This window comes from Erinaceus europaeus, chromosome 13 (assembly GCF_950295315.1).
Source record: "Erinaceus europaeus chromosome 13, mEriEur2.1, whole genome shotgun sequence".
Classification (NCBI taxonomy): Eukaryota; Metazoa; Chordata; class Mammalia; order Eulipotyphla; family Erinaceidae; genus Erinaceus; species Erinaceus europaeus.
Genome location: NC_080174.1, coordinates 44,886,920 through 44,959,008, shown reverse-complemented (window position 1 = coordinate 44,959,008; position 72,089 = coordinate 44,886,920). Strand labels below are relative to the sequence as shown.

General features: G+C 43.0%; 1 long non-coding RNA gene and 1 pseudogene across 1 annotated transcript; both read right to left on the bottom strand.

Annotated features, from left to right (window-relative positions):
- Positions 1-39,498: 39,498 nt before the first annotated feature.
- LOC132542775 (uncharacterized) lies at positions 39,499-66,305 on the bottom strand. The gene is made up of 3 exons (XR_009553751.1): positions 66,247-66,305; positions 63,203-63,353; positions 39,499-40,368 (listed from the first exon to the last, which is right to left on the bottom strand). It is a non-coding gene; the product is annotated as an uncharacterized LOC132542775 (long non-coding RNA).
- On the bottom strand, positions 41,179-43,631 carry LOC132542514 (small ribosomal subunit protein eS10-like; annotated as a pseudogene).
- Positions 66,306-72,089: the final 5,784 nt, after the last annotated feature.

Here is a 72,089-nt window from a genome sequence, read left to right as displayed (position 1 = left end):
AACACAGAATAAGTAAAATGAAGTCATTCACATCATCTGTATCCTGAGACTTTTACTATGGCAGATTAATATTATTTAGTCAGTTATTCTAAATGATACAAGTCTGGGAATGAAGAGATAGTTCACCAGGTAGGATGAGGGCACATAGATGGCTGTAAGCACAGTCCAGGTTCAAGTCCTGGTACCACCTGGGAGTGTATGACAGTACAGGAAGACTCACTGGTGTGGTGGCTCTCTCTTTTCTTCTGCTTCTCGCTCTCTCTGAATGAAAAAAATGCTTAATTTAAGTCTACTTTAATTAAAGGCATTCACGTGTCAAAACTGTCTAACCATAACTAGATAGGGAGTTGTCTTTTGAAGAAAGATTGGGGAGTGATCCTGCCAGAAAAGAGGTGAATTCTAAAGAGACAAATGAGAACAGAGAGATCCAATCACACTGTGTCTTCCCTCTTTTTGACATGTAGATCATCTTTCAAATCTTATCTTAAGAAATGCCTCAACTGAAAAAAACTGTCCCGGGCCTGAACCAAGCCACCACTCTCTTAATACTTTTGCTCTCCTTTTCTAGCTCTTTTACATTCAAAGTTGAAATCTATTGAGCTCTGTCAAAGAGATTCAAAACCAGACACTGGTTACAGCAGTGAAGACAGATTTTACTCAAAAAAGGAAATGCAAGAAAGGAGAGAGTTTAATTCAATTGTTGGGGCCTGTTTCATTCAGCACCTAACACAGTGTTCAGGACACAGAAGGAAGGACCTTATTCTTGACTTTTCCATGGCTTTTTCCGTGGAACTAAGGAGGCAACCCAGCAGCATTGCCCTCCCTGCAAGGAGGATTTGCACAGTCATATCCAAACTGGGGTTCCATCTCACCTTTCTCCCCAGCCTGGATCACTCCTTTCCATTAGCCTCTTCCTTTCTTCCTGCCCTATACCCTCTATCCTTCAACCTCATGGTCTCCCTTTTCTTTGTCTCTGTCCCAAACTACCTCTTTCCTGTCTCCACAAGCTAATTAAAGCTGTTGTAAAAATAGGTTTCATTTGCATTTGGCTCAGGGACCAAAGAGGGTTGACAGTCAAACACTCATTAAAAAACTCCATGTAAAGGGTTGCAGTGAACGAGTTTTACTACAAATGTGATTTCATTCCTCCCAAAGAGATAATTATGTGTTCATTAGGCAAAGAACCACAAACTTCAGTCACAAATGCTAAAGATGTGGTGGTGGCCATCAGCTGGGGTCCTATTCAGGGAGTCTTGAGATTTCCAAACAGACTTGATGGGCCTAGACCTCAAATAAATCCCTTTCTCCATTGTTACCAGTCATCTCTATCAGGAACAACACAATAAACCCCTTTGTGGGCCCCCATAGGACCTTGCCCTCAACTTGGATCAACAACTATAGAGAATGCTTCATCAACCAAAGGGAGGTTAGACAACATACGCTATGCTACACCTGAGGAAGATGGGTTGATATTGGGGCAGCTTGGGATGTTCCTACTCATGACCACAGAATGTGAGGTCAGATCTACAGTGATGCAGAGGTCACATAGGCTCCTAAGCTGAATATGGGCCCCAGATCACATCATCGATGGGGTTTACAATCAATAATACTTATACCCCTTTCCTATATTAGGGAGCTACTCTCTTCTTTGATCCAGCTTTCTGGTCCTTTTCCAACCATGACATCATCACCCCAGACAATAACTTGGATCCACCATAACAAATTTCAGGCTTCAGGCTCAGGCAAAAAAAAAAAAAAAAAACTAGTATAGCCATAGACCCTTTGGAATATAACTAAAATATGTCTACTAGCTATCTTTAAAATGGAGGATCCCCCCAAATCTTCATCTGCACTACTCCAGCCTTAATGTCTATGATTGTTCAACAATTTGTTTGGCTTTATATGCTAATTCTCTTTTCAGTCACCAGGTTCCAGATGCCAGCATGATGCCGACCACACTTCCCTGGACAGACAACACCACCAATGTGTCCTGGATCTCAGCTTCTCTGGAGCCCCACCCTATTAGGGAAAGAGAGAGGCAGGCTGGGAGTATGGATCGACCTGTCAATGCCCATGTTCAGTGGCGAGGCAATTAAAGAAGCCAGACCTTCCACCTTCTGCATCCACAATGACCTTGGGTTCATACTCCCAGAGAGTTAAAGACTAGGAAAATTATCAGGGGAGGGGATGGGATACAGAGATCAGATGGTGAGAATTGTGTTGAGTTTGTACCTCTCTTATCCTATGGTTTTGTTAATATTTCCTGTTTATAAATAAAATAAAACTGAATAAAAACAGGGAAAAAAAGATTTGGTGGTGGACAAGAGGAGGAAACTCAGTTCTGAATGTGGGGATGGCCCTAAGCCACTGATTTTTCCAACTGAACAGGGGAGCAGAGGAGGAAATATAGCTGGCAGGGGACACCTTAACTCTTGTTACTGCAATGCTTCCAGAAGTATGCAGATCAGAAGTCTCCTTGAATTTTGTCTAGATCCAAGTCAGAGTGCTGTTGTTAAAGAGTCATTGTTGCTGTGAGTTTTCAATTCAAATGCTTAGAACCTGGCAGCACCAGGCATTGTACATATCCTGCTGCCCACACTTTTAAAAAGCCTTTCTGAGAGAACTCTGTCAGAATCTTTTTGAAAAACTAAATAGATTATACTTGTTTCTCCCTTTTATCTACCTTTGTATTTTCTCAGAGTTCCACTAAGTGCTAAGTGCCTGCTTTCTCTCCCCTGTGACTGTGCACACCTGCATTTTACATGTAATTCAGGGCAGCTCCCTCCTCCTCTGAGAAGACAGACATCCAGGACACAGCTCCAGTGGGCTCTGTCCTTCTTGAATTTGTCTGCTGTTTATTGCCTAAAACAGACAATTTGTCACTTAGATGCTATTTACTTCTTATGTGCACCTCTTTCCCAATTAAACCACTATTCCCTAAAAAGAAAAGAGAGAGACAGAGAGAGAGAGAGAAAAGACTGGCTTAGCACATCATACAGCACTACTTTATATATCTCCTGAGTCATTGATATTGAATAGTTGAAATAGTGATAAAATAATAATGGTCACCATTTATGGAGTGCTTATTTGTATACTAGGCATTGGACTTCAGCATAGAGATTGTCTTCACTTAACTCATGAGACAACTCTGGGGGTAGGAAAAGTGAATAAGGAAACAGTGGCTCAGGAATAAAATCCAAGACCAAGACTCCAAGCAGTAGACAAAGGAGCACAGTGACGTCTAAAAGTGGGGCACAAAAAGGTGATCCCCCAACATCTTTGCTTGAGAGAATTTCCAAGTCATGGTGCTGGCCAGGGAAGGGCAAGCAGGTGGAGCTGAGATAAACAGAGAGCACTAAGAAACCAAGAAGAGTAAGACAAGAGTCCAGAGGCAGAGTACAAAGAAGAGAAAATCTAGAACTCTGAGGATATGCAGGGTGACCCTCTCAAGTATCCACTCTAGTCCTGAATAGCTTGACATTTGAGAAAATTGTCAAACACTGGGGTAGGAACCACCCAAAAGGATGAGACATAATAACAGTGCCAGAACTCACACAGGACTGGAATCGCACTTATTCCTACTAACCAGACTACAGATCCTTGCATTTCACAGGAAATTGAATAAAGTTCACATAAGGGTTTTGCCTAGGTTGTGAAAAGCAAGTAGTCATCAATTAATCACTACTTCCAGTTATCCTCCTGACAATTATTTTTAAAAATTATTGTTGTTATTAAATGGTTTAGTATGTTAATTTTAAATAGATATAGAAACTGAAAGGGGAGTGGAGAGAGGGAGATAGAGAAGGAGACAGATACCTACAGCACTCATGAAGCTTTCCCCCTGCACGTAAGGTCTGGTGGCTTGAGCCTGGGTCCTTGCACATGGTAACATGTGTGCTATACTAGATGCTCCACCACAGGGCCCCAACAATTCTTAAAAGCAAGACCTGAAAGGTTCAAGATGTTAACAAGTAATTTAATTACACCCACAGAATATTGCTAAAGGAATTTTATACAAATGCAAAAAAAAGGAGGCCAGGTAATAGTGTACCTGGTTTAGTATCTACGTTACAATGCACAGGGACCCAAGTTCAAGCACCTGGTCCCCACCTGCAGTGGGATAGCTTTACAAGTGGTGAAGCAGGGTGGCAGGTGTTTCTCTGTATCTCTCCCTCTCTGTCTCCCCCTTCCCTTTCAGTTTCTTTCTGTCTATATCCAATAAATGAATAAATAATAATAATAATAATTAATTCATGGGTTAGTTTTAAAAAATAAAATTTTTTATCTTAAAAAAACACTGTAGAAAAAAAAGAAATTCAAAAAAGATCAAGCATCGAACAAGTTAAAATTTGTGATGCCTAGCAGACACTCAAAGAAGCGGGAAGCGCAGCCCATAATGAGGAAATCAATGAATCAATCAAAACCAACTCAGAAGTGAAACAGATAATGGGATTCACAGACAAGGACTTTAGTAGTTATTATAACTGTGCTCTGTATGTTTGCAAAGTGGAGTAGATATATGGAAGATATTAAACAGATCAAAGGAACATTGACAGGGGAAAACTACAATGTGTGCGATGAAATATGCACTGGATGAAATTGATAGCAGATTAGGAATTGCAGAAGATTCATGAACTTGACACCATAGCAATATAAACTATTCAAACTGAAATATGAGAGAAAATACCATTTTTTAGATGAGCACAGCAGCAGTGATTGTACAAAGTCAAACTCTCCAGTAAACATGTATAGTTCAAGTACCCAAGAGGAAGGGGGACCAAAGAAATGATAATAGCGGTAAATTTTCTAAATTTATTGAGCAATGAAATTCCACAGATCAAAGGGACTCAGTAAAATTCAAGAAAAGTACAAGGTTGGATTTTTTTTTTTCTTCTTTAGAAATTGAGAGATTGGTGCTAAAATACTTATGGAACACAAAGTTCTACAATAGGCAAAATAACCTTGAAAAAGAACAAAGAGAACTAATGCTTCTTGATTTCAAGACTTAATATAAAACTGCATAATTAACACCGTGTACTGTTGGCATAAAAAGAAACAAATACATAGATCAATAACAAAACCAAAAAAAAAATCCAGAAATAGGTGCACAACTACAACAAGGCAATTGATTTTTTTACAACAGAGCAAAGTCAATTCAGTAAAGAACGGAAAGTCCTTTCATCAAAATATGCTGGAAGAACTCAATTATCATATGCAAAAATGAACTTCAATCCATGCTTCTTACCATCTATGAAACTTAATTTTAAACAGATCATTGGCCTAAATTTAAAACCTAAAACAACAAAGCTCCCACAAGAAGACACAGGAGAAAACTTTTATAATCCCAGGTTAGGCAAATATTTCTTAGATGCAACATCAAAAGAACAATCAATCCATAAAAGAACTAACTGATAAATTGAACTTCATCAAAACAAAAACTTCTGTTCTTCAAAAGGCACTGATAAGAGAATAAAAGGGCAAGCTGCAGACTGGGAGAAAATATTTGTAAATGATAGAAAGGACATGTATCTGGAACATTCAAAGAACACTTACAAATCAATAATAGAAAGCCCAATTCATAAGTAGCTGAAATGTATGAATAAACCTTTCTCCAATTATGTGTAAATTATCAATAAATAGGAAAATAGATGTTCAACACCAAGTCATTAGGTAAATGGGAAATGTGAATCAAAACCACAATGACATTAAACTACCTACCTATTAGAATCACTCAAACTCCTTTGGTGGTGGGAATGGTGTTTATGTACACTCCTAGCAAAATGTAGACATATAAATCAGTAGTTAATATGAGAGGGGGAAAATCAATTGTATGTCTCAAAGTTTCTCAAAACACAAGCTGAATCTTTTTAATATATAGGCTGTGTATTTGATATGCAGACTCTCTCAAAAGCCTAGACCAAGCAGATTAGAAGCATCCAACAGCACAGCTATATACAAGATACTGGATACTGTACAGCAAACCATAACAAAAGGACTTTTCAAAGTTAACCCAATTACCAAATAATGTGATGATAACATTAACTATCGATTGTCTTTTGAACCCTAAGACAGCAGGAACCTCACATCTCCACTATAGAGCCCCTACTTCCCCCAGTCCTGGAACCCTGGGATAGGGCCCACTTTCCCGTATGCATCTCCCAATCCAAACCAAATAATATTGCATCCGCCGATCACAACCTAACCAACGCAACGATTGCCACCTCAACATGCTTCACCTCAGACTGTGTCCAGAGACTTCACGTGTGGAATGACAACCCTTCAGCTTCATTACTCAGGTGAGACCTTTCCTTTTATAGTACACTCTAATTTCATCTCAGGTAGTTCACTTTCTTTTTTTTTTTATTTTTTTATATTTATTTATTTTCCCTTTTGTTGCCCTTATTGTTTTCATTGTTGTTGTAGTTGTTGTTATTGCTGTCATCATTGTTGGATAGGACAGAGAGAAGTGGAGATAGGAGGGGAAGACAGAGAGGGGGAGAGAAAGACACTTGCAGACCTGCTTCACCACCTGTGAAGCGACTCCCCTGCAGGTGGGGAGCCGGGGGCTGGAACCGGGATCCTTAAGCCGGTCCTTGTGCTTTGCACCACATGCTTAACCCGCCGCGCTACCGCCCGGCTCCGGTAGTTCACTTTCTAACAAAGTCCCATAACCTAGATATACACCAGTTTCTGTGAGAGAGAGCTTATGTTCACACGTACCCATAAACTACTGCAAAATATATACCTAAAAGCAGAAGTACGCTAGAGTTTGCAGTGAGTACCTCCCTAACACTTCCTCTCCACTATTCCAAGCTTGGGATCCATGATTGCTCAACAAATTGTTTGGCTTCGTATGTTAACTCTCTTTTCAATCACCAGGTTCCAGATGCCACCAGGATGCTGGCCAGGCTTCCCTAGATTGAAGACCCCACCAATGTGTCGCTTCCCCAGAGACACACCTTACTAGGGAAAGATAGAGGCACACTGGGAGTATGGACCGACCAGTCAACGCCCATGTTCAGCGGGGAAGCAATTACAGAAGCCAGACCTTCTACCTTCTGCAACCCTCAACGACCCTGGGTCCATGCTCCCAGAGGGCTAGAGAATGGGAAAGCTATCATGGGAGGGGGTGGGTTATAGAGAGTGGGTGGTGGGAATTGTTTGGAGTTGTACCCCTCCTACCTTATGTTTTTGTTCATTAATCCTTTCTTAAATAAAAAAAATTTTTTTAAAAAAATCACTCAAACTAAAAGTATTGATCATAATAAAATACCCACCCATCCCCAACTATCTCCAGGGGTTCAACCCCAGCCTGCTCAGACCCTGACTTACTTACCCTAGTAGGATCAAATGACCACCATGCCCCTTTCTTTTTTTAATATTTTATTTATTTATTGGATAGAGACAGAAATTGAAGGGAAGTGATGGAATGAGAAAGAGAGGCACCTACAGGACTGCTTCGCCACTCATGAAGCTTTTCCTCTGCAGGTGGGGACCAGGGTCTTGAACCCAAATCCTTGTGCACTATAACATGTATGTTGTACTGCCTGGCCCCTTTGCTCCCTCCCTTATATGATTTCAGAAAGCTTGAAGAATTCTGCTGAGTTCTTAGGTCACAGAAGAACTTTGGACCCCAGAGGGCCTTCACTCTGCAGGACCTTTTCCAGAGGCAAGATTTGTTAATTCACGGGTGGGAGGTGGGCAGCTGCACTGACAACAACCCCTGAGCATATACGTCACCATCTGACTCAGTATGAAGCAGCATCCAGGTCAATCCTGCCAACTGGACTCACGGTCCCTTTCCTCAGCCACAGGAAAACAGGACCTATAAGAGTGACCGTCTCTGCTCTCCTGAGAACAGAGACAATGCCTGGAAGCACCAGAGGAGAGCTGGAAAGTGGTGGGGCTGGTGGAGATGATCTGAGTAGAGAAAGAGGAGATCTCGAATGCCTTTCTTTTTCTTTTCCTTTTTTAAATGTATTTTTTATTTAATTAATTTATTTATTCTTGATAAATACAGAAAGAAATTGAGAAGGAAAGGGGAATAAAAAGGGAGAGATTAAAAACAGATGCACCTTCGACACTGCTTCATCACTTGTGAAGCTTCCTGGCTACGTGTAGGAACTTGGGACTTGAACCTGTGTCTTTGCACATTATAGTAAGTGCACTCAAACAGGTGCACCACCACCCAGCCCCTTCTTTTTCCTTTTTTAAATTTCCATCAGTGTTGTAGCTGGGACTTAGTGCCTGTACAATTAACTCGCCATTCCCAGCCACTTCTTTTCTTTCCTTCTTTTGTTTGATAGGACAGAAAGAAATTGAGAAGGTGGAGAGAGAAGAGGAGAGACAGAGAGAGAGACTTGCAGCACTGCTTCACCACCCACTTCCTCCCCAACAGGTAGAGAGAGCAGAGAACTGAACCCTGGTCCTTGAGCCTGGTAACACATGTGATTTACTAGGTGTGCCACCACCCGGTCCTCCCAGATGCCTTTTCTAGAGAAGACTGCCCATTCTCCCAAAGAGTAGTTTGTGAGCCTAATGAACTAATAGGTCTGTCATAGAGACAGCATGAAGGTTAGGTAGGTCAGAAGACTTAGAGATGTTACAGCAGGGCCCAGAGCAAGGGAGGTGATGAACAAATTGAAGTTGTTTTAATATGATGATGGGTAATAAGGGAGACTCAGCATAATAATAACAGTTGACACACAGCTTTAAAAAAATATGATGCTGGTGAGTGTCTTACACAGGCACAGTAACTGTCACCAACCCCTTCCTTTCATATTCCCATCCCAGAGTCTTGGGACTCAGAGCTCTTCTCACCTCCCAGGATGTGTCTTCATCAGGCCCCTCCCTGAGGTCTCATTACTCAGACCTGGAGCTCCCTGCAATGTCTCTGAGCCCATTGGTTCAGTTTCTGCAAGGCTGTTCTTCCTTACTTGGGTGGCTCCTCTCCCACTGCAGATCCCTGTTGAGGAGACAGAAGGGTGGGGGGCGGGTCAAACTGTGCTGGGAATGAGGCAACGGCTTGGCTCCAAGAAGCAGCATCTTTGCTTTAAAATGAAGCATTTAGATGACTGACTTCACTCCTCACCCTCCACTCCATTTTTCAGATAGGGAAACTGAGACCCAGAGGAAGAAAGACATTTCCCCCAAGGTAACACTATTGATCTACTGGAAAGCAAAGACTAGAATTCATGTCACTTCTCAAGCTAGAACTCCAGAGACAACTTTAACAAGAATATTAACAGACTTATGTAAGGGAGAAGGCACTGATCTGTTTGCTGCTGTGTACAAGAGAGAATTTGGGAAGGAGATCGCTAACACCAGCGTAAGGACTATGGTCTTCAATGTGAAGGTAATGTGGAGCTATCGGTGGTTCTGGAGCAGGAGGTCATAGTCATAACTTGCTTTAGGGAGCCATTTGTGAAAGGGGGATGAGGGTGGAGGGAGCATAGCTGAAGATGATGAGTCTAAAGGTAGGGAGACTCATCAAGAAACTGGGGCTGAGGTGATGATCCAGGAAGGTATGACAAGGTGTGACATCAAATACTGATGTAACAATAGCAACTCTCTACTGAACACTTACAGGTCCCCACAACTTCACCTAGTTCATCTTATTTCATATTTGGAACAGTTCCATTGGTAATTTTTTTGTTTGGTTTGTTTCTTAATAGAGGCTCAGAAAAGGTAAATTACCTTCAAGAGGTAGAATGTTTGCTGCAGAACACAGATGGGGGAAGAGCTGAGGAAATAATGTAGTGACTGTGCAAAAGACTTTCATACCTGAGGCTCTGAGCCTCTGGGGCCTCAGGTTCAACCTCCAGCACCATCTTAAACCAAAATCGAGCAGTGCTCTCATCTCTCTGCCTCTGTATATATCTCTCTCTCATTAAGATAAGATGGATAGGATAGGATAGGATAGGATAGGATAGGATAGGATAGGATAGGATAGGATAGGATAGGATAGGATAGGATAGGATAGGATAGAATCAGAATTAGGAAATCTTCTCTCGGCCAAGGGCCATTTGGATACTTATAACATGATCCACAGGTCATACAAAATTATCAACTTAAAAATTAGCACATAGCATTGCTATTTAAATAGCTCCTTGATTTATTAAATTCTAAGTTCCACCTGTGGTCCTGGCAGAGCCAGATCACATGATTTTGTAGCAGTATTCTGTCTGAGGATCTGATAGTTCCACCTCTATTTCTAAATGAAACATTTAGATGATTGAATTCGGCTAAGAACACTCCCAAGAGTCAAACCCCTATTAAGTGCTAGGCCTCAGGCCTGAATCAGTCACTGCCTGCTCCCCACAGGGACTGCAGAAGGGAGGGTGGGGATGAGAGGCAAAGTCACACAGAGCAGAGGGGCAAGCTCACTTTTGATTTGGAAAATCATAGCATATGGCCTCATCCAAGTTCAAGTGGGCAGAGACAGAGACGTGCAATCCCAAGAGCCTAGGAAAGGAAAAAAGGAAACTTGGTGCATAATGAAACTGCCAACGGCACATTTGATATCCCCAGTTGTGCATCCAAGAGGCATCTCAAGACAAACCCATCCAAAAGGCCTCTTCTACAAACCTATCTACTTCCCACTCGCTGCCTTCCCAGTACTTGCAGGCAGTACCAGTCAGCTGGGAACTTGAATCATCTTTGCCTCCCCTTTTTTCATACCAAACCCAGCAGCCAGTGCTGCTGTTGCAAATTCTACCTTGATCCATGTGTAGGTTCCATCTGCTTATTCACCTGTACTGCCTCCAGCCTGGGCCAGGCCGCCAGGCCTCCCCCAACACCTGCAGTAACTCCTGCAAGGCCCCTGCTCCTTTCTCCCCTCCAGTCCCCATTACTTCTGACAGTGAACGACCTTGTAAAAACACAGATGCCCCATCACCCTCCTGCTTAAAACCCTGCAGGCCTCCTGTTGCTCCCAGAAGAAAACTTCAGAAGCCTCACCCTGGCCTGAAGCTATGTGTGAACAAGCATCTGCCTTCAGCATTTCTATGACCTCATCCTGCCCACACCTGTTATGGACCTCAGCCCAACCAATCAAGTCCAGATCACTCCTGGATGGCTCAAGGCCTTTTTTTTTTAACTTGCTAGTGCATCTGTTTCACGTGTTTGGTAAATACTTATTTTTACTTATTGGGTTGTTGGTGAAGTCCTGAAGTATTTTTCTGTTCCTCCATGCAAAATTGTGTCATGACTTCTCTGACAACCCAATATTTGTTGTCATGAATGAGAAAGGAGGGGATAGGGAGCAGGGTGGTAACGCTGCAGGTTAAGTGCACATGGCACAAAGCGCAAGGGCTGGTGCAAGGATTCCAGTTCAAGCCCCTGACTCCTCACCTGCAGGGGGGTTGCTTCACAAGCAGTGAAGCCGTTTCCCTTTCTCTCTCGATTTCTCTCTGTCCTGTCCAACAACAACAGCTATGACAAATAACAACTACAACAAGTTCAACAACAATAAGGGCAACAAAATGGGAAAAACAGCCTCCAGGAGCAATGGATTCACAATCCCCAGCGATAACACTGGAGGCAAAAAAAGAAAGAAAGAAAGAAAGAAAGAAAGAAAGAAAGAAAGAAAGAAAGAAAGAAAGAAAGGAGGGGATAGAGACAAAGAGAGAGAGTGAGAACAGAGGACTGCTCAACTCTGGCCTGTAAGATAGTACCAAGGACTGGATTTACAGCCTCTGGGGCCTCAGACATACAAATTCTGTCCTCTAACAGGTGGGCTATCCTCCCAGTCTAGTCCAAGGCTTTCATACTCACCATCCCCAATGTCTAGGGTGCCCTTTCTGTAACTCCTGGCAGGGTGGTTCCTTCTCATTCACAGATTTCAATCTAAAATCACCTCTTTGAAGAGACCTTCTCAAAAGTATTTCTACGCACCCCACCCATGCCCATCCCTGACACCCAGTGGCTCTATCACATCATCCCATATGGCATTTAGAAATCCTCTCACTCACCTGTTCCCTGGAGTGTCTGATATTGGTGCACACTTCTTCCATGGGGCAGGGACTGGACTGTCTCGGGTTCTGCCCCCAGCCCCTGTGCCTTCAGGGCACCAGGCACAAGGCAGGTGTACAAGAGACACCTGTTGAATGAAAGAAGGAGCCAGCCAATCAGTGGTCAGGCAGGACTGCCCCCCCCCCCATCTTCTACTCTAGTGCTGGGCTCCCCCAGCTCCAAGGTTATTGGAGGGAGTGGTTTGGAGTGTGGTCAGGCTTCTTTTGGGTCTGCCTGTACCCTCTCGGGCTGGAGAACAGTGCAGGGGTTTTCTTGTGATTCCCCAGGCCCCTAGTCCTACAGACAAGAATGTTTCCCTGTATCCAAGAGATCTGAGAGGAGGATTGTGCCCTAGCCCATCTCCATTGTAGCTCCACCCCCTCTGCAAAGCCATCTGGTCCTGAGGCGTCCACAGACTCCAATCACCCCAGGTGGGTTCAGAGGAGAGAATGTCTGATGGAGGAGCCTCAAGCTAAGGGGGTGGGGAGAACAGTTCCAATTTCAGGATAGCTGATGAAAGAGGCTCACCCTGTCTGATGGGGAGAGCCCTGCCTTAGATACATGTGGTCACCGCTAGCAGAACTGCTGGTAGGCACAGGGGCCAGTAGACACACAGGCATGGTCAACATTGTCCTGACAGAGAACAGCAGTAAGGGAGGGCCTCTCGGAGTTGGGCACACCCTCCCCAAGACAGAGGGACAGCTCCAAGTCTCCAGAACACACAGAGCTGCCAAGAGCATGCTCTCCTAGGAGGCCACACGCCAGGCAGCACTGTCCTCCCTGGCCTGCTGAGGAGGGGGATCCTGCACCCTAGCCTGTGCCCCACACCCTGCATCACTACAGTCAGTCCCACCCCTATCTGGACCCAGTGCCTCCTCTGTGACAACCAACACGGCCTCCATGTTGCTGGGCTCTCTTCCTGTCTCCCCACCCAGGAGGCCCCCTCATCATCACTGGATCTGCGTCCTGCTGTGGTGGAACTAGAGACCTGGCTAATTTCTGCGGCCCATGAATTGCCCAATGGGGAGGCCAGGTGGGCAGTCCTGCTTCCACTCACCCTAATGCATCATCTGAAAGTTTCAATTTATTTTTCAATTCCTTCGCCATCAGAAATGACGATTAAATTTCCAGCGTAGACACCGCTTTACTAAACTGAATTAATCACGGCGGAGAGGCAGGCTCACTCCACAGCCTGGACCCACAGCCAGCTGTTAACCCTTCAATCCTCACTGAGCGCAGGGGCTGGGGCTTCAGGTTAGCAAGGAAGCTATCACTGGGAGCCCTTTTGGGGACTCTGACCCCTGGGTTCCCTCTTCCTCTTGTGGTGTTCCCTGGGGACTCAAGGAGAGACAACCTGCCTGAGGTCAAAGGACAAGTCCCTTTAGGAAGAGTTAGGGAAGGGGCTGGCACCTTCCCTACTCACCTCTAGCCCCCCAGAATGCCACCCAAGCTGAGAGGGCTGTGACAAATGGAGTCCCCAAGGTGGGGCATTTTCCAGGTCACCTGTGGCCCACGCTCCTGCAGGTGTTACAGTGTGGTCCCCAGGTCCAAGCAGCTGGGCCTGCAGGGGTCCTGGAGTCACAGAAGGCACTGTTTGCTGTACCCCCTATCCTCAGCTGTCACCATCACCCTTTCTGCTCTGACCACTCATGGCCCAGAATGGCCACTCCTCCTCCAGCTCCTGTCCTCCCCAGGTGCCCATAGGGTGTGACACTGCAGCCTCTTCCCTGCACCCCTGCTGTCTGCCTGCTTCCACCTCCTCAGCAGCCGCGTCTCCAAACACATTACAGGGCGCAAGGACCCAGATTCAAGCCCCGGGTCCCCACTGCAGAGAGGAAGCTTCATGAGTGGTGAAGCAGGGCTGCAGGTGTCTCTCTGTCTCTCTCTTCTATCACCTCCTCTCCTCTCGATTTTTCTCTGTTCTACTGAAATGGAAAAATAGATGAACACAGAGTGCATACTCTCCTTATTCACCCTATGTAGGTATTTTAGTCTATGTGCTATGGTAGAGATTTGTATTTCCTCTGTGATATAGGGACATAGAGCCCAAGTCTGTATTTCCTCTGTGCCAGATGGGTCTCACAGCAATCAGTGACTGCAGCTACCATACCTCCTCCCTCCAAATTCCTAAGCAGAGCAGCTCGGGAGGAATCCAGCCTAGCCGGAAGAGATAAGACCCCTGTATCAACTAGCATCAGGGCCCAAGATCATGTGCCTACAGTGTGCCAATGTCTGCATTCTCCTTGTAACCGAGATGTAAAACTCTATATAAACAGTGCTGTTCCTTTGTCCAGAGCAGAGAACATCCTGGGGAGATCCAGATCTCTCACCCACCGATGTATTAAACTTCTCTCTATTCACCACACCCGGTTCTGGTCTCATGTTTGGGGATGATTTCTGCAACACTATCTAATGAAAAAGAAGTAAGTAGAGAAAGAAAATGCTTGTTATAATCTGAAATTGTTGGTATTTTGATCATGGACATTTTACTCCTCAGAATTTTGAGAAAATAAATCTTATGTTTTACTGTAAAAAATAAATAATAAATAAAAAGGAAGAAGTAAATGGAGGATGGGCCAGTGGTGCACCTGGTTAAGTGAACATAGTACTAAATGCAAGCACTCAAGCAAGAATACTGGTTCAAGCCCCCAGTTCCCTTCCTGCATGGGAGAATATTTCACAAGTGGTGAAGCAAATCAGTCTTTCTCTACTCCTCTCTGTCTCCCCTGCCCTTTTCAACTTCTCTCTGTCCTATCCAACTAAAAAAAGAAGAAAATAAAAGAAAAAGAAGCTGTCAGTTGCAAGGATTTGAGCCCCATCGATAACCCTGGAGGCAAATAAAGAAATAAATAAACTGGGTGGGGGGGGATAGCAAAATGATTATGCAAAGAGATTCTCATGTCTGAGGCTCTGAATTCTCAGGTTCAATCACCCACACCACCATAAGCCAGAGCTGAGCAGTGCTCTGCTGTTTTTCTGTGTCTTTCTCAAACTGCATCTCTCTCAAAAATAAAATTAAATAAATAAATAAACAAACAAGTCTAAAAAAAAAACACCACCACCTCATCTACTCTACCCCTTCCACTCCCTGATGCTGACAGGGTGAAGTGAGTTCAAGTGCGCAGAATCCACACTCAGGACCCAGCGCACAGTAGGTGTTCACACTTGGAGCTGTGGCCTGTCCCCACTGTCACCGGTGACTGTGCTCCGTTCTTCCCAGGTTGCTGTTTCCAGACTTCAGGAGCCACTGACATGTGTGTTCAGGTGAGCACTACTCCATGCCCACTCCTGGAGCTGCCCGACGGGGATTCAGGGAGCACCTGAGCAACCAGAGCTCCAATGGGAATGCCCCCAGCTCCAGTCAGTCCCTCCCCACACACCCCACCCCCCATTCTCACAGAGCAGGAGTCTGGAGAAGGTCTAGTTTATTAGGATAATTGACACCTCACCAGATGTCTGCCTCATGACACCTGCTCCAATGATAAAAGCTTCCGATAATTCTGTGTGAACAGCATTTTCCAAACAATATGTTTTCCATTTAGGTTTATTTTTGAGGACACCACCTGGGGAGGACTGAATGGCACATACTCCCCCTGTTGGAAAACCTGAGAGAGAGACAGCTGAACAGGGCTGGGCACTGTCTGTTGGTTCAGGGCACTTCTTGCCAGGATGGCCACTTTCTCCCCAGTCTTGGGACAGTTCACCTCAATAAACTCTTTCATCTCTGCCTTGCTTTCCTTGAGGTCTGTGAAGCCACACACACAGGGAAGTCACCAGTTCACATGTGTACCTCCTCCCCTTCATATACCCGCCCAAAACCCCCACAGGGTCTGTGAAGACACACACAGATTGGTCAATTTTCTTTCTGATGTGGCCCAACCTCCCAGAACTATGTGCCTGGCACAGAATGGATGTTCAGTCAGTGTGTGCATAATTAATAATAAACAATAGTGCCCACAGACTAAACAGCCCTTAGGTGCCAGCCTGTGTCCCTCATAGGCTCTCCTTCAGTCACCCTTCCCATCATGCTGTGGGTGAAAATGGGGTGATAATCAGAGTTATCAGCTCTTAGAACTATGTGCCAGCATTCTTCTAACCTTTCACATGAATTGACCACTTATCTTAACAAAGGTCCAAGAGGCAGGTCCCTTTAGCAACTTGTGTTTAAGGTAGCTTCAGTCCCTTGGCCAAAGACACCTGCAAGGTGTCAGGCTCAGAGCCTCAGAGTCTCAGGGCAGAATTTGTCCAGTCTCTGCCCTTAGTTGTGCCCCTGATTCTCTCCCTGGTCCCCAGCTCCAGAGTCCTAGGAGCACAGCTGGGGGAGGGGGATCATGTGGGCCCTGCTGGCTCTCACATCAGCATTCCAGGAGGGACTAAGGAGCTGGGTTGGAAATGGCAGAAGGAAATTCAGAACCCCACCCCCACCCCTTGGGGTTTGTACCTCCACATACCAACAGTAACTCACTGTTCTGAAACAGGATCACACCTGGCAATCACAGCGCCTTATCCCAGCAGGCCTGCCTCCTGCCCCCTACCAACCCCCAGACCTGGAAACCCTACTTTCTCCCATTAGCTCCTAGCCCTCAGCTCAGTGTCCCAGATCCTGTTTGTGGTTCAGTGAGAGACAGAAAACTACCTGCCAATATTTACCTCCTAACTTTTGGTGACCAGGAGAAGGGAACCTGATGAAAAATTCTGGAAGCCCTGAGACCCAGGTCCATTGAAGCTGACAGGCTTTACTTCATCACTTCATTAACCCTATGGTGTCAATGAGGAGCTGAGACATAAGAAGTCCAGCTCCTGGCCCACAATGGGCAGACATTCACAGTGGGAACAGAGTCAACAGTGGCTCCCAGACACCTGCCCTCAGACACCTCTTGCTCTGCCAGAGATCCCAGAGCCACCCCATCTCCCACACGGTGGCACTGGGTTTCCCCTCAGCACACCTGGAGGAGTGGAATTAAATCCAACAGCCCTATAGGACAGAGACCCACTACAATTAGACGTGAGGCAGGATACTGCAGATGAAGGCACCAAACCAGAACCATATGCCCCTGTTTGAACCGATCAGCTGCTCCACAGACCCCACCATACTTACTCAAATCCCTGAAAACCCTGAACTGGCCTTTGGCCAAAAGCAACAGAAGTCTGACCTGGCAAAATCAGAAGGGCTGTGAAATGGCAGGTGGAGTTTGATGTGTGGGTACAGGCAAGATGACTGAGGCAGCAGCAGAGGAGAGAGAACAGCAAGCAGCACCTCCCTCCCCTGTTCCTGCTCCAGGTTCCCGTCAACCTCCTAGGTTGAAGATAGAGAAGGATGGAGGCAGGGCAGCGGCACACGTGCGTGAACACACACATTACTCTATGAAACGACTGGGGTTTGAGCCCCCGTTCCCCAGCTGTAGGCAGTTCTGCAGGTATCTGTCTTTCTCTCTCCCTTTTTCTCTTCCCCTCCCCTCTCAATTTATATATCTGTCCGATCAAATAAAATAGAGAAAAAAGAAAAAGGAAAAAAATGGCTGCCAGCCTGTTGTGAATTCATAGTGCTGGCACTGAGCTTCAGTGATAACCCTGGTAGTAAAGAAAAAAAAAAAAACACAGTAGCTGGGGCATCAGAAGGCACCCAGCATAGAGCAGGCACTGGCAGGTGACTTTGTCCCTGGTCATTCAGCCATGCCTCAGAGAAAAGGAGCCTAGGGCCAGTGGTCCACCTGCCTCGGGATAGTTCTCAATATTTGGGGGTCAAAGCAGCCTGTCACTTCTGACAGCCCACTTGAGAGGATCCCAATTTGCAAGTCAGAAGGACAAGGCCTCAGCCATGGCAGGATCTGGTTTACAGTACCAGATTTTCCATGTGTTGCTGTTCTCAGTCATGATCTCTTGTGGGTTGTGCTGTCTCCTCTCTGACTGTGTCTCTTCTTACACACATGTATAGAACCTTCTAGGAGCTGGGCAGTGGAGCACCCAGTAAAGACCACACATTACCATGTGCAAAGATCAGGATTCAAGCCCCTCATTCCCACCTGTATGGGGAAAACCCATGAGCAATGAAGCAGTGCTTTCAGTGTCTCTATTTCTCTCCCTATCTCCCCTCCCTATCACTTTCTCTCTGTCTCAATTAAAAAGAATTAAAGAGGGGGGCAGGGGAAAAATGGCTTTCATAAGTGGTGGGATCCATGCACCATGCCCTAGCAATAACACTTGAGAAAGGAAGAGTAAGAGAAAAACAAGGAGAAGTTTAATAGCTTGACTAAGGTCACATATAGTAAGTGGAAGATGGCAGTTTAACCTGTTCAATGTTGTTCAAATTCCTCTCTGTTGGGCTGAAAACAAGAGGAACCCAGGGAAGAGGTCCCACCAGTAGGGTGATAAGACAAGGTTTGCAGAGAAATAATTGAAAGGAACCAGGTTGGGTATGAGAGCCCAGCAGGTGCCATTTGTAATAGCAGTCCAGTCTCAGATGGGCCCCTACAAGGTGAGCCTGTAGTAAATTTCAGCTAAGTTGGAGCCTGTGGGTCCCTTTCTTTGTCCCACACCTGACAGCAAAGATGGGAATAAACGCCACACAAGTCATGGTATCCCACAAGGCAGCATTGTCCCACCCACCAACCCCCATCCCAGGATTCACCTCTCAAAACTTAATAATATCTGCCATTTATTCGTGAGGCCCCATCTCAGCTCTTCCACTCTGCAGACCTCATTCTCATCCTATATTTTTTGCAAAGATATCCCAACCCCCACTTTTGTCAAAATACCCACTTTGATTTTGTTGGCGTCATAATCTGAGATCTGCTGAATGCCACTGAAATAATTTAAAATGTATTAACTTTTGATTTTGTAAAAATGACAATTGTGTAGTATAAAACATCCAAGCAATGCAGAATACTACCCCCTCCCCAATTCAATGTTGACAACTCTCGTTTTATGCACCTCCTGTGCACATATGTGGCATAGAAAGAAAGACTATGAGAAAAGGTGAGATGATACATGCTTTTTTAATAAAAGGGAATTAAATATAATTTTACTTACACTTAACAGAATGAAAACTGGAGGCTAAATTGAAATAAATATTAACCTCCAATAAATGTTTCACAAGGAGTAAATTTTTCTTATACATGCTTTTATGGTTAAGTAGAACACTTATAAAACATTAAAATGTTGTGATCATATTTCTTGAAAACTATATGTTTTTATTTTAAACTAAATGTATTGACTCCCTAGTAATAAAGTTTAGGGAATTAGCATGTTCATACTACTCTTTAAATCATTATTATTACCTAGTCAGGGTTTATAATGTTGCATGCTGTTCTGGAAGCATAATTCTCCTGGCAATTTAACATGAACTCAGCATTTAAACTATTTGTTTTCAGCCCCAGTCCTTCCCTCTTTTTTTTTTCATTAATTGTTAACCATATCTTTATCTTTCCCCTCCCTCTCCCTCTCCCTCTCCCTCTCCCTCTCCCTCTCCCTCTCCCTCTCTCCCTCTCTTTCTTTAATTTCAGTTTCTTGGTAATCACAGATTTTTCCAGGACAGACTCATCAGTGCTGCTTCTCAAGCTCTGGACTCTTCAGGATGCCTATGTTGCCTGTTTACTTGGAAAACATGACTGGGTATAAAATTCAGGGGTTGTTACTAACAGATGACTGGCTAAAGAAGTCATGGGCTGTATACTCCATGGAATACTATTCTGCAGTCAAAGAAGAAGGTATTGTGTCTTTTGGGACAAAATGGACAGAACTAGAGGTGATTATACTTAGCGAAACAAGAGATGAAAGAACCAACTACTCGATGGTTTCATTCATATGTGGAATCTAGAGATCTGATACACATGAACTTGCAAACAACAATGACAAAAACAAACAAACTGTTTCTAAGACTTTGTGAGAACTATGGAGATTAGCATGGAAAGTGGCAGGGTGGGGATACCGAACTTTGGTGGTGGATACCATAACCTTACGATGTTATAGCCTACTATCTATTCCAAATAAAAAATGAAAATTAAATTAAATTAAAAATGCAAGGGATATATTTTCTGTCCCTCAGAGCTTTGCAGACATTGTTCCCCCTGCCTTCTAGACTTACTATAGAAATATATGTGCAGTGTGACTTTCCTCTACTTTGTGGTTTGACTTTTTCACTGAGATGAACCAGTGAATCTTATCTTTGAAGCTCTACTATTTCATTCAGATTTGTTTTACTGATGATATACTTCCTCAGAATTTTCCTCAGGAGATTTTAGACACTTAAGATCTATAATTTTGTATATTGATTTCAAAATTAACCTTTGTCTCTCTTTTTTTTTTTTGTCTTTTTTGCCTCCTTTTTGTATTTTTGTGTTTATTTTATTTTTAATGAGCGATCCAGAGAAAAAGATACAGAGAGGAAATGACCAGAGCACTGCACAGTGCTATTATATGGTGGCTGGAACTGGGGATTTAACCTGGTGCCTTGGAGCCTCAGGCACGAAAGTCTGTTACATATCATTGTACTATCTCCCCAGCCCTTTTTGTCTTGTTTTGACCAGAGCACTATGTGGTTTGTGGTGATGCTAGGAATTCAACCTGGGACCTCTGTTGCCTCAGGCATGCAAGTCTGTTGCATAAACTGCCATCTTACTTCCCCCCTGGCCCAAACTTTGTCTTTTATGCCTCTCATCACTCCAATCTTAGACAAACACCAAAACTTTTCTGCTTAATGTTGTGTGACTTTCTATAGCTTAGCCACAATGTCCTTATTGTATTGCAGTCATTTTATTTTCTTTTATTTGTTGGTGCTTCTAATGTGATTTTGATCTTTTCTGTCTCTTCTTTTTTCTCTTTCCTTTTCATCCCTAAGAACAGCTAGCCCGATTTTCATTCCATGTTGCTATTTTATAACCACTCCTTTTGATTCTCATATTTCTTGTTTGAGTCTTTTTCAGGACACACAGGGTCATTCGAAATTGATTGAGACTGTGAAGAATAATTGTCTTCCCCAGTTTCTTTGAGCAGTTCCTCTGGTGGTGTATTTTCCTCGTTTGACTTTGTTTATGTTTTACTTTCTCTTCTTTTTGCAGCATCCAAGCACAGTTCCTGTGTGGGTTTCTTCTTAACTCTGCTTTGGCTGCAACCAGCTCTTTGTGGGAAGGAAGCTGGGAGGAGTAGGGATGGCCTTGGGCAAGCTGTGCTTCCCTGTGGGTGTGTCATTTTAGATCCTCAACCACAGCAACCCTTTCTTAGCTTAGTGTTTGATACCCAGCCATCAGTGTGGCCCCAGGAAAGCCTCCTGGGAGGCTGTGGCTGGATGTCAGTTCTCCAAGCCAAGGATTCCAAGGATTATTGGAGTCAGCTTTCAGGTTTGGGATGTATCCCACAAAGTTTCAAGTCTCCTATGCACAAGAATACTCCAGATATTTGCATGGCTTCTCAGTTTCATTCATGTATTAATCTAGATTTCACAGTTTGGTGGGGGAGGGAGTAAGACTAGAGTTTGTTTGGGAACTAGTCATTTTTTTTTTAACAAAAATTCTGGGACAACAATATCCCCCACCCTATTCCATGTGTTGTTACTGTTGTCTCTAGTTGATTGCAAAGAGAGGAATGGGATCTAATGCCATTGCTTTTACCTGCAAGATGAAACAGTAGCTCACCCATCATCTCCTTTAATACTAACACCAACCCTGAGAGATACACTCACGACTGTGTAGTGGAGGCAACAAAGCTGACAACTACAGGGCCAGAGCTTGCCCCTAGCACAATAAGACATGGACAGTTTAGATAAGAGCAGACAGTGCTCCTGGGCACCCAGAACTCCCTCAGTGACTCACCCTATTACAACCACCAAAATTTTCCATAGTTATGACTTTGGTCTACATAGATATAAAGCAGATGCACTGTACATACATTGCTACTTCCCCGTTCACCACTCATGGCAGGCATCCTTAAGCACACTCAGTACTCTTCAATTTCTTCTACTCTACTATACAGGCAGATGCTGCCAGCTAAAATCACACTGGCAAGAGGAATAAAACCTATTTGCCATTCTAGTATTAGAAAATCTTCAGCTACTTCCAACACTGATAGAGAAGTCAGAAAGGCCAGGGTTGAATTTCAGCTCTCTGATTACTAGCAAGGTGATCTCAAACAGATCTTTCCTTCTCTAAGCCTCACTCCCCCATCTCTAAAATGGGACAGTTGCCATCAATTAAAATTATTTAAGGAGATACACTAAGCAGTGCATGCTTGCCATAACCACATTTAAAAAAAAATTCAAATCTGATGTCTTAAAATAATATGCACTTGGGCAGGGATAGATAGCATAATGGTTATGCAAACAGACTGTCATGCCTGAGGCTTTGAAGTCCTAGGTTCAATCCCCTGCACCACCGTAAACCTGAGCTGATCAGTGCTCTGGTTAAAATAATAATAATAATAATAACTTATTTAGCTCATGAGTCTGAAACACAGAGAAGAAATTCTTTTGATCTGAACAGTCTTGGTTGACCATTCTAGACTTACTCGTTTATCAGTTTGAAGGTGAGCTATAACTGGCTGGTCTTAGATGACCACCCTCAAATGAAGGCCAGTGATTTGTCTGTCCGCTAGGGTGATGGGAGTGATTCAGCCATGGAGCTCTCTCGCCTTTCAGCAGGTCACCCCAGGTTTGTTCCCACAGCACCAGTAAGACTCCTAGAAATCAGATAGATGAATACAGGGTCTCCTGGAGCCCAAACTCATCAGTTACACCTCTGATTCTATCAGGCAAAAGGAGTCACAAGGTGACCAGCTGCAAAGCAGAAATAAATTCCATCACTTGATGGAAAGAATTTGTTTACAGGAAAGGGTGGAGAATTGTGGCTATTTTATAGTAAGAGTACCATAGTACTTTACCAAAGGCCATGGTTGATGAGGGATTTTTTTTTTATTATTATTTTACTGTACTCATAAAAAGGAAACACTGACAAAAACCATAGGATAAGAGAGGTAAAACTCCACACAATTCCCACCAGAATGCCCTATCCCATCCCATCCCTTGATAGTTTTCCTATTCTTTAGCCCTCTGGGAGTATGGACCCAAGGTCATTGTGGGATGCAGAAGATGGAAGGTCTGGCTTTTGTAACTGCTTCGCCACTGAACATGGGCATTGGCAGGTAGATCTACACTCCCAGCCTGCCTTTCTCTTTCCCTAGTAGGGTGGGATTCTGGGAAATCAGAGCTTCAGACCACATTGGTAGGGTTGTCTATCCAGGGAAGTCTGGTTGGCAATCATGCTAGCATCTGGAACCTGGTAGCTGAAAGAGAGTTAACATACAAATCCAAACAAATTATTGACCAATCATGAACCTAAAGGTCGGAGTAGTGCAGATGAAGAGTTGGGGGGGGAAGGTCTCCATTTTATAGATAGCTAGTAGGCATATTTTAGTTATGTTCCAAAGGGCCTGTGGTTATACTAATTTTTTTTTTTTTTGCCTGAGCCTGAAATTTGATATGCAGGTGGATCCAAGTTATTTCCTGGGGAAATGATGTCATGGCTGGAAAAAGGACCAGAAAGCTGGATCAAGAGTAGCAGAGCCTCAGCCCTGCCTGGGATAGATTACCCGGAGGTGGTCTTTTTTGTTTTGTTTTGTTTTGATACTTCTTTTTTTATATATAAAAAAGAAACATTGAAAAAAGCATAGGATAAAAGGGGTACAACTCCACACAATTCCCACCACCAGAACTATGTATCCCATCCCCTCCTCTGATAGCTTTCCTATTCTTAAACCCTCTGGGAGTTGGACCCAAGGTCATTGTGGGACAAGAGGGAATTTTTAACAATATATTATAATCAATAATAAATAGCTAACTAAAAAAAATAAAAATAAAAATAAATAAATAAATAAATAAATAGCTAACTTTTTATCTTGGCTGATAAGTTACAAAGAGTGGGTGTCGCAAATATATTTCATGAGTGAACTCCAGAATTCAACAAGACTGTGAATTCCACTCTTAGTGGGAAAGTACTGAAATCAATCAACAATGTCCTGTGATTTAGTGATGAAGGTTGGGACAAGTGTTCCCACATGTGTGTTGGGCATGAAACTAGAGCTTAGAGGAGCTAGGCCCTGCCCCACTGTGCCCTCCCTACTGCTTCCTGTGGATCATACAGTTGTATGAAAAGAAGGACCAAAAGGATGACAGAGGACCTAGTGGGGGTTGTCCTGTTATATGGAAAACTGAGAGATGTTATGCATGTACAATCTATTGTATTTACTATTGAATGTAAAACATTAATCCCCAGTAAAGAAATTAAGATAATAATAATGATAAAGAAAAGAAGGACCATTTTTTTGCCAATCTTATATTTGCTGCTGACCAAATGACAGGCCGATGACCCCCTAGAAGCTGAAAGGAAGCAGGATTGACAAGTGCCATGGGAAGGTAATCATTGGACATAGCATCAAAAAGCCTGTGTCCTGGTCTCAGGTTCCCATGGACCACCTGTGTCACTTCAGGCAAGGCTCTTCCTTCTTGGGGTTGGAAGACCAAGGGGGAAGGATTAGGAAGAGCACAGTCTGACTGGGAAACAGATAGTCAGGATGAACTCTGAGATGGACAGTGAATAAATTTACTAAAGAGAGGTTGAACTCCAACCCCATTCTCCCACCCCCACTCTTTCTTCCCCTTCCCCATTTCCTAAGTAACTCCTAGAAGGCCACTGTCAGTCTCTATGGAGTTAATGGGCACAGACTTAGCTTCTAATTCCATGCAAATCCTGGCCCAGCTTAGTGTGTTACTGTGCCAGTTTCCCTTCGCTTGCGCTTTCTTGATGACACAATCCATCTTCATTTATAGCCAAGTCTCTAATCCCTGCAATTTCTATGGTGCCAGTAACTATGGGGAGTGGGGGGAGTCTGAAGCACAGAAATTTCGCACTATGAGATTACACACTTTAATGAAGTTTATTAAATTTGTTTTGCAGTTACAGAGGAGATTGAACTCACTGTGTGGCTCCAGAGGGCAAAGCAAGGACCAGTTAGTATAATCTTCTGGAAGGCAGATATGCAGTCAAAGGTAAGACACACTTTCTGAAGGTCACAACTGGCAAACGCTAGAAGAAGAAGAAAGGTCACAACTGTGGGCACCAAGGGATCCTTCCCAAGGTGTCAGGGCAAGGCCAGCAGAGGACAGAGCCTGGCAATGGGGGGAGCAAAGGTCTGGATATATGACCCCACTCCCTGATTCCTTGGGGTTTGGAAAATTTCCCAAGCCTCTGTTTCCCATTTCTCCTCTGTAAGGAGGTGCCAGCCTCCAAGGGCTCCCAGAACAATGCACTGGGAATAGCCGTGCTCTCATTTCCTGACTTGGAGTGAGGTAGGTTTCCTCCCGCTCTCAGTGTTCCCTGGTGTCCCTAGACACCTGGTCTCCCCCTCCCACAGAGATGAGCAAGATCAAGGAGACAGACCTGCTTCCTTTCCCCACCTTCTACCTAGTGGGGAAGTTGCCTTCCCAGGGAGCTCTCTCTGCCCTGCTGTCTCTCTGCCAGAGTCATTAGAACAGCCCCAACACCCTGACTGTGGGGAAGCCTGTGGGGACTCAGCACTGCCTCCAGGGGGTGCAGTTGGGACCCGCGGGAATTCAGATATGAACCCCAGCCTCCACCATCAGTTTTATAAGGAATAAAGGGGAGACTTGTATCCCATCTGTCATACCCTGCATCTGAACAGGAAAGACTCAGCCCTTAGCAAGGGACACCTGTACACCACTAGGCTCCCCCAAGCCTCAAAGCTATTACAGTAGTGGCTGAAATCTTGGAAAACCACTGGCAAAGAAGCCAACTTCTGAGCACTATTTGGAAGAGGCAATTTCAAGCCCAGGACACTGGTCACAGGGAGGAGAAGGAAGCTTCACACTCCCAGGGGCGGGAGTGGGGGAGATACAACTGTTCTCTGAAGGGACAGTGTTAGGGGATTGAGAGCAGCTACGTGAATTTGGGGACAACAGTCAGCAGGGATGAGTTGAGCAGAAAATATGAGAGAAGAGGAGTAGGCTCTGCATATAGTAACAGAATAGCTTAAGTGTCACTCAGATCTCAGTGGAGTTTGGTCTTGGCCTTAGCAGTCACAAAGTCTCAAGCTAATCACCTGGTCTTCCTAAACAACAGTTGACTTCTCTGGGACACAGGGACAGTAAGGTCCCATGAGCGATAAGTCCAATGTCATGCATACAACCCAGAGTCTGACACTCAGCAACAGTCCCACAACTGTTAGCCTGTTACTCATGAGTGTAGGGGTCCATTTTCCATGGCGCTCTTGAGCTTTCCCACTAGTCTGTAGAGCTGGTTCCTTCCTCCAAAGGCCCATAGCTTGGCCACAGTTGTCCCATCTCCAGAACACCTGCTCCAAAAAGTCAGGGACAAGGTGTCTGCCACCCCAGTCCTAGAACAATGCCTCCCATGTGGCCTGTGCCCATAAATGTTGCTGGATGTGTGAATTTTGCCACCACGCCTTGTCAAGGACCATGACAAGAATACAGAGAATGCTGTGGGATGCCAGTGAGGTGGTGAGGGAGAGTGGGAGCAGGGCATGAGTGGGAAAACCAGAGAGGATATAATGGAAGAATTGTAACCCCCTCTCTGATTCCCCCAAAATTTTATGCGTTAAGTCCTAATCTCCAACGCTTCCAAATGTACTTATATTTGTAGCAAAGGTTTTCAAAGAGGTAAATGAGATCTTTAGGGAAGGCCCTAATCTAATGTGACTGGTGGCCATATAAGAAAATAATATTTAGTGGTCTGGGAGATGGTGCAGTAGATAAAGCATTGAACTCTCAAGCAGGAAGTCCTGAGTTCAATCCCTGGCAGCACATTTACCAGAGTGATGTCTGGTTCTTTCTCGCCTCCTATCTTTCTCACTAATAAATAAACAAAATCTTTAACCAAAAATATTTAAACACAGGCATGAACACACAGAGAGAAAAAGCCATGTGGGGACACAATGAGCTGGCAGCCAACTGCAACCCTAGAGTTAAAGTCTCCAAGGGAACCAAACCTAGATCTTTTACTTCAACCTCCAGATCTACTAGAAAAAAAGCATCAATGTTTAAGCCACCCCTACAGAGTAACCTCAGCAAACAAATACAAAATGTATTGATGCACTGAGTGCTATTAGAAGCCTAGGAGGTGGGTGTCCCCATCCTCTCTATCCAAACAGTCATGAAATGGGGGCAGAGACAAGTCAGGTAATTTATCAAATATCACACAGTCATTAAGTTATGAAACAGGACTTAGATCCTGGGCACTCAGCTTCTGAAGCTTCTGGCTTGAATGTTCATCCACTCTATTGTTCTCCAACAACAGAGGGACTGGTTGGTCAGTTCCAACTTTAGGAGGACACTAGACTGGGGAGGCAGCATGTGGATCTGCAAAAGACTTTCATGTCTGAAGCTCTGAGGTCCCAGGTTCAACTCCTAGTATCACCTTAAGTCATATATGAGCAATGCTCTGGGACCTCTCTCTCTCTCTCTCTCAAATAAATTATTTTTAAGTAAATAAAAGGACTCTAGAGGCTGGAAAAATTGCATATCAGAGTGTGTACCTTGTCATGAGCATGGTCCAGGTTGAGCCTCAGCACTACATGGGAGAACCATGGCCCCAGGGGAAGCTTTGTGCTCTACTGTCTCTCTTTCTCTGTCTCTATGTCTCTCTATTTGAATGAAAAAGTTGGTCCAGGAGTTGTGAGATCACATGTACAGGAGGCTCTGCCTCTGCAAAAAGAAAAAATAAATAAATAAGTAAAAATAAACACATATTTAAACACTGAGTGGGGAAGTTGTTGGCTCTCTTGAGGACATGAAACTTGAGCCTGATAATGGTTTGGAAGCACATAACTTAAAATAATAACAATAAACACAACCATAATCTAGAGGAGAATGACAGTAGCACTATTCACATCTATTGGACCAGGGCGTGTATACCACATGTTTCTGGCTTCAGATATCAATGTGTTAAACTACTGTGATGGTCTTAGAACAAACCTCTTGGGGAGATTAGCATAGGGAACCCCCAAATGCAGTAGTGAGAAGCAAATATTTTACAGGGGATGAATGTGCTCCTCAGGACAGCTACTAATTAAGTTTACAGCAAATGCTGGAAAAACCTGTGTCATGGGGAAGTGTCATCAGGAGACAAAGAATACTGAGTAAAAGAAGGGACTCTCAAAATCAAGGACCCATAGAACCTGAACAAGGTCAGAAGAAAAAACTGAGACCTTTGTTTAACCTACAGCTGCATGTGGGATTTCTCTCCACTGTCTAGTGAGGAAACCTTGCAAGTTCAGAGATTTATTTAGTAACCTGTTATTACCAATGCCACACAGCTGGACAAGACAGATAATGCCCTGCCTAGGTGGAACTTACATTGCCCTGGGCCCTCATGCATTGGGATAATGAATACTGGCCATGCCGTGTCACACCCCCCAACCTCCGTGATTTAGCATCATAAGAATGTCCTCATTCACATCACAGTCTGATGTGGGTGCCAGCTCTTCTTGATCTTACAGCCACATTATATGAAGCAGGTGGGCTGAGGTTACCATGAATAGGATAGGAAGGGTGAAGGGGTCACATTGGTTCCTCTCCACCACAGCCTGCAAGTGACATGGGTTACTTTTGCTCACAGTTCATTGGTCTGAACAAGCATAGGCTGAGAACTTAACTACAAGGGAGGCTGGAAAATGCAGAGTGGCATGTGGACTGCTCAATCACCAGCTCCACTGAGAGCATGCAAAATTTCACTGACTATTTTTTATATAAAGGCAGAGATAAAGAGAGGGGGGATACCACAGCACTGAAGCTTCCTTCAATGCAATGGGAGTTGGGCTCAAACCTAGGTCAGGCACAGAGCAAAGCAGCACACAGTCCAAGTGAGCTATTTCACAGGCTCTCATTGATTTTTAAATTACCTGCCTGGTGAGCTGTCAAAAGCTCTCTCCTCGTAGGCTGCTGCCATCTTTCTCAATGAATCATCCAATTGGTGTCCTAAAGCCCTCTACCCAGAAATGTGTGCGGGTCACCCTGTGCACAGCCACAGAGAAGAGCACTGGGTCAAAGTCAAGATTCTGAAGCCCAGAAATGCACACTGCCCCCTTGGAGAATTTTGCCTCCACAAGGCTTAACTTTTCCTCTGACAGAAAACTGGAACTCTACATTTTTGTTGGAAGTGACAAGGAGGGCAAAGAGAAACAAGATTGGGGTGAGGACCAAAGTCACAGAGAAAAGCCTCATTAGTGGGAAGAATTCAAGTACTAGCTCTGAATGAGGTGTTTGATGACAGTGCCTGCATTAAATGTGACAGCCAGCAAACCAGGAGACATGACCAATGTCTGGCATCTCCTCCTCTGAGAAGTGTTAACGATTCTGCATGTCAGGGACACATTCTCAAAAGATTGCGAGAACCAAAAACTCAGAGGGGGCAACGTCATGGGCAGAAAGGGATCCCTAGACAGTGACTAGCTCAGGCTCCTCATCTTAACCACAACTTGCAATTTTATTATGTTTTCACTCAGATTACCCCCAACAATTTTGTGCATCTCTGCATAGGCTGGGGATGGAGTAGTTCTTGTCACCCTTACATGTCATAAAAGAAAATTGAGCCATGGGGATGGGGTGTAGCTGGTATATGAAGTACTGGGGTATGAAAACCAGGTCTGTGCTGGCTTCCATATTGCCATCTCTCTCCAAAATCCAGGCAATGAGCCAGTCCCAGATTCAGTCAGCAAGAGCTATTTGTGAGTTCAATACAGACAAGGAAGTTTAAGACCCAAGGTGATTGAACACACTATCACAGCCACTCGAGGCGGTGGAGTGATGCTTGCCCACTAGTCACAAAACTGGCCCACTTGCATCATCAGGTTGTTGGCTGTGGTTCACACTGTTTGAACATCAGTGCACATTTGTTAATAAAGACCTGAGTGAGTGCTACATAGGCAAGCCTGAGGCTGCTGTAGAAATTCTGTGCAGGACCTGGGTCCTTGTACCTCATAACATGTGCATTTAATCAGGGGTATCACTGCCCAGCCCCTAGTAGTAGATAGTTTCAATCTCACCCTTACAAAGGTGCTACTTTTGCCTACTTGAAAACTACTCTCCCTGTGTTCTCCAGAGTACTGCCTCTTTCATTCTTCCTTCTGGACCCATAGCACCATCTCCTATATCTGTTATGGTTTGACCTCCAGGAAATAAGTATTTGCCTCAGCCTCTCTGATTGGCCATTGGAAACATCGCACCGTAGTACAGGTCATTGTGGTTGGCTTAGGAAAAGGTAAGTATCTCAGGACTGAGGACTAGTCAATGAAATACTATCCTGTAGACTTTTTTTTTTAAGAATTATCAGGCTCATAAATTATGGTGATGTTGTGTATGATACAGCAAATCCTAACAAAGGGATTTTTCAAAGTTAACCCAGTTGCTAAATGATTTGATTACAGCAATAACTATCTATTGCCTTCTTAAACCCTAAGACAGCAGGAACCTCTTACTTCCTCTATAGAGCCTATATTTCCCCCAGTCCTGGAACCTCTAGGATGGGACTCACTTTCCTTCATGCTTCTCTCAATTCATACCAAATGATATTGCTGCTAATCCCAGCTTAATCAAAGCAACAAGTACCTCCTCAGCATATTTCACTTCAGACTTCCCAGAGAGGTCCAGCATGAATTGTCAACGCTTCAGCCTCATTACTAGGGTGAGACCTTCCCTTTTATAGGATTCTCTAATTCCATTCCAGGTGGTTCACTCCCTAACAAAGTCCCAAAACCTAGATATAGACCAGGTCCCATGAGATAGGGCATATGTTCACATGTATCTATAAACTAGGGCAAAATATATACCTGAAAGCAAAAGTGCACAATGGTCTACAGTGAGTCAGTATAAAGTTCATAATGAAATAGTGTCTACTTAAACTTAGATACCCTCCTCACCTACTTCCTATTATACTTCCCTCACTCACTCCAAAGCTAACCTTATCAAAGCAAGGACTACAAAAGCTGAATAAGGGCAAGAGACTGGCATACTTTAATGATGACTCTTTAGTCACTATCAGGCCACCCCATCAGCTGGGGCCCTTTTGGGGAAACCTGAGATTCCCAAACAAACAAGATGGCCCTAGACCTTGGATAAATCCCTCTGCCCAATGTTACCAGTCATGTCTATCAGGAATAACACAATAAACCCCTCCATGAGCCCCCATAGGACCTTGCCCTCAACTTGGATCAACAATGGTAGAGAATGTTCTGTCCTCTGAATGGAGGCTAGACAACATACTCTATGCTCCAACTGAGAAAGATGGGTCCTGAAATTGGGGCAGCTTGGAATGTTCCTACTCATGACCACAGAATGTGAGCTCAAATCTACAGGGATGCAGAGGTTACATAGGCTCCTAAGCTAAATATGGGCCCAGATCAGATCAAATTGATGGGGTTAACAATCAACAATATTTATACAACTTTTCCGTATTTGGGAGCTACTCTCTTCCCTGATCCAGCTTTCTGGTCCTTTTTACAGTCATGACATCATCTCCCCAGACAATAACTTGAGTCCACCTGCATATCATACTTCAGGCTCAGGGGATAAAAAAAGAAAAAAAAAAAAAAACACTGGTATAGTCATGGGCCCTTTGGAATATAACTAAAATAGGTCTACTAGCTATCTCCAAAACAGAGACCCCCAACTCTTCATCTGCACTATTCCAGCCTTTAGGTTCATGATTAGTCAACAACTTGTTTGGCTTTGTATGTTAACTCTCTTTTCAGCCACCAGGTTCCAGATGCTACCGTGATGCCAACCAGACTTTCCTGGACAGACAATCCCACCAATGTGTTCTGGAGCCTCAATTCCTCAGAGTCCCCACACTAATAGGGAAAGAGAGAGACAGGCTGGGAGTATGGATCGACCTGTCAAAGCCCATGTTCAGCAGGGAAGCAATTACAGAAGCCAGACCTTCCACCTTCTGCACCCCACAATGACCCTGTATCCATACTCCCAGAGGGATAAAGAATAGGGAAGCTATCAGGAGAGCATGGGATAGGGAGTTCTGGTGGTGGGAATTGTGTAGAGTTGTACCCCTCTATCCAATGGTTTTGTCAGTGTGTCCTTTTTATAAATAAAAATTTAAAAAAATTATCAGGCTCATAAAACCTTTCTTTCTGCTGGCACTTCTGGGGGGCTCCAGAAAGGGAAGAAAGATAAAAAACAGGTGTAGGGTAGATAGCATAATGGTTATGCAAGCAGACTCTCATGCCTGAGGCTCCAGAGTCCCAGGTTCAATCCCCCACACCACAATAAGCCAGAGCTGAACAGTGCTCTGGTTAAAAAAAAAAAAAAAAGAAAGAAAGAAAGAAAGAAAAAGAAAAAAAACAAGAGGCAAATTACAGGGACCTGAACTTCTGAAGTTCATATCTGATGGTCTGAATTCAGCCATCTCTAAAAGTGCCTCAGAATTCTCCCTCTACAAGTCTATTGTTCCCTTTTGCATTTCTTCTCTTAGAATAGAAAGGGTGCTGGTTACAGATGACTGGATAAAGAAGTTATGAGATATCTACTCCACGGAGTACTATTCTGTAATATCACCAAATATCAACAAGATGATATTGTGTCCTTTGGGACAAAATGAATGGTGATTATGCTTAACAAAATAAATAAAGATATGAAAAACAACTACTGGATGGCTTCACTCATATGTGCAATCTAGAAAACTGATACACATGAGCTTGCAAAAAAAAAAAAATAGAAGAAAACCAACTGCCTCTAAGACTATGAGAACTGTGGTAGTTATCATTAGGAGGGTAAGAACACAACTTAGGTGGTGGGTGTAATATGGAACTATTCCCTATAATCATACAACCTTATGAGCCACTATTAAGCACAAATTTTAAAAATGCCTTGATAAAAAAATAAAGAAATAAGTAGAACCTCTGCAGACATGGTCAGCCCCTTTTGTCACTTCTTGACTTCCCATATTTCTTGATGTATGTCTACATTGTTACAAATTTCCCGCTTTATATTGTTTTTGCTGTTTGTCATGTGATCTGATCTCATGTCATCATTCTCCTTTGTTACCTTAACATTCAGTAAAGAAAAAAAAATGCTATAAGTAAGAAAGGGTGCTAGCTGACATAATTATTATCCTCATAAATGACTATCCCCATGATGGAACTTATCTGCAAGCACAGACCTGGGCATGCACAAGGATTCAAGCTCACACCCTGCTGTCTCCAGTAGTGATGGCCTTTGAGGAAAACATTAAGGGTTGGGACTGAAGGAGACAAAGTAACAAGCCCTGCTCAAGATGCAGCTTTCGGAGTCTGAAATAACTCAGTGAGGCAATCTAATTTGAGGTGGCCCAAATTGCAGGCAATCTCCACAATTTCCTGGAATTCTCACCACTCACCTCCCAGGGCCAAATTGTCTGCAGACCATGACAGTTCTGTTATCAGGCTTGGCAGGACCTGGGCTGCTGCTGTGACTGCCAGTCCCCATGCATGGCGAGGTGTAGTGGAGGGTAATTTTCCACCTTCTCAAGCCCTGGGGTGCAGCTGCCATCAGGACTGTCTGGTAGGGAGTGGGGTGTCCCTGGGAGGCCAACAGCTCGAATGAACCTTGACAAGTAATCATGCCCCAGAGCAGCAGGTGAGCTGTGATTAGTTCTCTCACCAGAGAAGGCAGGACTCTAACCTGGAAGTTGCATGAACCTACCTATGCAGAGCAAGGGATGCCTCCAGGTGCTAATGGATCCATCCTCTTTCTGTTACAGACTAGGACCCACTACTGTTAGGCCCTTCTGGATTGAGGCTTAGAGGTTAAGGAAGGGCAGAGATCATGGTGACCCCATCCTCTGTCTCTCCTTTTATAATAATAATCCCCATGAAGCTGGAAAATGTTTCATTGCTCTGTTGACTCTTCAAGTCTTCAAGTGACAGCACCTAGGAAAGTTTCGTTACCTGTATTTGAAATGGCTGAAATAAATGAAGAATCAACAGAATCCCTCACTTCATAGATGGGGTGATCTAAGGTCTGCAGAAAACAGATCATGGACACGCTCACCTGTAGTCTGCATTTTGGAATAGCCACCACTAGCTCTAGTGGAAAGAGGCTCATACCTTGCCCTCTGTGCCCATGACAGTCCAGTTTATTTCTATTGTTCTGGAACGCTTATTAGTAGTGCTTCAGCTCTGCTGGTGGGAATGTAAATTGGTACAACCCCTGTGGAGAGCAGTCTGGAGAACTCTCAGAAGGCTAGAAATAGACCTACCCTATGACCCTGCAATTCCTCTCCTGGTAATGTATCCTAAGGAACCCAACACACCCATCAAAAAAGATTTGTGTATATCCATGTTTATAGCAGCACATTTTTTTATAATTTTTATTTATAAAAAAGAAACACTGATAAGAGCCATAGGATAAGAGGGGTACAACTCCACACAATTCCCACCACCAGAACTCTGTATCCCATCCCCATCCCTGATATATTTCCTATTCTTTATCCCTCTGGGGGTATGGACCCAGGGTCATTATGGGGTACAGAAGGTGGAAGGTCTGGCTTCTGTAATTGTTTCCCCACTGAACATGGGCGTTGACAGGTCGATCCATACTCCCAGCCTGCCTCTCTCTTTCCCTAATAGGGTGGGACTCCAGAGAAGCTGAGATCCAGGACACATTGGTGGTGTTGTCTGTCCAGGGAACCCTGGTAGGCATCATGCTAGCATCTGGAACCTGGTGGCTGAAAAGAGAGTTAACATACAAAGCCAAACAAGTTGTTGACTAATCATGAACCTAAAGGCTGGAATAGTACAGATGAAGAGTTGTAGGTGGAGTCTGCATTTTGTAGATAGCTAGTGGGCATATTTTAGTTATATTCCAAAGGACCTGTGGCTATACAAGTGTGTTTTTTTTCCCGTGAGCCTGAAATCTGATATGCAGGTGGATCCAAGTTATTGTCTGGGGAGATGATATCATGGCTGGAAAAAGAACAGAAAGCTGGATCAGGGAAGAGAGTAGTTCCCAAATATGGGAAAGGTGTATACATATTGTTAATTTTAAACCTCATTAATTTGATCTGATCTGGGGCCCATATTCAGCTTAGGAGCCTATGTGACCTCTGCATCCCTGTAGATCTGACCTCACATTCTGTGGTCATGAGTAGGAACATTCCAAGCTGCCCTACTATCAACCCATCTTCCTCAGGTGTAGTATAGAGTATGTTGTCCTGCCTACCTATGGAGGATGGAACATTCTATACCGTGGTTGATCCATGTTGAGGGCAAGGTCCTATAGAAGCCCATAAAAGGGTCTATTGTGTTGTTCCTGATAGAGATGACCAGTAACAATGGAGAGAGGGATTTATTCAAGGTCTAGGCCCATCTTGTCTATCTGGGAATCTCAGGGTTCCCCAACTAGGGCCCCACCTTATGGGGTGGCCTGACAGTGACTAAAGAGTCATCATTAAAAGTATGCCAGTCTCTTGTTCTTATTCAGCTTTTGTAGTCCTTACTTTGATAAGGTTAGCTTTGGAGTGACTGAGGGAAGTGTAATAGGAGGTAGGTAAGGAGGTTATCTACTTCTAAGTAGACACTATTTCATTGGGAACTGTTTTTTAATAGCCAAACCTGGAAGTAACCCAGCTATCCAACAACAGATGAGTGGCTGAGCAAGTTGTGGTATATATACACAATAGAATACCATTCAACTTTAAAAATAGTGATTTCACTGTTTTCAGTCCATTTTGGATGGAGCTTGAAGAAATCATGTTATGTGAAATAAGTCAGAAACAGAAGGATGAGTATAGGATGATCTCACTCACAGGCAGAAGTTGATAAACAAGATCAGAAAAGAAAACACTAAGCAGAACCTGGACTGGAGTCGGTGTATTACATCAAAGTAATAGACTCTGGGGTGGGGCGGGGGGGTGGGGAGAGTACAGGTCCTGGAAAATGATGGCAGAGAACCTAGTGGAAAACTGAGAAATGTTATGTATGTACAAACTATTGTATTTACTGTCAACTGTAAAACATTAATCCCCAATAAAGAAAAAAATGCTTTAAAAATTCAAAAACACTAAAAAAATGTAGTGCTTCTGCTCATTGCTTGCCCCCCCACCCATCCCCACCACACACACACACACACACACACACACACACACACACACACACACACACACGTCCTCATTTGGACAATTCTTCACAGTGGCCAAGGGGACATTTACTAAAGAGGAAGGAGAGTCACTGTTGACTGGTGAACCAAAAACTACTCAGGTTTATCTTCCTTCAAATAATCTTCATGACCAGTGTCCGGTTTCTTTTCATTATTTTTATTGCCACCAGCATTATAGTTTTGGCTTGGATCTGCATGATGAATCCACCATTCCCAGTGACCATTTTTCCTTTTTATTTGTTTGTTTGTTTGTTTTGCTTGATAGAGCAGAGAGAAATTAAGATGGGAGGGAGAGAAAGAAAGACAGCTGCAACACTGCTTTACTGCTTATGAAGTTCCCCCCTGCAGGTGGGGATCAGGGACTTGAATCCAGGTCCTTGCACATGTTAATATGTATACTTAGCTGGCTGAACCACTGCCTGGCCCCTCCATCTTTTGCCTGTTCGGTTTGTCATTAGGACTTCAACTCTTCAAGCCAACTTTTTCAGATAGAGAGAGACAGAGAAACAGTGTCCATTCTGTATGGCTTCTACATAGCTTGTGCTATAAGGTTTAAGCAAGTGTAGCATGAAAAAGTTGTCTTGTAGCCAAGTAAATTTTGGAAAAACTGAGTTAAATAGTAATAAACTGTTTTCCTCCCCACAGTGTTTCTCAGTCCCCTGCTGTGCTAACACAAACAGCAGGAAGAAAGGAAAAATAAAAAAATAAAAAATAAAAAACTCCCTCAGAAACCACAGCCCCAGAAAGGAGAAGGTGTGGAATAAACCTTTATACTATTTCCCTTTACTTTATTCCTTTACCCAGACAGCACAGTTTACTGTGCCTCAGAGTGTTATTGAGTTAACAAGAAGGCAAGAAAGCACACAAACAGTTTATGATATTAAAGAAAAGCTCAGAAGACATGGCTTTTTGGTCAGCCAAGCAAAGCAAAGTTTTTTTGATTATGCAAACATGAGTTCTAAGCTTAATGCAGGGTGGAAGTGGAAGTGGAAAGAGAACAGACATTGGAAGGAGATGGATAAAATGTAGCAGGCAAAGGAAGTCAGGGGAAGCAGTGATCAGAAGACCCTAAGATCTGGGGAATCTAAAGATCCCTTAGAGAGTCTGCTGGACTTTGCACAGCAGGACATGGAGCTCAACTCAGTTTATAAGACATTAGAGGGGAGAGTAATGTGGAGGTTTGGAGCTACCCAGCTGGAAGTATCTGAAGCCCAGATATTCTATGATTCTACGTCTGCAGTGTTGCAATGCAGAGGAGGGAGGGAGAGACTACCAGTCTTTATGTCCTTCCTGATTATGTCATGTGACCTTGAAGAGAAGGGTATGGTTGCCTACCTCACTGATCTTGGGCTTGACCATATTACTTGCTCTAGCTGATGAAGCATGAGTGGAAGTCATCATGTCAGTCCTAAACCAAGGCCTTAAGCAGTAAGTGGAGGTAAACCAGTGACAGAATGAAAGAATTGCATATGTGAGGTCTGAGGTTCTATCCCTAGCACTGCATCAATCAGAGTAGTACTCTAACTTTTCTTAATTAACTAATTAATATTTTAAAAGAAAAAGAAAGTAGGGAACCCCTGGGAGTTATGGTATAGGGGAAAAAGCATAAGAAAGGGGTACTTGATTTTTTTAAAAATCTGATAAAGTTGTATATGAAGTCCTGGACCCCAACCCCAAGCTGTGTATGTTAAGAAACTGACTCAAAGGAGCTGGGTGGTGATGCACCTGGTTGAGCACACATATTACAATGTGCAAGGACCCAATTTCAAGGCCCCAGTCCTCACCTGCAGAGGGAAAGTTTCACAAGTGGTGAAGCAGTGTTGCAGGTGTCTCTCTGTTTCTCTCCCTCTATCTTCCTACCCTCTCAATTTCTGACTGTCTCTATCCAATAAATAAAAATATAATAAAAATGTTTTTAAAAAGAAAGTGACTCAATATGACATACAACAGGTCTTGAGAATGGAAATAAAATATAGTATGTCATGTAATGCATACTTCATATACAAGGCCTCATTTGCTAGACAATTTTGTGAGACCCCAAAGCTTCAACATGCCCAGGATATAATTTATATGTACTCAATACAGAAAGAACCATGAAAACCTCAACAACTTGTGAGGGAAAAAACTATCAGAAGATTCCAAGTATGAGATGACAGAAATATTCAAGGATTTTTAAACCAACCATGACACCAGTGTTCTAGGAAAATACTCTTAACCCAAATGGAAAGATACAAATTCTCAGCAGAGAACTAGATGCTGGGGAAAAAATCATGTGTTATTATTCAACCTGAAAAAAGAAGGGAATGCCAACATATACTACAACATAGATGAATCTCAAAGGCATTAAACTAACTGAAATAAAGCAACCACAAAAGGACAAATTTCACTTAGATGAGGTACTTACAATAGTTAGAAGAGACAGAAAGTGAAGTGGTGGTTGCCAGAAACTAGATGAGGAGAGAAAATGGAAACTTATTGTGTGATACATATGGAGTTTTACAAACAGGAAATACTCCTGAAGGTAGTGGTGACAGCTGGCAATGTTAAGCATGCATTTGATGCCACTAAACAGCACACTTAAATTTCTATGTTATGTGTACTTTGCCACCAAAAAATAAAAGCAAAAAAAGAAGCAAAATGGAAATGTTAGATATTGACTTTGGTGGTGGGTGCAGTGTGGAGCCATACCCTTACACTCTTACAATCTTGTAAACCATTATTAAATTGCTAAAAAATAATTAACACAAAAATTAGATCTGAAAAACACAATAACTGAATTTTAAAATTTCACTGGATAGGTTGGCTCTGTAAGGGAATGGACAGGACAAGAGTTGAGTCACTTAGCTTAGGGATAGATCTATAAATATTATTCAATCTGAGGAACAGATAGGCAGAAAAGTAACAAAATTTTATTAGGAAAGCCTCGTAAACTCAGGGAGCTGAGTTGGAAACCTTAAAAAAGAAAATTCCAAGAGGCTTGAGGAGGCAGAGTCAAGATGGCTGAATGAACAAAATACCTAGGCTGATTCTCCTCAAGAAACCTCTTCAGATCTTGGCATCTCTGAATGGAAGTGAGATTTGCAGGCCAGTAGGAAAGAAACTACAGAGGAGGTGACAAAGAGAATCCATGGTAGAAAATTATAACCCATTAAAAGGTTCTGGAAAGGACAAAGGCAAGCAGTGAGTCTCGCACTGAAGCCCCAACCCCACCCCTCAGCACAGGGGTGACCTATTTGGGAAGAAGAAGCAGCCAGTGAGACAGATCCCCTGTGGAGAGGAACTCACCTGGGCAGATTCTGAGACTGAACTTTACAGAACACAGTGAGTATGCCTGTGACCTTCCTTGACTTGAACTGAACGCAGATAGCACTGAGCAACCTGACAGGCTGACCAGTCTGCCCACTGAGGCAACCAGGCAGATATCCCTTCAACTCAATCTGTCATTCACTACTGCAGCAGAAAACTGCAAAAATAGAAACTCTGGGAAGCCTCATCAATCAAACATCCTCCCCAACTGTGAGCATATACATATTCTGTTAGCTTGCTAATTCTTTCTCTGGCTCTGTGTGTATACTCCTGTTTGCAGTGGTTGGTTGTTTTTGTTGTTGTTGCTTGTTTATTTTCTTCTTCTCCTTCTTCTTCTACTTCTTCTTCTTCTTCTTCTCTTGTTTTGTTTTTGCTGTTTTGTTTTGGGAATCTGGATTTTTGTTTTGGTTTGGTTTTTTATTTGGTTTTTCTTAGTGGTGTTACTGGTTTGTGTTGCTGTTGTTTTTGTTTGGTTTTGCTTCTTTTTTTTTTTTTGCTATAAGTTTATTCAATACCCTTCAACTTTATTTATTTATTTTTTATTTAAGAAAGGAGACATTAACAAAACAGTAGGATAAGAGGGGTACAGTTCCACACAATTTCTACCACCCAATCTCCATATCCCATCCCCTCCCCTGATAGCTTTCCCATTTTTTATCCCTCTGGGAGTATGGATCCAGGGTCCTTGTGGGTTGCAGAAGGTGGAAGGTCTGGCTTCTGTAATTGCTTCCCTGCTGAACATGGGCATTGACTGGTCCATCCATACTCCCAGTATGCCTCTCTCTTTCCCTAGTAGGGTGGGTTTCTGGGGAAGCAGAGCTCCAGGACACATTGGTGGGGTCGTCAGTCCAGGGAAATCTGGTCGGCATCTTGCTGGCATCCGGAACCTGGTGGTTGAAAAGAGAGTTAACATACAAAGCCAAACAAATTGTTGAACAACCATGGACCTAAAGACTGGAATAGTACAGATGAAGTGTTGGGAAGTATTCCCTGCAGGCTCTTGTGTACTTCTGCTTTCAGGTATATATTTTTCCCTAGTTTATGGGCACATGTGAACCTATGCTCTATCTCAGGGGACCTGGACTATATCTAGGTTTGGGGAGTGGAACACCTGGAATGGAATTAGAGAATATTATGAAAGGAAAGGTCTCACCCGAGTGCGATACCCATCAAAGTTGCACCAAGCTTCTTTAAAAAAAATAGAAGAAAAACTACAATCTGGAACCAGAAAACACCTAGAATTGCCAAAACAACCTTGAGGAAAAGAAACAGAAATGGAGACATCACACTCCCAGATCTCAAACTATATTATAAGGTCATCATCATAAAAAAAAAAAAAAAAAGCCTGGTACTGGAACAAAAATAGGCACACAGACCAGTGGAACAGAATTGAAAGCCCAGATCTAAATCCCCACACCTATGGACATCTAATCTTTGATAAGGGGGCCCAAAGTATTAAATGGAAGGAGGAGGCTCTGTTCAATAAATGGTGCTGGGAAAACTGGGTTGTAACATGCAGAAGAATGAAATTGAACCATGTTATCTCACCAGAAACAAAAATAAACTCCAAATGGATTAAGGACCTGGATGTCAGAACAGAAACTATCAAATACTTAGAGGAAAACATTGGTGGAACACTTTCCCACCTAAACCTCAAGGACATCTTTGATGAAACAAAACCAATTGCAAGGAAGACTAAAGCAGAAACAAACCAATGGGACTACATCAAATTGAAAAGCTTCTGCACAGCCAAAGAAACTATCACACAAACAAAGAGACCCCTCACAGAATGGGAGAAGATCTTCACATGCCCCTCTAACTTTATTGAGGTGATTGACCACGTCCACCACCAAATCTACCTCTAAACTGGAATTTGGTCACTGACCCAGCCCCAGCCTCAGTTTTCTTGTCAGCACCAGGGTTCACAGCACTTCTTCTGTAAGTATCTCTGTCAGCTTCCCCTTGTGTGAATCTTGCTCACCCTCCAGACCTTTGGGCAGTGGCCTGCCAGTCTCAGATCAGCTGTGATGCAAGGTGGCAGGTACAATCTCAGGGGGCAGATTACTCCAAGGTAATCTCGGAGGTACTGGATACCCTCATTGGTAAGATACCAGTAAAAATGCCTCCAGGCAAACTGTTCCTTCACATAGCCTCCTGACTTGAGAGATTGCATGGCCTTCATGACATGAACGTTGGGGACGTTCTTGTCTGAGAACTTGGGGTGTTTGGGCATCCTTCTTAGCCACCATCACTCCTTCCTTAAAAAGGAGTTCATAAGTGGCAATCCGGTTCTTCTTGAGTGGTTCTCCTGGCAGCCACAGAGTCCGGGACCTAGGCTGGAAAGGAAGGAGCATATGCAGAGTAGCAGGACATCTCTTCTGGGCTGGAGTGCCCCTGCTTCCTTTTTTTTTTTTTGAAGCTGTTTCAGTCTTCTATTTCTTTCTTCAATTTGAACACAAGAAACTCTATCTCTCATCTTCCAAAGGTAATGGTGTCACCATTAGAACAATAGCTCCTGCCTCCTGTGACACACCATGAGGTGACTGGTTTCAAGGGTCTAAGAACCAATAGACTGGAGGCCACCTCACACCATACCGGAACAGCAACACTCAGGACACAAATTTCAAAAGACACTAAATATAATGGTTAAACAAAAAAAGAACCACTGCAACAGTGAACCAGGACAGAAGCCCAGAAAAAAAATTCCAACAAGCCAGAAGCAAATAAGAATGAGTAAAACATCCAAACATTAATTGATGCAATAATCACAAGAGTAAAGAAAGCTTTTGAGGAAAATATTATCAGAAATGGGGAAACAACAAATGAAACTGAAAGAAAATACTAATTATCTCAAGGTAAATAAAGAGCTAAAGGCTGAAATAGCTGAGTTAAGAGTTCAACTACTTGAACAAGCTAATACTGTAACTAAACATGTTAACAAAGTAGCACAACTAAAGAATGGAGCTGAGGGAAGTCAGAGCAGAAAACAGAATAAGCAAGATTGAGGATGAATTAGAGAGAACTAAAAAATAATTAAAACACACTAAAAACAATAACAGACACATGTGGGGTGATCTCAAAAGAAGTAATATATACACTATTGGCTTGCCAGAGGAAGGGTTGAAGAAGGCATACTACAGGAGATAATAGAAGAAAACTTCCCCACTCTAAAGAACAGAAAGGATATAAAGACTCAAGAATCCCAGAGAATCCCAACCAGAATTGACCCATACCTACATACACCAAGACACATCTTAGTTAAAATGGAAAGGAATAAAGATAAAGAAAGGATTCTGAAGGTTGCAAGAGAAAAACAAAGAATCACATACAGAGGAAAACCCATAAGATTATCAGCAGATTTTTCCATGCAAATTCTAAAAGCCAGAAGAGAACAACAAGATATATACTGACTGCTAATCAGAAACTCTTTCAGCCAAGAATATTGTATCCTGCTATACTGTCATTCAGACCAGATGGAGTGATAAAATACTCCTCAGACAACAGTTGAAGGAATCGACTATCATCAAACCTGCTCTGCAAGAAGTTCTAAAAGGCCTCCTATAAACAGAAACAGCATCACCAAAATCACAATACTCAAGAAAAGTTTAGGATAATAGCACTGAAGTATTTTAAATCCATAATGTCAATAAATATCAATGGCCTGAGATCTCCTATTAAAAGGCACAGAGTAGGAAGATAGATCAGAAAACACAACACAGCAATTATTGTCTGAAGGAATCCCACCTAACTCAATAGGACAAACACAGATTCAGAGTGAAATGATGGAAAACTATCACAATGGACCACAAAAAGTGTGGGGTGGGGCAAGAAGAGCTATTCTTATATATAACACAGTAGATTTTAAAATGAGTAAAGTAAGAGAAGATAGTGATGGACACTGCATAATGCTCCTATGATGAGTCAATCAAAAGGACTTAACAATTATTAACATTTATGCACCCAGTAAGGGGCCATCTATATAAGTCAAACATCTACTGAAAGAGCTACAAAAATATATCAATAGTCGAACCACAGTGAAAGCAAGAGACCTCAACACCCCACTCTCTCAAACTAATGGATCATCTAGGCAGAGAGTTAATAAAGAAACAAGAGAATTAAACAGAGATAGATAGATAGACTAGATCTATTGGATATTTTCAGAGTCCTTCACCCAAGAAACCGGAATACACATTCTTTTTGAGTTTACATGGGGCATTCTCAAGGATAGATCCAAAAGGCAAACAGACATATAAAAAAATTCTCCAAGTCATTGATTGTTCAAGAAACACAAATAAAGACATCAGTGAGATACCACTACACAGTAAGAATGTCATACATCAAAAACAATAGTGGGGGGCCAGGAGGTGGCATTCCTGGTTGAGGGAACATGCCACAATGTGCAAGGACCGAGGTTAGAGGCACTGGTCCCCACCTGCAGGGGGAAAGGTTTGTGAGTAGTAAAGCAGGGTTGCAGGTGTCTGTCTCTCCCTTTCTATCCACCCCATCCTCTCGATTTCTGTCTGTCTCCATCTAATAAATAACGATAATAGAAAAGTTTTAAAAAATTAAAAACAAAAAAGTAGCAACAACAAATGCTAAAGAGGTTGTGTGGGCAAAGGAACCCTCTTGCACTGCTGGTAGGAACATAAATTGATCCAACCCCTATAGAGAGCAGTCTGGAAAAGTCTCAGAAGGCTAGATGTAAACATACCCTATGACCCTACAATTCCTCTTCTGGGGCTATAGTCTACAGAACCAAATATATCCATTCAAAAAGATGTACATATACCTATGTTCATAGCAGCATAATTTGTAATACCAAAACCTAGAGGTAACCCAGGTGTCCAACAACAAATGAATGATTGAGAAAATAGTGGTCTAGAGTTAGAGAAACAGCATGATGGCTATGCAAACTGATTTTCATGTGTGAGGCTCTGAGCTCTCAGGTTCAGTCTCCAGTACCACCTTAAGACAGACCTGAGCAGTGCTCTGGTAATAAACAAACAAATTAAAGTTGTGTTCTATATATACAATGGAATACTACTCAGCTGTCACAAATGTTCAATTCATCTTTCCACCTCATCTTGGATGGAGACTGAGGAATCATGTTAAGTGAGATAATCCAGAAATAGGATAAATATGGGATAGTCTCACTCATAGACAGAAGTTGAGAAATAAGAACTATAGGGGAAACACAAAGCAGAACTTGGAGTAGGTTTGGTGTATTGCACCAAAGTAAAAGACAGTGAGGGTCAGGACAGGCAGTGTTCAGGTCCTGGTACACAACGGTAGAGGAAGACCTAGGTGGGAGGGTTAAAGTGTTATGCAGAAAACTGAGACATTTTATACATATATCAACAGCTGTATTTACTATTGATTCTAAACTATTAATCACCCCAATAAAAAAAGAAAAAAATCCAAGCACAGGTGGCAAATTCTAAGCAACATTTAAGCGATATAATAGTTGTAACTACATAATCTCTCCCAGAATATAAAAGAAGAGGGAATACTTCCTAACATACCTAATGAGGTCAGCACAAACATAGCATCAAAAACAAAGAACATGTTAGAAAAGAAAGGGAGGGTTGGTGAGATAGTATGATGGTTATGCAAAAGACTTTCATGCCTAAGGCTCTGAAGTCCCAGGTTCAATCCACAGCACCACCATAAGCCAGAGCTGACCAGTGCTCTGGTCTTTCACTTGGTAGCTCTCTCATTAAAGTAAAAATATATTTAAAAAGAAAATAAAAGAAAAAGTAATAGTCCTTGTAAGCATAGACACAAGAACTCCATTAACATTTAGCAATCAAATCCATGAATACATAAGAATTAATACATAATGGTCAAGTTTATTTATTCCTGGAACGAAAACCAACTAAAATTCAAAGTCAATGAAGGTAACCCTTATCAGCAGACTAAAGATGAAAGCATGTATAATTACATCAGTAATACAGAAAAATCATTTGACAAAATCCAATATCATGGTTTTAAAAAATCTCTCTCTCTGTCTCTCACTCTCAAAAAAATATTGGCCACCAGGAATAGTAAAGAAGTACATACACTGAGCCCCAGCGATAACCCTGATTAGGAAAAAAAAAAAAAATCTCAATGAACTAGGAAAAAAAGGAGGAAATTTTTATGATTAATATCATACCTGATCAAACACTTAAAAACATTTCAGCTAAGATAAGAATCAGGAAAGGATGTCCACTCTCACTATTTTCTCATACAATATCTCATCCAACTTCAGGCTAGCTACCAAACTCAAGCAAAACTACAATAGTTGTGTGCTCCTAGGAACATGCCTAAAATGAATTTCCTAGCTTTCTTCTATCCTAAAATCCCTAATCTCATCTTTTCTAATCCTACTTTTCGGTTCCTGTTCATTAACAGTTTTGTCTCAACTATTTCCTGCCACTTTCCAGACACCAAGTTACAGATACTACCATGACTCCATCCCAACTTCTCTGTTCAGACAACCTCACCAATGTGTCCTGGACCCTCGCATCTCCAAAGCTCTGGTCCACTAGGGAAAGATAGAAATGGGCTTCCACCTTCTGCAACCCACAACGACCCTGGGTCCATACTCCCAGAAGGACAGAGAATGGGAAAGCTATCATAGGAGGGGATGGGATATGGAGACCGGGTAGTGGGAATTGTGTGCAGTTGTACCCCTCCTATCCTACGGTTTTGTTAATGTCTCCTTTCTTAAATAAAAAAAAAGAAAAGAAAGAAATAGGCTGGTAGTATGGATCAACCTGTCAACACCCATGTTCAGCAAGGAAGAAATTACAGAAGCCAGAACTCCTATCTTCTGCTCCCCAAAAACAACATTGATCCATACTCCCAGTTAGGGAGAAGTGATAGAATGAAATAAGAGGGGTTATGTAACTCTGTAGTATAAAATTAATTAATTAAGATGTGCAATATTTGTCAATTATACTTTAATTAAATAGGAAAAAAATAAAATAAAATGTTCCATATACACAAATGACTTGATTATTGATATAGAAAACCCCAAGAAATTTATTTTTAAAAATTCTAGAATTATATTCTAACAAGGTCACGGAATACAGAATTCATATACAAAAATCTCTGTGAATAAGAATGAAAAATTGAAAATCAAAGTTTTAAAATAGTATTATTTACAATAGCTACAAAAATCAGAAATATTAGACTAAAAATCACGATGTATTTTTCTGTGTTTTTGTATGCACAAATGTGTCATGACTTTTCTAACAACACAATACGTATGTTTAGGTATAACAATATATTACAGGATCTGTATTCTGAAACTATTTTTTTTAACTAGTCAAACAAATCAACAAAGATCTAAATACACATAGAAGCTTGTCAGATACACCATTGGGAGATCTACATCAATTCTTCCCAAATTAATCTACAGATTTAATATAACTGCACTCAGAATTGTAACACAATATTTTGTCAGATATTGACAGAGCAGTTCTAAAGTGCCAATGAAAACACGAACTGAATGAGTCCAAACTATTTTGTAAAATAAGGAGAGAAAAATGTAAGTTGTTATTATCCCCAGAAAGCTTTTCATTAACTTTCTGACTATCTGTTTGTGTCCTCAACACTTTCACAATTATTTTTTTTGCTCCTCAATAAGGAAAACATACTTGATCCTGTTATGGACATGTTTAGTACCAGAGCCCCCTGAAGCGCTACTGCTGTGTTTTTACATGCTAGGCAGACTTTAGGTCTCACCATGCAAATTCATCTTAGTCAGCCTAGGTACACACCACATGCAGGTTTGAGGGTCTTCCCAACCTTCTTGATATACAAGTAAACAATTCAATCACCATAGACTTGAGACATGCTAGTTTTGTGAGAGGTTGTATTGTTAACTAGCCTATGAAAAAGATGGATCAAAAAAATTTGGTAAGATGAAAGGAAAATCCTTAAGGACTCATCTTTCCTGAATTTAAGACATACTACAAAGTTATACTAATCAAATAAGACTGGTGAGAGAATAGACATATAGATGAGTAGAACAGAATGTCAAGTCCCAAAATAGATATAAATATGGTCAACTGATTTTTGACAAAAGTACAAAGGTGATTATTATGAATAAAGGTTCATTTATTAATCAAATGATACTTGAACAAATAGACATCCACCTCATATTTTTGATAAATGAGATAAACCAAAAAGAGAAGGATGAATGCCAGATTATCACACTCATAGGCAGAACTTAAGCAACAAGGACAGAAGGGGAAAACACAAATTAAAGCATAGACTAGGTTTGGTTTTTTATATGACTACAAATTAATAGGAGTGTACATAAACACCATTCTCACCACCAAAAGACTGTGCTCCATCCCATCTCCCCCAGCGAAGCCAAAATTCCACCCTTGCCCTCAACATATATATATATATATATATATATATATATATATATATATATATATATTTATAGATTTATAGATACCAAAGCAAAGGACTCTGGGGAAGGAGAGGGATTGGACGGTGGGGTTTGGGGTCCTGGTGCATGATGATGGAAAGGACTCAAGATGGGAAGGGGGTGAAAGTATTCTGTGAACATTTATCATGAGGAGATGAAAAATTGTACCTATGTGTGACTGACTACTCTAAACAACTACCCCCCAATAAAATACTAAAATAAAAATTTTAACTCAAAATCATAGACTTAAATGTAAAAATATAAGCTTGTAAACGATAGTAAAAAATATATTAAAAATCTATAAATATACATATATATGTTGAGGGCAAAGGTGGAAGTTTGGCTTCGCTGGGGAGGATGGGATGGAGCACAGTCTTTTGGTGGTGGGAATGGTGTTTATGTACACTCCTATTAATTTGTAGTCATATAAATCACCATTTAATTAATATGAGAGGAGAAAAACTGATTGAATGTCTCAAACTTTTTAATGCACAGTCCACAGGATGAGTCTTTCATATGTTGACTCTCTTAAAAGCTTAGACTAGGGAGAACAGAAGCAACCAGTGGCACAGCTATATACAAATAATGTTAAAGGACATAAATTATTGTGATGCTGTTTGTGTATGATACAGCAAATCTTAACAAAGGGATTTTTCAAAGTTAAACCAATTGTCAAATAATTTGATTACAGCTGTAACTATCTATTGCCTTCTTAAACCCTAAGACAGCAGGAACCTCCCACTTCCTCTATAGAGTCTATATTTCCCCCAGTTCTGGAACCTCTAGGGTGGGGCTCACTTTCCTTCATGCTTCTCTCAATTCATACCAAATGATATTGCATCCACCAATCCCAACCTAATCAACACAATGAGTACCACCTCAGCATGCTTCACTTCAGACTGTGTACAGAGACACAGGTATGGATTGGCAATCCTTCAGCCTCATTACTCAGGTAAGAGCTTTGCTTTTATAGGATTCTCTAACTCCATTCCAGGTGGTTCACTTCCTAACAAAGTCCCAAAGCCTAGATATAGACCAGATCCCATGAGATAGAGCATATGTTCACATGTATCCATAAATTAGGGCAAAATATATACCTGAAAGCAAAAGTACACAATAGTCTGCAGTTGTCAGTTGTTGTTAAAATTTCGGGATGGCTCCAGCTAGCTTCACGGCGGGTAACAGAGACGCGGAGACAACGGCTGGGCAGGGAAGCTGTATTTCTTTATTCAGGAGGAACTATTCATAAACTAAGACAAACTAATCACCAAACAGAACTCTGCTGTCTCTTTGCGGCGGCGCAAGCACTCTTTCTTTTACTCTGGAACTCAGGAACCCTCTCAGACTCCGGAACCCTCTCCCAGGGTCCCTTCGGGCGGGGCCAAGCAGGCCCGCGAAATTAACAGGACTCATCCAATTCGAGAGTAAGGGAGAGGGTTCCTGAGTTCCAGAGTAAAAGAGAGAGTGCTTGCACCGCCGCAAAGAGACAGCAGAGTTCTGTTTGGTGATTAGTTTGTCTTAGTTTGTGAATCGTTGTTCCTGAATAAAGAAATACAGCTGCCCTGCCCAGCCGTTGTCTCCGCGTCTCTGTTCACCACCGTGAAGCTAGCCGGCCGAGGCCAACCTGCCCAGCTAGAGCCTACGAATTTTAACAACAGTCAGTATAAATTTCATAATGAAATAGTGTCTACTTAGACTTAGATACACTCCTCACCTACTTCCTATTATACGTCCCTCACTCACTCCAAAGCTAACCTTATCAAAGCAAGGACTACAAAAACTGAATAAGGGCAAGAGACTGGCATACTTTCATGATGACTCTTTAGTCACTATCAGGCCACCCCATCAGCTGGGGGTCTTTTGGGGAAACCTGAGATTCCCAAACAAACAAGATGGCCCTAGACCTTGGATAAATCCCTCTGCCCAATGTTACCAGTCATCTCTATCAGGAATAACACAATAGACCTCTCTTGAGTGGCTGAGAAAGCTGTGGTATATATACACAATGGAATACTATGCAGCTATCAAGAACAATGAACCCACCTTCTCTGACCCATCTTGGACAGAGCTAGAAGGAATTATGTTAAGTGAGCTAAGTCAGAAAGATAAAGATGAGTATGGGATGATCCCACTCATCAACAGAAGTTGACTAAGAAGATCTGAAAGGGAAACTAAAAGCAGGACCTGACCAAACTGTAAGTAGGGCACCAAAGTAAAAACCCTGTGGTGAGGGGTAGACACAGCTTCCTGGGCCAGAGGGGAGTGGGAGTGGGTTGGAGGGATGGGTCACAGTCTTTTGGTGGTGGGAATGGTGTTTATGTACACTCCTAGTAAAATGTAGTCATATAAATCATTAGTTAATTAATATGAGAGGGGGAAAATTAATTGTATGTCTCGAAGTTTTTTAAAATACAGACTGAGTCTTTTTAATATATAGGCTGTGTATTTGATATGCGGACTCTCTCAAAAGCCTAGACCAAGTAGATCAGAAGCAACCAATAGCACAGCTATATATAAGATACTGGGTACTATACAGCAAACCCTAACAAAAGGACTTTTCAAAGTTAACCCAATTACCAAATAATGTGATGATAACATTAACTATCCATTGTCTTTTTGAACCCTAAGACAGCAGGAACCTCACATCTCCACTAGAGAGCCTCTACTTCCCCCAGTCCTAGAACCCTTGGATAGGGCCCACTTTCCCTTATGCCTTTCCCAATCCATATCAAATAATATTGCATCTGCCAATCACAACCTAATCAACACAATGATTGCCACCTCAACATGTTTCACTTTAGACTGTGTCCAGAGACTTCAAGTGTGGAGTGACAACCCTTCAGCTTCATTACTCAGGTGAGACCTTTCCTTTCATAGTATACTCTAATTCCATCTCAGGTGGTTCACTTTCTAACAAAGTCCCAAAACCTAGATATACACCATTTTCTGTGAGAGAGACCATATGTTCACATGTATCCATAAACTACTGCAAAATATATACCTGAAAGCAGAAGTATACTAGAGTTTGCAGTGAGTATCCCCCTAACACTTCCTCTCCACTATTCCAAGCTTTGGGTCCATGATTGCTCAACAATTTGTTTGGCTTTGTATGTTAACTCTCTTTTCAGTCACCAGGTTCCAGATGTCATCAGGATGCGGCCAGGCTTCCCTGGACTGAAGACCCCACCAATGTGTCCTGGAGCTCCACTTCCCCAGAGACCCACCCTACTAGGGAAAGAGAGAGGCAGACTGGGGGTATGGACCAACCAGTCAACACCCATGTTCAGCGGGGAAGCAATTACAGAAGCCAGACCTTCCACCTTCTACAACCCACAATGACCCTGGGTCCATGCTCCCACAGGGATAGAGAGTGGGGAAGCTATCAGGGGAGGGAGTGGGATATGAAGATTGGGTGGTGGGAATTGTGTGGAGTTGTGCCCCTCCTACCCTATGGTTTTGTTAATTTATCCTTTCTTAAATAAATTTAAAAAAAAGAATAAAGGACAGTAAGGAAAAATATAAGGTGAAATTTGGAATGGTGATATATTGCTCCAAAGCAAAGGACTCTGAGGAAGAAGGGCAAGGGGCAGGATGAAGGAACACTGCGTCCTAGTGTATCTCCTAGAAAGCTGTCAGAGGGAAACTATAATTTGTGCCTATGTGCTAAAGATTATACTAAATCATTAACCCCAAGAAAATAAAATAAATTAAAAAAAAATAGACCTCTCTGTGGGCCCCCATAGGACCTTGCCTTCAACTTGGATCAACAATGGTAGAGAATGTTCCATCCTCCGAAGCAAAGCTGTAGAACATACTCTATGCTCCACCTGAGGAAGATGGGTCCTGAAATTGGGGCAGCTTGGAATGTTCCTACTCATGGCCACAGAATATGAGCTCAGATCTACAAGGATGCAGAGGTCACATAGGTTCCTAAGCTGAATATGGGCACCAGTTTGATCAAATTGATGGGGTTAACAATCAGCAATATTTACACAACTTTCCCATATTTGGGATCTACTGTCTTCCCTGATCCAGCTTTCTGGTCCTTTTTCCAGCTGTGACATCATCTCCCCAGACAATAACTTGGATCTACCTGCATATCAGATGTCAGGCTCTGGGGGGAAAAAAAAAGCCTGGTATAGTCATGGGCCCTTTGGAATATAACTAAAATAGACCTACTAGCTATCTATAAAATGAAGAACTCCCAACTCTTCATCTACACTATTCCAGCCTTTAGTTATGATAAGTCAATAAATTTTTTGGATTTATATGTTAACTCTCTCTTCAGCCACCAGGTTCCTGATGCTAGCATGATGCCAACCAGACTTCCCTGGACAGAAATATGCCCTGGAGCCACCAATATGCCCTGGAGCCCTGCTTCCCAGAGTCCCACCCCACTACAAAAAGAGAAAGACAGGCTGGGAGTAAGGATCGAGCAGTCAACACCCATTTCAGCAGGGAAGCAATTACAGAAGCCAGACTTTCCACCTTCTGCAACCCATAATGAACCTGGGTCCATGCTCCCAGAGGGATAAAGAATAGGGAAGCTATCAGGGGAAGGCTTGGGATAGGGAGATCTGGTGGTGGGAATTGTGAGGAGCAGTACCCCTCTTGTCCTATGGTTTTGTCAATGTTTTCTTTTTATAAATAAATAAACACGATCTTTCAAAGAAAATTTTATAGATTGGTTAGGAGGGGAGAGAGACAAGTTACGGCTTTAAAGGAAATGTTTGCAAACCATGTACTCCGCAAAGAGCCTGTACTCATAATATGTAAAGAGTTTTCAAGACATAACATTAAAAAAATAACAACCCAATGAAAATAGGCAAAAGATTTAAACAGATGCTTCACCAAAAGCATGTAAGTAGAAAGTAAATACATGGATAAATGCACAGCATCATTAGTTCCTTGGTGTAATATCATTAGAGAAAAATAAAATGAAACCACAAGAAAATGCCATAGCATATCTATTAGGATGTTCTGCTATTGATATATTTCAATTTAACAATAGTAAGTGCTGGCAAGGATGTAGAACAATTATACCTCTAATACAATGCTGGCTGAATTGTAAAATTGCACATCACTTTAAGAACAACTAAGTGGTTTTTACAAACTTGAACACATAGCTCAGCCACCCTACTCCTAAGCACTTATATTAGAGAAATTAAATCTTAGATTTGTGGGTATCAGTCACAGAAAAACATGGATCAACATGCACAGAAATAGACCTAAAACTTAGATAAACGAGATTCCATAGCAAGGAAGAAAATGACAGTATCCAAGCAGTAAGGAGACAGAGAGACACCCTCACCAAGAAAGAAACTGCATCTAGCAGTAAGCTACAATCTGGGAGAGATCTATAAGGTGCATAACTTTACTTGAGGAACAGGAGGTGGGTTGTCCCAAATTCCCTGTACCCTGGCTCCATTATAATCCTATATTTGCAACACTGGAACTGGAGGCAAAAAATAAAAATAAAAAACGAAGCTATAGACCTATGGGGGTCACCATCAAGTGCCTGCTTCACAACCTTTGCAACCTTGCTCAGAAAAACAAGGATGCCATACTGAAATTCAGTCTTCACAGTGACAAACCTTAGGGGCAAACTTCAGGAGAGTTCTACTCTCTCCTCGAAAGTAACTTCTCTGAGAAATTTATCCCTTTTATCTTTAAGAACTCGTTTCTTTTTACGATGGAAACAGAAAGCAGAGCACCACTCAGATATGGTTTATGGTGATGCCAGGGGTTGAACCTGAAAGTACTGGAGCCTTAGTCTGCTTTACAAGCTTTCATGCCCAGTTTTAAGATCTAAGACAAAATAATAATTGAAACAAAGTCACTGGCAGACAGGAGGAGTAGGAGGGAGAGGGGAGGAGGAGGAAGAAGCGGGAAGAGGAGGAAGAGGGGAGGAGGAGAAGGAAGAGGGGATAAGGAGGAAGAGGGGAGGAGGAGAAGGAAGAGGGGATAAGGAGGAAGAGGGGAGGAGGAGGAAGAGGGGAGGAGGAAAAGGAAGAGGTGATAAGGAGGAAGAGGGGAGGAGGAGAAGGAAGAGGGGATAAGGAGGAAGAGGGGAGGAGGAGGAAGAGGGGAGGAGGAGAAGGAAGAGGGGATAAGGAGGAAGAGGGGAGGAGGAGAAGGAAGAGGGGATAAGGAGGAAGAGGGGAGGAGGAGGAAGAGGGGAGGAGGAGGAAGAGGGGAAGAGGGGAGGAGGAAAAAGAGGGGAGGAGGAGGAGAGGGGCCAGGCAGTGCTGCACCTGCTTAAGTGCATCCATTACAGTGTGCAAAGACCTGGATTCAAGCCCCTGGTCCCCATCTGCAGGGGGAAAGCTTTACAAGTGGTAAAGCGGGGGCCGGGCCAGGCGGTGGCACACCTAGTTAAGTGCACATGTCACAAGTGGTAAAGCTTGGGCAGCAAGTGTCTCTCTCTCTCCCTCTACCCTCTCAATATTTGGCTGTCTATATCCAATAAATAAATACAATAAAAAAGATTTTAAAAAATGAAAAAGAGGGGGTTGGGCAGTAGCGAGCAGATTAAGCACACATGGCGTGAAGGCAAGGACAGGAGTAAGGATCCCAGTTTGAGCCCCCAGCTCCCCACCTGCAGGGGGTAGAGAGTCACTTCCTGAGTGGTGAAGCAGATCTGCAGGTGTCTATTTTTCCCTCCCCCTCTCAGACTTCCCCTCTTCTCTCCATTTCTCTCTGTCCTATCCAACAACAATGACATTAATAAAAACAATAATAATAGCCACAACAATGATAAAACAGGGCACCAATGTAAAAACACTGTGGTGAAGGGGAGGGTGGCCATTGGGCTTCCCGGCACGGTGGAGGGTGGGGGGATGGGAGTGGGTGGTGGGGATGGGACACAGTCTTTTGGTGGTGGGAGTGGTGTTTATGTACAATCCTATTAAAGTGTAAACATTATATAAACCACTGTTTAATTAATATGAGAGGCGAAAAACTGATGATATGTCTAGAACTTCTTAAAACACAGACTGAAAAGAAAAAAACAAAAAATAATGGGAACAAAAGGGGGGAAAATAGCCTCTAGAAGCAGTGGATTCATCGTGCAGGCACTGAGACTCAGCAATAACACTGGAGGCAAAAGAAGAAAGGGGGGGCAGAAAGAAAGAAGAAAGAGAAAGAGAAAAAGGAGAAGGAGAATAGAAACAAAGTCACTGGCTACACCTGGTCACACCTCTTGTGTTCTCATCATTTGTCATGAAAAAGTACACCCAGGGCTCAGCTGAAGGAAAATCCTGAGCCCGGATCCTGAGCCCACCCACACCCTAATGAAGAGCTATCTTGCCTGCCATGAGCAAGAAAAACACATATGTGCTATGTGAACCCACTGAAATTTTGAGACGGCTGATTATTAATCAAAACATCAAGCAATGCATTTACACAAACTCATTTGACTATTAGAAAACCCCGTTTGGCATCTTTCAACACATAATGACCCTTGATATCCGCTGCTTTGAGAAGGGGAGATTATACCCCCACCCTTATAATCAGAATATCTCAGAGGAAGAAATAAAAGAAAAGCACCAGGGCAATGTCTAATGGCAGTCTTCACCTAAGAAAAAACCACAGTCTCACTTCCTGTGTGATTCTCCATAGTTATCTCCTCCGGGGCACATGCTCAAGGCTCCTCCATCCATCCTTCCCTTCTCATAGGCCTTCCTACCTCCACTCCAAGCTGGTGTCTCCAGAAGCCTGTGCATCCGCTGAGGCTGGGCTGTCTCCCTGCTCAGATAGGCAGTGAGGCCTGAGCCAAGGCAGTGCAGGGTCAGGGCTGTACCTAGGAGAATGCCCCTCTGGAGACTGGCTGTCGTCCACTCAGCTACTGATCCACACAAGGGTGTCCAAAACACCTCTGCCCATATAACAGGTGAAAAGACTGAGTCACAGAGTGGAGACACGACCTGTCCAGAGCCACACAGCAGTAAAGGGTTACAGATGAGGAGGAAACTGTAACCTGTGAGTCCAAAGATCTCTTCCATAGAGAAGGGCCTGAGAGGCAAGGGGCATGAAAGCTACGAGCTGGGGCCAAGTGGAAAGTCCTTTGCAATCCTGCTATTTCTTTAAAAGGCATGTGGCTCTGTGACATGTCTATCTTAGTTTTAACCAAAATAATTTGTATTTTTCGTGGAGGAAGAGTAGGCAGTTTTTTTTTTAAAAGATATATTTATTTACTACAGATGAAAGAGAGGAGAGAGATAGAGAGAGAAAGTCAGAGTACCACTTTGGTGCATGGAGTGCTGAGGACTGCTCAGGAACCTCAGGCATACAAGTTGGATGTTGTACAAGTTGAGCTATTTTCCTGACCGTGGAAGGGCAGGGTTTATATCTGTTTGTGTTTCTCTGTCACAGAACAGATTCCCAGAAGTGAGCCTATATGGGTTATGAGTCCCTTGGGTACACTTTCTACTCTTTCAGGGGATGAGAAAGCATGTGCCAGGAGCAAGCAGTGGCTCTACCTGATCTGCTGTCAGAGGTTCAGAATTAGATTGGGGGTCGGGGGGAAGGGCAAGTCTGTGCATCACCTGCCATCACGGAGTTGGAGGGAAGGAATCAGTACTCTAAGGCTTTCTGTCATTCACCCAGAGAAGTGCTAGTTAAGTCCACTCCTGAATGGAGTCTCCTGTTGCCCACTCCATGCAGAGTAGAATGTAGGGAGTCCCTCCCTGTGCCACCACCTCCCCCCAAGTCCTGTTCTGGGCCCATGTGGCCTTGCTGGCACTGGTACCTACAAGAAGTGAAGAGTGGCAGACTGTTCTCCAGGACGTCACTGGGCAGGACAGGAGGAGGGAGCAGGCTAGCTCTCAGGTCCAGTCCAGACATGTCCCAGCAGTGTGGCCTGGGCAGCAGCAACCTCTGTGAACCTGGGTCTCATGTGCTCTGAAGCAGAGGCTGTAATTAGATCTGTGGTGATGGCCACCAAGACTAAGCAGATGGACACTGACCCTGGTGCCCGACAACCACTATGCATAGGTCACCTGTCTTTCCCTTCTGATTGTCCCCTTTTGGCAGCACAGTTGTTTCTGGAGGCAGATTTGGCCAAGAAAAGGTGTGGACAGAATTTCAGAGTCAATCAAGTGGCCTTCTGGTTGAGCTCCAGGAGGGTTTTGTGGAGAAATCTGTATCTGAACCCAACCCTGGGAACACTGGACAGGACACAGAATCTCAGTTTGAAGGAGGAAGGCCCAGTAGGCTAGAAATAACCTCACTTTGAACTTGGCAGGCAGAGTCAGACACATCCAGGGAATCCAAGAAGGTGCCAACGTGGCTGGATGAGAGTCTAGCTCCTGGTGTGACAGCTGGGATCCCCTTCTCTGCTGCAGGGGCAGTCTCAGCAGATGATTGCCACACATGGGGAAAGTGAGCTCAGAGAGGGGTGTTCAGGGAAGCGTCTGAGTCTGGGTCTGTTTGCCGATGAATCAGGAGCCTCTGCTGAGCAAGCCTCAGGCTCTCTTCACTCACACCAAGAGGGCAGCTCAGTGGTCCTAAGCAGAACCCTGCTTCCAGCTGAGTTCCTTTGACACCAGCAGTATAATAATAATTTAGAGATTTCACAAGAAAAAAAAAAAAGGTCTCTAATTTATTTAAAAAAAAAAAAACTAAAAACTGCATTGCAAAAATCCCACATGGCCACAAAGTACATAGCAGGAACAAAGTTCCTCTTCAAGAACATCTCAGGCTTTGGAACCAGACACTTAGATGGCCTTGAGCAAGTGACACCCTCCCTCCCCTGGGGCACCATTACATCCTCTGCATAGTCTTCTGTGTAATGGGATTCCAAGGTTAATTGCAAAAGATGTGGTACATCTCCCCCCTCACACACACCTCCAGGAGTAGTTAAGGGCATCTCCCAGTAAGGGCTATTTCTGTATTCACCTGTATTCTCCTCTCCAGTAACCGCCCTCCTTCCTCTGCCTTCAAACTCCTCACTCATTTGCCTGACCTGCTGTTGACCCTTCTCAACCAGTAGGGCTTGTGAGTCCTCAGGCCAGACAGGAGAAAGGTCTGGCTGAATGTGGCTGAGACTCAGATACAAGTTAGAAGTATCCAGGCAAGGAAGTTGTCAAGGTAAGTTTCAAGCTAGAGTCTGTTCTCAGTCAGTGTTGATGAATCTGCCCACCTGCACAAGAGTGCCCTGTCCAGCTCATAGGCAGTAACACACACACACACACACACACACACACACACACACACACACACACACACATCCCTGCCCCAGGATGAAGAGACTGCCCTGAGACAGAGAGAATATCTGCTAGTAGAGACTGTAGAATCCACCAGTATCCTGGGAGAGGCAGCTATGTGTCCTTGAGGACACACACCAGGGTTCACATCTGGCTGCTCCTCCCGTGTGATGCCCAGGCCCTCTCAGAGCTCCCACTGGAATCCCCAAGCCACCAACTGGCCACCATCAGAACCCATGGACACTGCTGATGGAGCTAAGTAGGGGGCTGGGTAAATTTGAGGGGAGAGAGAAAGATTGATTTTTAGATTATCTTCCAATCCATAGTTGTCAAGGAAGATAAAAGACCCAAACAATCATGAAATTAAATCAAGTGAGTTTCTGGATACTGAGTCGTTTCTCTCCTGTCCACGACTCCTTCCACTTGTCCCCAGGGAGAGGTTGACGAATGGACTCACCAAGTGAGTCTGTTCCCCTCTGGTCCCTCTGACCATCCATGCATCTCTGCAGTCAGCAGGGATTTATTGTGCTACTCCTGTGTGCCCAGCCCTGTGCTAGATGCCAAAAATGCAGGGGCCAATGAACTAGCACCACTCCCCTGCTCCAGGAAGCCACCTACCAGAGGATAATAAGCAGTTACCACCCAGGACCGTGGGACCTGGTTAGCTGGTGCACAGAGATCTGTGGAAACACTGAAAAGGCTTGAGAAGTCCCTGAGGCTCAGCCTGGCTGTGTCACCTCCTGCCCTCACCGTGGCGAATATGCTCTGCTTCTAGCTCAATCCCTAAGACCTGCAGCATCTGTACAAACAGAGCTGACAAATATATAATCTGAGATGTGTGGTTTTTGTTGTTGTTGTTGTTATTGTTGTTGTTTGGGATGTTTTTTCCACCAGGGTGATTTCTGGGGCTAGGTGCCTGCATGGCGACTCCACCATAACCTAGGAACTTTTTTTGTTTGTTTTTCTGACAGAGACAGCGAGAAACTGAGAGGGAGAGAGAAGGGAAAAGAGAGAGGGACAGAGACACCTGCAACACTGCTCCGCTACTCTTGAAGCTTCCTCCACTATGGGTAAGGACCAGGGGATTAAACCCAGGTCCTTGTACATGGTAATGGGTGCTTCCAGCCAGGTGCATTGGTGTAATTAAAAAATTAAAGGACTTGGTGGTAGTGCGGCTAGGAATGGGTTTAAAATATCATAGCTTTATTATGGTGGTACAGTAGTACAGGATGTTATATTTTAGGTACAGCAAAATAAGCAATTATCAGGGGTACAGGTTACTCATTCTGGCTGTTGAGGACAGTCTTGAGAGTTTACCAGCTTGCTCAGTTACACATGTTTAATTCCTCTGGTCAGAAACAGTATAGCTGGTCCTGGGAAGCCATGCAAGCAGGAGAAGGAGACAGGAAATAAGGGGTAAGAATAGGCCAGACTCAAATACATATGTTTGAGCCCCAGGAGAAGTGGCCATGGCAGGGGCAATCATCTAGGAAGACAGGGAGCCTTGAGAGAGCAGTCCACAAACAGAGAGCAGGCAGCAGGCAGCAAAAGAGAGAGCCTCTTCCACCTGGTGCACACTTAAGTTCCATCCTGATGTCAGCCTGACATCAGCCCATATATTAATTACATACAATTCGTCAGCCATATGCTAGTTACAGCACAACAGTGCATCACTTCCTAACCCTAGATGTGCTTCCTTGGAGTATGTATGACCTCTTTATCTGGCCTAGCAGTGAAGGACTACCTTAAGAAAGAGGTACAATAACTCCCAGAGGTATAAAGAATAGGGAAGCTATCAAGGGAAGGGGTTGGATATGGAGCTCTAGGGGTGGGTAATGTGTGGAAATGTACCCCTCTTATCCTATGGTCTTGCCAATGTTTCTATATTATAAATAAAGAAAGAAAAGAAAAGGCAAAAGAAAGGAAGAGGTGTGGTCCAGGAGGTGGCACAGTGGATAAAGCACCGGACTCTCAGGCATGAGGTCCTGAGTTCAATCCCCGGCAGCACATGTACCAGAGTGATGTTTGGCTCTTTCTCTCTCCTCCTATGTTTCTTATTAATAAATAAATAAAATCTTAAAAAAAAAAAGAAAGAAAAAGAAAAGAAAGGAAGGAAGAGGTAGCAGGGCAGAGCAGCACTTTTAGGAGCATGATATGGTGGATGGTTCTGACTAGGAACTAGAAGGGAAGCTAGAATGCTGCCTCCAGCATTTAAGGTGGAAGTCATCTTCACCATGATTTTCTCACCTGTCAGATGGGGATGTGACAGTAATTACATGGGTGGACTGGGGGAAATACCACATGAAAACTCAATGTTTTTGGCTTCCCAGCTTATTTACTCAAATACCCACCAAGGGCTGAACAGATAGACTGTCATGCCTAAGGCACCAAAGGTCCCAGTTTCAGACAAGATCAGGAGTGTTCAGGGTGGTATGGTCGTAGATAAGTTCCCAATTTCAATCCCGAGCACCACAATAAACCAGAGCTAAGCAGTGTTCTCGTAATGATAATTAAAATAAATAAAAGGGAACAAAAATCCTACTTACTGCACAACTACTCTGAAGCAGGCACTCACTATGTGGGACCTGAAGATCTGGTTTAGAGAGAAACAAGCCTCAAAGACCTCAGTGTGGGGGAGATGGAGGATTTCTAAAACCTGCAATGCCAGATGTTGGGAGATGGTGACATTTATACTATGGAGGTTCATGAAGCAGCAGCATCATGAAGGGACTGATGAGGGGGACATGATGTCCTAGATGAAGTGGTGAGGATGACTTGTCACCCTCAGGAAGTGATGGCTGAGCAAAGTCCTGGTGGGACTTTTTTTTATTGTTTTTGTTGGCTAGTAATAGTGTGTTATAAGATTGTAAGGTTACAGTGTGTAGTTCCACATGCCACACATACTATATCCTCATTGTCATTGCTGTTATTTTATACATTCAGATAAGTATGTAGTAGTTCTTTTGTGGATTTACTTTTACTCTCCTTGATGACAAATAGTTAGGAACATCTTTTCATATATTTATATTCCACTTCAATATCCCCTTTGGAGTGTCTTCAAGTCTTTTATCCATTTCTTTTTCTTTTTCTTATTGCTGAATTCTTGAGTGATCTTTATATATTCCAGATCCATGTCCTGTGTGGGTTAAGTGATTTAAGACTGTTTCTTTCATTACTTTATTTAAAGTCTATTGTGTCAGTTGTATGTTTTGTTTTTCTCTCGCAGCCTTTAGGATCTTTTCTTTATCTTTACTTCTTTTCATTGTAAATATGATGTGTCTTGGTGTCTTCAGGTCTGGGTTGATTCTGTTTGGGACTCTCTGGGCCTCTTGAACCTTAATGTCCTTTCTGCTGTTTAAGTCTGGGAAGTTTTCTTCTATTATTTCCTCTAGAATGTTTACTTCCCCTTCCTCTCTTTCTTCTCCTGGTAGTCCAATTATACAAATGTTACTTCTTTTGAGATCATCCCATATATCTCTGTTGTTTTTAGTGTCTTTCAATCTCTTTTTAGCTCTTTGACCTCTTTCTTTGTTTTCACTAGCTAATCCTCTGTCTGGCTAATTCTGTTTTCTGCTTCTGTTAATCTGCTTTCACTTCCCTCAGCTTCCTTCTTCCATTCAGTTATAGTATTAGCTTGTTGTGCTAATTGGCCTTTTAGCTCAGCTATTTCAGCTTTCAGTTCTCTAATTACCTCAAGGTAGCTAGTATTTTCCTTGAAATACTAGCTTGGTCTCATCTGTTGTTTCCCTATTTCTGATAGCCCTTTCCTCCATAGTTGTCTTCATTTCTGTTATTAGGTCTATTATTACTTTCATATAATACTTTTCTTATCTATGGTTACTTCTGACTGCCTTGGAGTTTCTCCTGGGCTCCTGTCCTAATTCATTGTGGTATCAGTTTTATTTGCTCTTGATTTAACCATTTTTTTAATGTGGTTTGTATTTTTGTGTTCTGTCATTCTTCAGTTGTTGTGTTTTAAGTACAAGCCATGCTAAACTAAAGTTTTTTTTACAAATGCAGTCACAGAACCTCAGAAATTACAACAATAACAACTGAAGCAAAGATTGATGCAGTTCAACCAATACCAGTTGGCCAAACCACACCTCCAGTCCAAGAAAAATAAATAAATAAAACCAAAGGAAAAGGAAAATGAAGAGAAAGGGGAAAATACAGAGCAATAATAGAAAATTATTAAAATCTACTGTCCACTCTAAATTCTAGAGATAGCAAGAGGAGAAATGAAATGGAAAAAAAGAGACAGAGACAGAGTCCACTCTAAGTCAGATTTCTTCCACAAAATAATTCACAAATGAGTGTCACTGAATTCAGAAAGCAAAAGAAGGAAGAAGAGAAAGAAAAAAAAAAAAGAGCATTGAAAGGAAAGAGATTTTTTTTAAAAATTAGCTATAAGGAGAGAAAAAGGAGGGTGGAGGTCAGAGGGAGAGAGAAACAAGTTCCTCCCACAATGGATAGCACACGCAGTCATCTATCAATGGAAAAAGCAACAACAGTTAATTTTGGTCAACCTGAAGGGGAGGGGAAAAGGACACACTTACATAATAAAAGTAATCATAAAATAGAGTAATAAACCCTAAAAGTCAGTCTGCAGCTTGGACCACTCCAGATTGGCTACACACAGGATGGTTCCCTTTCTAAATAAAGCAAAGACAACCAATTATAAGAAGTATCAAAAAAAAAAAAAAAAAAACACCTCCAGCTAGTCTTTCCCAGGGAGGGCTGAGGCCCTGATTGGTCAGATATTCTGTCACTCAAACAGAGCTCCAGCCCCCTTCCAAAAGAAAAAAAAAGGCTTAGAATGACACCCCTGCTGGGCCAGGAATCCTGGTAAAGAAAGTTGCTCCTCCACCGGAAGCCTGCTAGGAACAGCTGGTTTGGGGGGTGAGCTCAGAAATAATCAAGCCAATGTCTGTCCTTTTGGCTTCTGCTTGCCAGGTTAAGAGTAGCTTATAGAACTCTTTTTTTGGAGTCACCCTGACCACCCCTTGCTCTCCCTTACCACCGATGGGTCAGAAATCCTTCCCTCTCCAGAAATTCCCACATGGAAAGCTCCTTTTTTCCGGAACTCACACCAGGTGTTGTCTCCAAGTTGTCATCTTGGCTCTGCCTCTGATTTAAGACTTCTTCATCCAATCTGTGGCTCTTCTTTTTGTCTCTCTCTTAATCGAAGTACTTTTTTTCCCTTATCAGTGGGTGCTTCACTGCTCAGGGCCAATATTTTCTGAAAGAAAGAGGGAAATTGAGAGAAAGGGAAACAACAGCACTGACAGTTTCCCTTGTGCTATGGGGACCAAAGCACAATTGTGATTTAAAATTGCCTTCATGCCAAAATTGGCACCCTTCTAGGTGAACTATCTCACCAACCCATAGCAGTACTTTTTATGAGAAAACTTTGCCTAAAACCAAGTCATATAGATTTTCTCCTCCTTTTTTTTTGTCTGTGGTGTTATTTTTGTTTTGTCACCAGGATTATTTCTGAGGGCTCTCTGTAGGATTATCTCTGGGGGCTCTGTGTGAACTAAAAATCCATCACTCCCAATGACTTTTTTTATTATTATTGCTATAAAGACAGAGAGAAGTAGGGCAACAGAAAGAGACACTTATAGCACTGCTTTACTGCTCATGAAGCTCCCCACCACCACCACATGTCGGAACTGGAGGTGCAAACCTGGGTCCTCTCACATGGTAACTTGAACACTTTGCCAGTTACCCATTATCTGGCTCCTATTTTGTTTTTGTTTGGTTGTTTGTTTGTTTTGCCACCAGCATTAATTACTGCGGCTTAATGCTGGCACTACAAATTCACTACTCCTAGTGACCTGTTTTTTCTTTTTTTATTTTCTATGTTTTACTTGGCAGGACAGAGAGGCCCTATTTTATTTTTAAAGTCTCATTGTTCACTGTGCATCTGAGTCTCCGATCCATCTTGAGCTAATTTTCTGGAAAATGTGACATGTACATGGATATTTACCTATTTGTATGTGAATGTTCACTCATGTGAGCACTATTTCTTGAAAACACTCAGGCCAAATATTTGAGACTCTCTGGGCCTCAGCCTCCTCCTCTGTGGAATGGGGTTGGTAACAGCAGCACCTGCATCACAAGCTTCCTGTGTCATCATGGTCCCTTGTTCCTCCTGGTTTGCAAAGAAGTCAGGTGCTGAGCATGTGGGGCTTTCTATGTTTGTTCGTTGTTTTTTTTTTTTTTTTTCAACCTATGATTTACTTCACAGTGTGGAAGAATAAAAGAATGGTGGTTACCCAAAAGGTCCCAGAATGCAGTAGGCATGCAGTATACAGTGAGTGACTAGAGTCAGAAATCTTGGGTTCTCACTCCAGTTTTGCTGCTCCTTTGCTGTGTGGCCTTGGGGTAAATAGTTAACTTCTCTAATCCTTGCTTTGACACCTGTAGGGGCATGAGGCTAGTAGCACCAGTGTGAAGTACTGGGGACAGGACCTGGTACAACTCAGTACATGTGGTATGTCCTCATTATCATTTAGGGTTTCCTGACCCTCCTACTGTGGATAGTCCCTTGGGCCTCACCCACATTTCCTGCCCATGGTGAGTAATGTGGGTTAATGTTTATTTAAAAAAAGAAGAAGAAGAAAAGAAGTCGGGAGACTTTAAAGTTTTATGTGCAGAATGATACTAATTAAAAACACACAGCATAGGGTGACCAGGAGGCAACACAATAGTTAGAACGCTGGATTTAGAAACACCTAAAAAATGTGTTCATATTTCTAAAGGCCTTTAAAAATATCTGTGTTTTTCTGTATCCTGCAATTAGTTCTAATAACAATTTCTTTCCTTATAGAATTGTTTATTTATTTATACCAGATGAGAGAGAGAGAGAACCATGCAATCACCTTAGCATAAATGATGTTGGGAACTGAACTCATGACCTCATGCTTTTAAGTCCAAAGCTGTAGTCACTGAACCACCTTTTGGGATGTTTAATATCTTTACCAGTCACCATGTAGACAGAAGGTAGAATCTCACATTTGTTTTCTTTTAAAAAGTTCAATATAAAGAATTGTCCAGGAGAACAAGAGATAGGTCAGCCAGTAGAGCATATGCCTTTCAGTGCATGAGGCCTTGGGTTCAAACACCAGTGCCATATGGATTACAGGGCAGTTCTGTGAGGATCTCTCCCTTTTTCCCTTTCTTACTCAAAGAAATAAATGATTTTTTTAGTTGAGCAGGGAAGTTGCTTAGCTGTGGTATTATCCGTTCCTTGATGCTAGATCCATTCCTTGATGCTGAAAAGGAAGAGGAGGAGGAGGAGAAGGGTGGGGGAATAAGGAAAAGGAGAAGAACCCTTTGGGCTGCTTAGACAGTTTACCTGGGAGAGTGTCTGCTTTGCCATGTGTGTGGCCCACATTGAAGCCTACACCCATCCCCCCCCCCGCCCTCCCACCCTACACAGCAGGAAATTTGAGTGCTACAGCACCCAATATACTCTGTCTTATCTCTCTTTTTTATCTGAAAAAGTTGACCCATGTAGGAGACCGGGTCATGACAATCTAAGGAGAGAAATGGTGAAAGACTTCTTAAAACAGCATCCTGAGATAAACCTCATAGTAGTGCACGTTGTACAGCTTTCAGAGGCAGACCTCTGTGGTGAATACATGCTGTGAAACGACTCTCTGAGGAAAATCTCAGGGTACATGCTGTGAGGCCACCTCTAATTGCTCCTGACCTTCTCCCAGACTAGATTAGAGGAAGAGACTATCTCAGATCGAAAAGACAAATAATTACATAATTGGGTAAAAATCCAAATTCATGAGGAAGTACAACAAAAAGCTGCTATATGAAAACACCCCAATAAACGTGCTTGGGGTTTCATTCCCTGAATGGTTCCAAGGTTCTTTATCTGAGTGTTTCATTTACCTCCCCTCCTTTAGACCCCACAGAGTTGGACTCTATAGGCACAGAGTGCTGAAGGCCCAGAGGCAACAACAAAATAAATAAATAAATAAATACAAGCTTTCAAAAAAAGAATTATCCAGGAGTAATGGGAGGGGTTACTAAGACATAAGAAGAACTCTGATTAAATAGAAATGCATGGAGTTAAGGCAGTAAAATCAAGGCATAAATACATTTAAAAGACTCACCACCCCCCTTCAGTACTGGCACTGAGACTTGACTGGTGAGGCTGTGGTGAAGACTTAGCAGAAGTCAGCAATCAGGAAGTAAGCACTTCTCTGAAGTGCCACCCAATCTCACCAGAAAGTCCAACCCCTCTGCAAGGTTCTAGAAATAGAACAGCAGTGCCCACAGGATTAGTGAGAAGCTGAGAACAAAAAGTGCTTTCTCACATGTGCTGAATGAATGAAACCCTCAATAAAAGCTCCCTAGATGCCCAAGGGCAGATAGGTGGCTATGAAAGTTGTAGTATATATACACAATGGATATACAATGAATTGTCAAAATATACAATGAATTGTCAAAAACAACAAGGTCATCTCCTTTGCAATACCTTGGTCAGAATTTGAAGGTATCGTGTTGAATGAGACAAGCCAGAAAGAGAAAGACCAACATCAAATAATCTCACTCATAGGTAGAACTTAAGGGAAAACATAAAGTTAATCTTGGACTGGATATGGTGTATTGCACTAAAGCAAAGGACTCTGGGGAAGGATGGTACGGGACAAGATTAAGGGACATTGGGGTCCTGGTATACATGGGGGAGTGGGGCCTCAGCTGGCGGAGTGGATATCTCCCAAACACATGTGCAGGGGAGATGGGGGGTTATGCTTATGTGTCAGAGACTGCACTATAAACCATTAATCCCCTCAATAAAACAATAATAACAATAAAAATAAACCTTAATCTTTTTTAATAATAATAAATGCCCCCCCATGCTGTCATTATGTCATTATCTTCATCTCAGTCATTGTCATTTTCACCATTGTCCTATGAGGAGAAAGCTGAGCACTTGTAGGCCACACCAGGATTTGAGAACACTGGACTCCAAGTCCCAGTCCATTTGGTACCCAAAACCTTGCTTTTTTTTTCCAAATGGATTTATTACATATGAGAAAGGAATTACATATAACACACAAGGAGAAAGAGAGAGAGAGAGAAGGAAAAGCACCACTCTGGCCCATGTGGTGCTGAGGACCAAACGAAGAACCACAGGCAAACAAGTCCAGTGTTCTGTAAGCTAAGCTACTTCACTCATAGGGACAAGACACTCCTCATCCTGTTTCAGCATTAGATCAGCGGGGAGGGCCAGTGCATCACTTGGATAGGAGCTACTTTGCCACATGTGAGAACCAGATACAGCCTGACCCCCACTGTATTGGAAGAAGTTATGCTATGGCCTCTTTCACTCTCTCTGTGCCTCTTTCTCCTTGTCTCTATCTAAAAGAAAAAGTAAGAAGAAGACTGAAGAGATAGTATAGATTATGCAGAAAGACTTTCATGCCAGAAGCAACAAAGATTCCAAATTCAATCCCCAGTACCACCATAAGCAGAGCTAGGCAGTGGGAAAGCTGTGGTCCAGGAAACAGGAGGGATGGTCCAGGAGCCTCACTGTGATGGGACTTTTCCAGACAGAAGCCTAGAGGCCGCAGCACTCCTGAAATGAAGCGGTAAGGTGAGCCCTAAGTGCATTCCCGGCAGCTCCTGCCCTTGTCCCCCTCCAATCCTCCTCCTTGTCTACTGTTGATTTAACCTGTAGTTTTATGGTTAATCATCTTGTAGTAAATCTCCACTTTAATCTCCCAGGGCCGCTCAGGCTGTCTGTTTTATTAGGAAATAAAGAGCATGGGCACTGTGTGCCACACTGCGGCCAGCGCAGGCACCTGGCAGTGGGAGGAGAGACTCGGCTCACCTAGAGGAGCCCGGGAGCCCTAGAGACACATCCAGGTCTAAGAATGATTATGGTGTGTGTGTGGGGGGGGGGGGGCACCCGTTAGTGCAGGACACGACAGCTATAATAAAATCGGCTTGTGCTCTGAAGCTCAGAATAAGATTTTAGACGAAAAGGTCAGCTGGGGGATATTGACCATGCTTGGAGACAAGAGCTCTTGACTGAAGTCTCAGCACAGCCATGTAGTACTGTGCGACCAGACACCAGTCAGGCACTCTCTGAGCCTCTGCCTCCTCACTGTCCCTCTGATGGTAGCCCCCACCCAGCACAGTGAGAGAGGACAAAGTCCCTCCATAGATACCTGGACCAACAGTCTCTCAAAAGCCTAGAGGATCCATATGCCCTAGATGGCTTGTTCTTTCCTTGAATTTATAAGGAAAGAGCTCAGGACAGAGTCAGGAAAGCCAGGGCTTCAGCCCAACCTGGAAAATGATTTACATGACACTGGTCTAGAATCCTCTCCTCTAAAGTCGGTGACAGTGGGATTCATAATAAGAAATATATCTACTTGGTCTTAATCCACTAACTTGACATATAGCTCTTAAAACCTTAGTTTCAGGGAGTCAGGTGGTAGCTCAGTGCGTTAAGCACAGGTGGCGCGAAGTGCAAGGATCAGCATAAGGATCCCAGTTCAAGCCCCCGGCTCCCCACCTGCAGGGAGGTCGCTTCACAGGCGGTGAAGCAGATCTGCAGGTGTCTCTCTTTCTGTCTCCCTCTCTGTCTTCCCCTCCTCTCTCCATTTCTCTCTGTCCTGTCCAACAACGATGACATCAATAATAACAACAATAAAACAACAAGGGCAACAAAAGGGAAAATAAACTATTGTATTTACTGTCAAATGTAAAATATTAATTCCCCAATAAATAAATTTTTTAAAAAGGGAAAATAAATATTAAAAAAACTTAGTTTCCTGTGTTATAGCTGAAAACAAACAAAGAAAAAAGTAGCTTTTATTATGTTAGAAGTAAGGTTTTTGGAAAGCCCCTAGCATAATGGAAGGAAGGGGGCTGCGTGCCAGTTGCCAAGGAATCAACTGCATGATTCTCAAGGTTGGAATTTTCACTCCCACCCAAACACCCGTCTTCCTGATACAAACATCTCTGAGGAAGAGAGAGGGACTAGGGATTCTGTTCAATTGCCAATGGCCAATGAACTCATCCATCATGCCTAGACAGTAAAGTCTCCGTAAAAACCCCAAAGGGCAGAGTTCAGGAAACTTGCAAGCTGGTAAACACTTGGAGGTGCCACAGAGGGTGACTTGCTTTAAGAGATCATGGAAACCCACACACTTTGTCCCATTCATTTCTTCCACCCTGCTGTTTGTGAGTTGTCAATTTCCCCAGTAATCTAAGGAATAAAGTGGCTGAAGTGAGGGTAGGGTGGAGACTTTTGTAGTTCTGATCCCTTAACCGGTAGGGACAGTGTCAGAATTAAGTTAATCACTTAGTGGTGTGGGGGATGGGTATTAGAGGACCTGTCTATAAACGAGAGGCATGGTACCACCCTTCTCTCTATAGAGTTCTGGGACCTGCCCTCCCTGGCTGGTCCACTAAATGGGAAGGTGTGGGGGGCTAGTCTAGGTCTCTGCCAGCTGCCTGCTGCCTCACCCCTACTGCTACTCCTCTATGCTTTTCTTTCTCCTGCCCTTATCTCTGGGGCCAAAATCCTCATTCCCACTCTCCAGATGCCCATGGAAAAGTTTCAGAGAGCTGAGTTTTCCTCCAGATGGCGATGTCCGCTCCTGCTCCAAGCCCTAAACTTAGAAGTGTTAAAGATGAAAACCAAAAGCTCTCACAGTCCCTTCCCATAGCTGTCATCCACAGCCTGTGCTTCAGTAAGCAGTGCCACCAGAGAACTGACAGCCAGGGCCCAAAGAGATAGTTGCACTCCCTCAGTCAAGTTGTTGCTATATGGAAGAAGCCCAAGTGGACATCAACAGGTGAACTGATAAGAGAAAAAAAATGGAATGTGAAACATCAGAATATTATTCAACCATAAAATAGAGAGGGGAATAAACAGAAGGAAATTCTGGCACATGCATACAGGACTGAAAGATAAGCTTAGTGAAATAAGCCAGTCACAAAAGTACAAAGACTGTGTGATCCCACTATGTGAGATACTTAGATTCAAAATCACAAAGATGGGAGTCGGGCTGTAGCGCAGCGGGTTAAGCGCAGGTAGTGCAAAGCACAAGGACCGGCATAAGGATCCCGGTTCGAACCCCGGCTCTCCACCTGCAGGGGAGTCACTTCACAGGTGGTGAAGCAGGTCTGCAGGTGTCTATCTTTCTCTCCTCCTCTCTGTCTTCCCCTCCTCTCTCAATTTCTCTCTGACCTATCCAACAACGACAACAACAATAATAACTACAACAATAAAACAACAAGGGCAACAAAAGGGAATAAATAAATAAATAAATAAAATATTTAAAAAAAACAAAAACAAAATCACAAAGATAAAGTAGAAGTGGGTTGTTAGGGGAGCGGGAGAAATAGATATTTGATGGGGACAGAGTTTCAATTTTTCAAGATGAAAAGAGCAATGGAAGTGAATGTTAGTGATGGCTGTACAACCACAGAATGTGTTTAGGAGGGCTAAGCAGTGGCACACCTGGTAGAGCATACTTGTTACAGTATACAAAGATACAGGTTCAAGCCCCATTCCCCACCCATGGGGGAACACTTTACAAGCAGTGGAGCAGTGCTGCAGGTGTGTGTGTGTGTGTGTGTGTGTGTGTGTGTGTGTGTGTGTGTGTGTGTGTGTCTCCTCCTCCCCTCTCAGTTTCTCCCTATCTCTCTCTATATATATAAAAGAATAAATAAAATAAAGCATGTGTTTATGACTGGAGAGATAGTATAATGATTATGCAAAAAGACTTTCATGCCTGAAGCACCAAAGGTTCCAGGTTCAGTCTCCAAGTCTCCAACACCACCTTAAGCTAGAGCTGAGCAATGCTCTGGTTAAAAAACAATGAATTTAATGCCACTGAATTATGCACACACAAGGGAGTACTGTGGTACATTTTATGTTATCTGTATTTTGCCACTGTTAAAAATTCTTTGAAAGAAAAAAAAAAAACAGTGGTGAATAGGTTAAGTAGTGAGCACTTTGTTATCTCAGGACAAGGCACAGCTTTAAGTGATTCATGTCAGTAATTCTTTATCTGCTCACAACACACCTGGGAGAAGGAAACTACAGTTGCCACTTTATAGATGAGAAAACTGAGGCACAAATAAGCACCTTATTCTAGATCACACAGTTGCTAATGGCTGAGTCAGAACTAGACTAGATGCCCTGACCCTGGAGTCCACATAATGATCCAGGGCCTTATTGGCCCCAATTTCCTTGACTTATCATGAATTTTTCCCTCATAAGAGCCTGGTGGGGGAAGGGGACAAACAGTTGCAGAGGAGAATGAGGACTGACTCCCTTCTAGACCCCACCCCCATCCACACATTCCAGAGAGGGCCCCCCAGACAGCTTCCCTATGGACTGTGAAGAGGAACAAAAAATATGCCTTAGACAAAAGTTTAAATACACGGAAGGGTGCTAGGAGCCTGAGCAAAAGTCACCTCTGTGGAAATATTTGCATGTAAACATCTTCTTTAAGGGCATCACAGACAGACTGAATATCCTTATTGTGTCAACAGAGAAGGCAAGACTCAATCTGTGTTCACTTACCTCCCCCATCACGATCCTAACTGAGCCTTCCTTTCTCCTTCCCAGTGTCTTCTGCGTCAGCTAAGGTTTGTAAGCATGTGACTGAAACCACATGGGCGAGTTCCGCAGCTTTGCCACATATGTAGGAAGCGTGCATGTCATCAATAAGCTTCTTAATTCTTCTCTTCTTAATCTGCCTGCTGCTCATTTGGTTGTCTGCCCAGCCTCTAAAGAGCCCAGAGGGGGTAAAGAATAGTTTGCTCTGTGCCCCTGTTATGAAATGGAAGGGTTAGTGTTCACTGATAGAAAGGCCGATTAATCTACAGGCAAGAGCTGGTGCAAGAGAGACAGATTTAGTAACCAAGCGCTGAAAAAACCTGAAAAGATGGCAGTCTCCTGTCACAAAGAAATCATCTTAGGGAC